Source organism: Schistocerca gregaria, chromosome 3, assembly GCF_023897955.1.
Source record: "Schistocerca gregaria isolate iqSchGreg1 chromosome 3, iqSchGreg1.2, whole genome shotgun sequence".
Lineage (NCBI taxonomy): Eukaryota > Metazoa > Arthropoda > Insecta > Orthoptera > Acrididae > Schistocerca > Schistocerca gregaria.
Genome location: NC_064922.1, coordinates 2,112,921 through 2,185,009, shown reverse-complemented (window position 1 = coordinate 2,185,009; position 72,089 = coordinate 2,112,921). Strand labels below are relative to the sequence as shown.

The window sequence follows — 72,089 nt, the reverse complement described above, 5'->3', positions numbered from 1 at the left end:
CGAACCTAAAGGCACGCAAGATGTTGCAAAGCCAGCGTTACAGACTGATATGATGTATACTGACGTAAGGAGAGCAAGATGTAAGTGTGTGGACCGGCTGTTATCGAGGTGTCATCGAGTGCAGATCTGTCTTAGGTATCACGGCTTAACCTCATTGAAGTCTAGAGGGTGGACAACACGTTCGTCTTACTCAGAGCGGTGTCCTAACTCTATTTTCAACGTTATACGTGCCACTTTCATTGTGGCCAACTACGATTCGATACAGAATGCACGAAATCTGAAAGACACCCTAACGGATACATAGAGAGTAGTGTTTGTCTGCTGAATAATGGGAGTGCAAGGGTCTGTATCGTCTATATTGCTGTATGTAGCACCAATAGTCTTCGGGGGGGCGGGCGTAGCTCAGATGGTAGAGCGCTCGCTTAGAATGCGAGAGGTACTGGGATCAATACCCAGTGCCTCCAGAACTTTCAACACACCTACATGCGCACCTTGCCATGCAAGTGGAATAATTCTCAGCCTGCAGATGTGTCTAGGAAGATACAAGCGAATGATTAGCATCCACAATTGGCAAGCGTGCTGTTATTAGTGCGCGGGAAGCACCCTCCTCCCACGCCTACACTTTATTTAGAAACAGTACAAGTGTTCCCGTAAGATTCTCAAGCCTATGTCGGAAAGATCTGCCTTGCACCGAGTTCACGTAAATCCCACTGCACATTCCTATTCTTTGCGTGCAGTCGGCTGCTACTGGTGTTGCTAGTTGTGACTGTTGATAACAGATGCCGTAGCAATCAATTCATGGAGTGAGTTGTATGTTTTGCGATAGTCTGTCTCTGACAAGCAAGCACAGGTGACATAGGTGCGAACACAGGAAGCTAGCAGACCGTCGCTGCCTGCAGACACCGAGCAGCCACACTAGGAGGGCGGCCTAAGCCGTAGGCGAAATGTGCTCATTCGCTTTGGCGTGACGTCGAACTATAAATAATGCTGCCACTAGCGTGAGCGTCGTGGAAAGTCGGAAAAGTCGGCTGCGTGGGTGAGTGCCAAGTTTGGGGAGCGTTTTGTAGTATGCGCAGTGCAATGGAGGCGCGGAAACTTGTTGTGGCCTAGTGTTTTGCAGTTGGACGACAAGATTGGTACACAGTGGTAAAGAGCGAGGCACTGAGTTGGCATGAATAATGGAGCGCACAATGGGGCTCGAGATGTGTTTGTTACCACAGGTGCTGTATGATTGTCGACAAGGAGTGAAAACGGAGCAATTTGTGACGGATCTTTCAATTTAAGACGTTAAAAACAGACGGAATTTGCATTTGTAATACCAGAGCATCGAAACTACTTGGAACTTTTGTGTATATGAACGGGTCCGCGCCTTTGTACTCTGCTCCCTTCACCGCTACAAACCAACCAACAGCCGTGTCCGTGCGCATCAGAGTCGCAAAGAATGGGGATTCTCGCAGTTTGGTCGTGCATGTGGCGTAGCTCAGTTGGTAGAGCGTTCGCTTCGCATGTGAAAGATGCAGGGTTCAAGCCGCGGCGCCTCCATTTTTTGTGGTCAGTGCATTGTAAGTGTTGGTCGCGGCGAACCTAAAGGCACTCAAAATGTTGCAAAGCCAGCGTCACAGACTGATATGATGTATACTGACGTAAGGAGAGCAAGATGTAAGTGTGGGGACCGGCTGTTATCGAGGTGTCATCGAGTGCAGATCTGTCTTAGGTATCACGGCTTAACCTCATTGAAGTCTAGAGGGTGGACAACACGTTCGTCTTACTAAGAGCGGTGTCCGAACTCTATTTTCAACGTTATACGTGCCACTTTCATTGTGGCCAACTACGATTCGATACAGAATGCACGAAACCTGAAAGACACCCTAACGGATACATAGAGAGTAGTGTTTGTCTGCTGAATAATGGGAGTGCAAGGGTCTGTATCGTCTATATTGCTGTATGTAGCACCATTAGTCTTCGGGGGGGCGGGAGTAGCTCAGATGGTAGAGCGCTCGCTTAGAATGCGAGAGGTACTGGGATCAATACCCAGTGCCTCCAGAACTTTTAACACACCTACATGCGCACCTTGCCATGCAAGTGGAATAATTCCCAGCCTGCAGATGTGTCTAGGAAGATGCAAGCGAATGATTAGCATTCACAATTGGCAAGCGTGCTGTTATTAGTGCGCGGGAAGCACCCTCCTCCCACGCCTACACTTTATTTAGAAACAGTACAAGTGTTCCCGTAAGATTCTCAAGCCTATGTCGGAAAGATCTGCCTTGCGCCGAGTTCACGTAAATCCCACTGCACATTCCTATTCTTTGCGTGCAGTCGGCTGCTACTGGTGTTGCTAGTTGTGACTGTTGATAACAGATGCCGTAGCAATCAATTCATGGAGTGAGTTGTATGTTTTGCGATAGTCTGTCTCTGACAAGCAAGCACAGGTGACATAGGTGCGAACACAGGAAGCTAGCAGACCCTCGCTGCCTGCAGACACCGAGCAGCCACACTAGGAGGGCGGCCTAAGCCGTAGGCGAAATGTGCTCATACGCTTTGGCGCGACGTCGAACTATAAATAATGCTGTCACTAGCGTGAGCGTTGAGTGAGCGTCGTGGAAAGTCGGAAAAGTCGGCTGCGTGGGTGAGTGCCAAGTTTGGGGAGCGTTTTGTAGTATGCGCAGTGCAATGGAGACGCGGAAACTTGTTGTGGCCTAGTGTTTTGCAGTTGGACGACAAGATTGGTACACAGTGGTAAAGAGCGAGGCACTGAGTTGGCATGAATAATGGAGTGCACAATGGGGCTCGAGATGTGTTTCTTACCTCAGGTGCTGTATGATTGTCGACAAGGAGTGAAAACGGATCAATTTGTGACGGCTCTTTCAATTTAAGACATTAAAAACAGACTGAATTTGCATTTGTAATACCAGAGCATCGAAACTACTTGGAACTTTTGTGTATATGAACGTGTCCGCGCCTTTGTACTCTGCTCCCTTCACCGCTGCAAACCAACCAACCATCGTGTCCGTGCGCATCAGAGTCGCAAAGAATGGGGATTCTCGCAGTTTGGTCGTGCATGTGGCGTAGCTCAGTTGGTAGAGCGTTCGCTTCGCATGTGAAAGGTGCAGGGTTCAAGCCGCGGCGCCTCCATTTTTTGTGGTCAGTGCATTGTAAGTGTTGGTCGCGGCGAACCTAAAGGCACGCAAGATGTTGCAAAGCCAGCGTTACAGACTGATATGATGTATACTGACGTAAGGAGAGCAAGATGTAAGTGTGTGGACCGGCTGTTATCGAGGTGTCATCGAGTGCAGATCTGTCTTAGGTATCACGGCTTAACCTCATTGAAGTCTAGAGGGTGGACAACACGTTCGTCTTACTCAGAGCGGTGTCCTAACTCTATTTTCAACGTTATACGTGCCACTTTCATTGTGGCCAACTACGATTCGATACAGAATGCACGAAATCTGAAAGACACCCTAACGGATACATAGAGAGTAGTGTTTGTCTGCTGAATAATGGGAGTGCAAGGGTCTGTATCGTCTATATTGCTGTATGTAGCACCAATAGTCTTCGGGGGGGCGGGCGTAGCTCAGATGGTAGAGCGCTCGCTTAGAATGCGAGAGGTACTGGGATCAATACCCAGTGCCTCCAGAACTTTCAACACACCTACATGCGCACCTTGCCATGCAAGTGGAATAATTCTCAGCCTGCAGATGTGTCTAGGAAGATACAAGCGAATGATTAGCATCCACAATTGGCAAGCGTGCTGTTATTAGTGCGCGGGAAGCACCCTCCTCCCACGCCTACACTTTATTTAGAAACAGTACAAGTGTTCCCGTAAGATTCTCAAGCCTATGTCGGAAAGATCTGCCTTGCACCGAGTTCACGTAAATCCCACTGCACATTCCTATTCTTTGCGTGCAGTCGGCTGCTACTGGTGTTGCTAGTTGTGACTGTTGATAACAGATGCCGTAGCAATCAATTCATGGAGTGAGTTGTATGTTTTGCGATAGTCTGTCTCTGACAAGCAAGCACAGGTGACATAGGTGCGAACACAGGAAGCTAGCAGACCGTCGCTGCCTGCAGACACCGAGCAGCCACACTAGGAGGGCGGCCTAAGCCGTAGGCGAAATGTGCTCATTCGCTTTGGCGTGACGTCGAACTATAAATAATGCTGCCACTAGCGTGAGCGTCGTGGAAAGTCGGAAAAGTCGGCTGCGTGGGTGAGTGGCAAGTTTGGGGAGCGTTTTGTAGTATGCGCAGTGCAATGGAGACGCGGAAACTTGTTGTGGCCCAGTGTTTTGCAGTTGGACGACAAGATTGGTACACAGTAGTAAAGAGCGAGGCACTTAGTTGGCATGAATAATGGAGTGCACAATGGGGCTCGAGATGTGTTTGTTACCTCAGGTGCTGTATGATTGTCGACAAGGAGTGAAAACGGAGCAATTTGTGACGGCTCTTTCAATTTAAGACGTTAAAAACAGACGGAATTTGCATTTGTAATACCAGAGCATCGAAACTACTTGGAACTTTTGTGTATATGAACGTGTCCGCGCCTTTGTACTCTGCTCCCTTCACCGCTACAAACCAACCAACCATCGTGTCCGTGCGCATCAGAGTCGCAAAGAATGGGGTTTATCGCAGTTTGGTCGTGCCTGTGGCGTAGCTCAGTTGGTAGAGCGTTCGCTTCGCATGTGAAAGGTGCAGGGTTCAAGCCGCGGCGCCTCCATTTTTTGTGGTCAGTGCGTTGTAAGTGTTGGTCGCGGCGAACCTAAAGGCACGCAAGATGTTGCAAAGCCAGCGTCACAGACTGATATGATGTATACTGACGTAAGGAGAGCAAGATGTAAGTGTGGGGACCGGCTGTTATCGAGGTGTCATCGAGTGCAGATCTGTCTTAGGTATCACGGCTTAACCTCATTGATGTCTAGAGGGTGGACAACACGTTCGTCTTACTAAGAGCGGTGTCCGAACTCTATTTTCAACGTTTTACGTGCCACTTTCATTGTGGCCAACTACGATTCGATACAGAATGCACGAAACCTGAAAGACACCCTAACGGATACATAGAGAGTAGTGTTTGTCTGCTGAATAATGGGAGTGCAAGGGTCTGTATAGTCTATATTGCTGTATGTAGCACCATTACTCTTCGGGGGGGCGGGCGTAGCTCAGATGGTAGAGCGCTCGCTTAGAATGCGAGAGGTACTGGGATCAATACCCAGTGCCTCCAGAACTTTTAACACACCTACATGCGCACCTTGCCATGCAAGTGGAATAATTCTCAGCCTGCAGATGTGTCTAGGAAGATACAAGCGAATGATTAGCATCCACAATTGGCAAGCGTGCTGTTATTAGTGCGCGGGAAGCACCCTCCTCCCACGCCTACACTTTATTTAGAAACAGTACAAGTGTTCCCGTAAGATTCTCAAGCCTATGTCGGAAAGATCTGCCTTGCGCCGTGTTCACGTAAATCCCACTGCACATTCCTATTCTTTGCGTGCAGTCGGCTGCTACTGGTGTTGCTAGTTGTGACTGTTGATAACAGATGCCGTAGCAATCAATTCATGGAGTGAGTTGTATGTTTTGCGATAGTCTGTCTCTGACAAGCAAGCACAGGTGACATAGGTGCGAACACAGGAAGCTAGCAGACCCTCGCTGCCTGCAGACACCGAGCAGCCACACTAGGAGGGCGGCCTAAGCCGTAGGCGAAATGTGCTCATTCGCTTTGGCGCGACGTCGAACTATAAATAATGCTGTCACTAGCGTGAGCGTCGTGGAAAGTCGGAAAAGTCGGCTGCGTGGGTGAGTGCCAAGTTTGGGGAGCGTTTTGTAGTATGCGCAGTGCAATGGAGGCGCAGAAAGTTGTTGTGGCCTAGTGTTTTTCAGTTGGACGACAAGATTGGTACACAGTGGTAAAGAGCGAGGCACTGAGTTGGCATGAATAATGGAGTGCACAATGGGGCTCGAGATGTGTTTGTTACCTCAGGTGCTGTATGATTGTCGACAAGGAGTGAAAACGGAGCAATTTGTGACGGCTCTTTCAATTTAAGACGTTAAAAACAGACGGAATTTGCATTTGTAATACCAGAGCATCGAAACTACTTGGAACTTTTGTGTATATGAACGTGTCCGCGCCTTTGTACTCTGCTCCCTTCACCGCTACAAACCAACCAACCATCGTGTCCGTGCGCATCAGAGTCGCAAAGAATGGGGATTCTCGCAGTTTGGTCGTGCATGTGGCGTAGCTCAGTTGGTAGAGCGTTCGCTTCGCATGTGAAAGGTGCAGGGTTCAAGCCGCGGCGCCTCCATTTTTTGTGGTCAGTGCGTTGTATGTGTTGGTCGCGGCGAACCTAAAGGCACGCAAGATGTTGCAAAGCCAGCGTCACAGACTGATATGATGTATACTGACGTAAGGAGAGCAAGATGTAAGTGTGGGGACCGGCTGTTATCGAGGTGTCATCGAGTGCAGATCTGTCTTAGGTATCACGGCTTAACCTCATTGATGTCTAGAGGGTGGACAACACGTTCGTCTTACTAAGAGCGGTGTCCGAACTCTATTTTCAACGTTATACGTGCCACTTTCATTGTGGCCAACTACGATTCGATACAGAATGCACGAAACCTGAAAGACACCCTAACGGATACATAGAGAGTAGTGTTTGTCTGCTGAATAATGGGAGTGCAAGGGTCTGTATCGTCTATATTGCTGTATGTAGCACCATTAGTCTTCGGGGGGGCGGGCGTAGCTCAGATGGTAGAGCGCTCGCTTAGAATGCGAGAGGTACTGGGATCAATACCCAGTGCCTCCAGAATTTATAACACACCTACATGCGCACCTTGCCATGCAAGTGGAATAATTCTCAGCCTGCAGATGTGTCTAGGAAGATACAAGCGAATGATTAGCATCCACAATTGGCAAGCGTGCTGTTATTAGTGCGCGGGAAGCACCCTCCTCCCACGCCTACACTTTATTTAGAAACAGTACAAGTGTTCCCGTAAGATTCTCAAGCCTATGTCGGAAAGATCTGCCTTGCGCCGAGTTCACGTAAATCCCACTGCACATTCCTATTCTTTGCGTGCAGTCGGCTGCTACTGGTGTTGCTAGTTGTGACTGTTGATAACAGATGCCGTAGCAATCAATTCATGGAGTGAGTTGTATGTTTTGCGATAGTCTGTCTCTGACAAGCAAGCACAGGTGACATAGGTGCGAACACAGGAAGCTAGCAGACCCTCGCTGCCTGCAGACACCGAGCAGCCACACTAGGAGGGCGGCCTAAGCGGTAGGCGAAATGTGCTCATACGCTTTGGCGCGACGTCGAACTATAAATAATGCTGTCACTAGCGTGAGCGTCGTGGAAAGTCGGAAAAGTCGGCTGCGTGGGTGAGTGCCAAGTTTGGGGAGCGTTTTGTAGTATGCGCAGTGCAATGGAGACGCGGAAACTTGTTGTGGCCCAGTGTTTTGCAGTTGGACGACAAGATTGGTACACAGTAGTAAAGAGCGAGGCACTTAGTTGGCATGAATAATGGAGTGCACAATGGGGCTCGAGATGTGTTTGTTACCTCAGGTGCTGTATGATTGTCGACAAGGAGTGAAAACGGAGCAATTTGTGACGGCTCTTTCAATTTAAGACGTTAAAAACAGACGGAATTTGCATTTGTAATACCAGAGCATCGAAACTACTTGGAACTTTTGTGTATATGAACGTGTCCGCGCCTTTGTACTCTGCTCCCTTCACCGCTACAAACCAACCAACCATCGTGTCCGTGCGCATCAGAGTCGCAAAGAATGGGGATTCTCGCAGTTTGGTCGTGCATGTGGCGTAGCTCAGTTGGTAGAGCGTTCGCTTCGCATGTGAAAGGTGCAGGCTTCAAGCCGCGGCGCCTCCAGTTTTTGTGGTCAGTGCGTTGTAAGTGTTGGTCGCGGCGAACCTAAAGGCACGCAAGATGTTGCAAAGCCAGCGTCACAGACTGATATGATGTATACTGACGTAAGGAGAGCAAGATGTAAGTGTGGGGACCGGCTGTTATCGAGGTGTCATCGAGTGCAGATCTGTCTTAGGTATCACGGCTTAACCTCATTGATGTCTAGAGGGTGGACAACACGTTCGTCTTACTAAGAGCCGTGTCCGAACTCTATTTTCAACGTTATACGTGCCACTTTCATTGTGGCCAACTACGATTCGATACAGAATGCACGAAACCTGAAAGACACCCTAACGGATACATAGAGAGTAGTGTTTGTCTGCTGAATAATGGGAGTGCAAGGGTCTGTATCGTCTATATTGCTGTATGTAGCACCATTAGTCTTCGGGGGGGCGGGCGTAGCTCAGATGGTAGAGCGCTGGCTTAGAATGCGAGAGGTACTGGGATCAATACCCAGTGCCTCCAGAACTTTTAACACACCTACATGCGCACCTTGCCATGCAAGTGGAATAATTCTCAGCCTGCAGATGTGTCTAGGAAGATACAAGCGAATGATTAGCATCCACAATTGGCAAGCGTGCTGTTATTAGTGCGCGGGAAGCACCCTCCTCCCACGCCTACACTTTATTTAGAAACAGTACAAGTGTTCCCGTAAGATTCTCAAGCCTATGTCGGAAAGATCTGCCTTGCGCCGTGTTCACGTAAATCCCACTGCACATTCCTATTCTTTGCGTGCAGTCGGCTGCTACTGGTGTTGCTAGTTGTGACTGTTGATAACAGATGCCGTAGCAATCAATTCATGGAGTGAGTTGTATGTTTTGCGATAGTCTGTCTCTGACAAGCAAGCACAGGTGACATAGGTGCGAACACAGGAAGCTAGCAGACCCTCTCTGCCTGCAGACACCGAGCAGCCACACTAGGAGGGCGGCCTAAGCCGTAGGCGAAATGTGCTCATACGCTTTGGCGCGACGTCGAACTATAAATAATGCTGTCACTAGCGTGAGCGTTGCGTGAGCGTCGTGGAAAGTCGGAAAAGTCGGCTGCGTGGGTGAGTGCCAAGTTTGGGGAGCGTTTTGTAGTATGCGCAGTGCAATGGAGGCGCAGAAAGTTGTTGTGGCCTAGTGTTTTTCAGTTGGACGACAAGATTGGTACACAGTGGTAAAGAGCGAGGCACTGAGTTGGCATGAATAATGGAGTGCACAATGGGGCTCGAGATGTGTTTGTTACCTCAGGTGCTGTATGATTGTCGACAAGGAGTGAAAACGGAGCAATTTGTGACGGCTCTTTCAATTTAAGACGTTAAAAACAGACGGAATTTGCATTTGTAATACCAGAGCATCGAAACTACTTGGAACTTTTGTGTATATGAACGTGTCCGCGCCTTTGTACTCTGCTCCCTTCACCGCTACAAACCAACCAACCATATGTGTCCGTGCGCATCAGAGTCGCAAAGAATGGGGATTCTCGCAGTTTGGTCGTGCATGTGGCGTAGCTCAGTTGGTAGAGCGTTCGCTTCGCATGTGAAAGGTGCAGGGTTCAAGCCGCGGTGCCTCCATTTTTTGTGGTCAGTGCGTTGTAAGTGTTGGTCGCGGCGAACCTAAAGGCACGCAAGATGTTGCAAAGCCAGCGTCACAGACTGATATGATGTATACTGACGTAAGGAGAGCAAGATGTAAGTGTGGGGACCGGCTGTTATCGAGGTGTCATCGAGTGCAGATCTGTCTTAGGTATCACGGCTTAACCTCATTGATGTCTAGAGGGTGGACAACACGTTCGTCTTACTCAGAGCGGTGTCCGAACTCTATTTTCAACGTTATACGTGCCACTTTCATTGTGGCCAACTACGATTCGATACAGAATGCACGAAACCTGAAAGACACCCTAACGGATACATAGAGAGTAGTGTTTGTCTGCTGAATAATGGGAGTGCAAGGGTCTGTATCGTCTATATTGCTGTATGTAGCACCATTAGTCTTCGGGGGGGCGGGCGTAGCTCAGATGGTAGAGCGCTCGCTTAGAATGCGAGAGGTACTGGGATCAATACCCAGTGCCTCCAGAATTTATAACACACCTACATGCGCACCTTGCCATGCAAGTGGAATAATTCTCAGCCTGCAGATGTGTCTAGGAAGATACAAGCGAATGATTAGCATCCACAATTGGCAAGCGTGCTGTTATTAGTGCGCGGGAAGCACCCTCCTCCCACGCCTACACTTTATTTAGAAACAGTACAAGTGTTCCCGTAAGATTCTCAAGCCTATGTCGGAAAGATCTGCCTTGCGCCGTGTTCACGTAAATCCCACTGCACATTCCTATTCTTTGCGTGCAGTCGGCTGCTACTGGTGTTGCTAGTTGTGACTGTTGATAACAGATGCCGTAGCAATCAATTCATGGAGTGAGTTGTATGTTTTGCGATAGTCTGTCTCTGACAAGCAAGCACAGGTGACATAGGTGCGAACACAGGAAGCTAGCAGACCCTCGCTGCCTGCAGACACCGAGCAGCCACACTAGGAGGGCGGCCTAAGCCGTAGGCGAAATGTGCTCATACGCTTTGGCGCGACGTCGAACTATAAATAATGCTGTCACTAGCGTGAGCGTCGTGGAAAGTCGGAAAAGTCGGCTGCGTGGGTGAGTGCCAAGTTTGGGGAGCGTTTTGTAGTATGCGCAGTGCAATGGAGACGCGGAAACTTGTTGTGGCCCAGTGTTTTGCAGTTGGACGACAAGATTGGTACACAGTAGTAAAGAGCGAGGCACTTAGTTGGCATGAATAATGGAGTGCACAATGGGGCTCGAGATGTGTTTGTTACCTCAGGTGCTGTATGATTGTCGACAAGGAGTGAAAACGGAGCAATTTGTGACGGCTCTTTCAATTTAAGACGTTAAAAACAGACGGAATTTGCATTTGTAATACCAGAGCATCGAAACTACTTGGAACTTTTGTGTATATGAACGTGTCCGCGCCTTTGTACTCTGCTGCCTTCACCGCTACAAACCAACCAACCATCGTGTCCGTGCGCATCAGAGTCGCAAAGAATGGGGATTCTCGCAGTTTGGTCGTGCATGTGGCGTAGCTCAGTTGGTAGAGCGTTCGCTTCGCATGTGAAAGGTGCAGGGTTCAAGCCGCGGCGCCTCCATTTTTTGTGGTCAGTGCGTTGTAAGTGTTGGTCGCGGCGAACCTAAAGGCACGCAAGATGTTGCAAAGCCAGCGTCACAGACTGATATGATGTATACTGACGTAAGGAGAGTAAGATGTAAGTGTGGGGACCGGCTGTGATCGAGGTGTCATCGAGTTCAGATCTGTCTTAGGTATCACGGCTTAACCTCATTGATGTCTAGAGGGTGGACAACACGTTCGTCTTACTCAGAGCGGTGTCCGAACTCTATTTTCAACGTTATACGTGCCACTTTCATTGTGGCCAACTACGATTCGATACAGAATGCACGAAACCTGAAAGACACCCTAACGGATACATAGAGAGTAGTGTTTGTCTGCTGAATAATGGGAGTGCAAGGGTCTGTATCGTCTATATTGCTGTATGTAGCACCATTAGTCTTTGGGGGGGCGGGCGTAGGCCAGATGGTAGAGCGCTCGCTTAGAATGCGAGAGGTACTGGGATCAATACCCAGTGCCTCCAGAACTTTTAACACACCTACATGCGCACCTTGCCATGCAAATGGAATAATTCTCAGCCTGCAGATGTGTCTAGGAAGATACAAGCGAATGATTAGCATCCACAATTGGCAAGCATGCTGTTATTAGTGCGCGGGAAGCACCCTCCTCCCACGCCTACACTTTATTTAGAAACAGTACAAGTGTTCCCGTAAGATTCTCAAGCCTATGTCGGAAAGATCTGCCTTGCGCCGAGTTCACGTAAATCCCACTGCACATTCCTATTCTTTGCGTGCAGTCGGCTGGTACTGGTGTTGCTAGTTGTGACTGTTGATAACAGATGCCGTAGCAATCAATTCATGGAGTGAGTTGTATGTTTTGCGATAGTCTGTCTCTGACAAGCAAGCACAGGTGACATAGGTGCGAACACAGGAAGCTAGCAGACCCTCGCTGCCTGCAGACACCGAGCAGCCACACTAGGAGGGCGGCCTAAGCCGTAGGCGAAATGTGCTCATACGCTTTGGCGCGACGTCGAACTATAAATAATGCTGTCACTAGCGTGAGCGTTGCGTGAGCGTCGTGGAAAGTCGGAAAAGTCGGCTGCGTGGGTGAGTGCCAAGTTTGGGGAGCGTTTTGTAGTATGCGCAGTGCAATGGAGGCGCGGAAACTTGTTGTGGCCTATTGTTTTGCAGTTGGACGACAAGATTGGTACACAGTGGTAAAGAGCGAGGCACTGAGTTGGCATGAATAATGGAGTGCACAATGGGGCTCGAGATGTGTTTGTTACCTCAGGTGCTGTATGATTGTCGACAAGGAGTGAAAACGGAGCAATTTGTGACGGCTCTTTCAATTTAAGACGTTAAAAACAGACGGAATTTGCATTTGTAATACCAGAGCATCGAAACTACTTGGAACTTTTGTGTATATGAACGTGTCCGCGCCTTTGTACTCTGCTCCCTTCACCGCTACAAACCAACCAACCATCGTGTCCGTGCGCATCAGAGTCGCAAAGAATGGGGATTCTCGCAGTTTGGTCGTGCATGTGGCGTAGCTCAGTTGGTAGAGCGTTCGCTTCGCATGTGAAAGATGCAGGGTTCAAGCCGCGGCGCCTCCATTTTTTGTGGTCAGTGCATTGTAAGTGTTGGTCGCGGCGAATCTAAAGGCACTCAAGATGTTGCAAAGCCAGCGTCACAGACTGATATGATGTATACTGACGTAAGGAGAGCAAGATGTAAGTGTGGGGACCGGCTGTTATCGAGGTGTCATCGAGTGCAGATCTGTCTTAGGTATCACGGCTTAACCTCATTGAAGTCTAGAGGGTGGACAACACGTTCGTCTTACTAAGAGCGGTGTCCGAACTCTACTTTCAACGTTATACGTGCCACTTTCATTGTGGCCAACTACGATTCGATACAGAATGCACGAAACCTGAAAGACACCCTAACGGATACATAGAGAGTAGTGTTTGTCTGCTGAATAATGGGAGTGCAAGGGTCTGTATCGTCTATATTGCTGTATGTAGCACCATTAGTCTTTCGGGGGGGCGGGCGTAGCTCAGATGGTAGAGCGCTCGCTTAGAATGCGAGAGGTACTGGGATCAATACCCAGTGCCTCCAGAACTTTTAACACACCTACATGCGCACCTTGCCATGCAAGTGGAATAATTCTCAGCCTGCAGATGTGTCTAGGAAGATACAAGCGAATGATTAGCATCCACAATTGGCAAGCGTGCTGTTATTAGTGCGCGGGAAGCACCCTCCTCCCACGCCTACACTTTATTTAGAAACAGTACAAGTGTTCCCGTAAGATTCTCAAGCCTATGTCGGAAAGATCTGCCTTGCGCCGAGTTCACATAAATCCCACTGCACATTCCTATTCTTTGCGTGCAGTCGAGTGCTACTGGTGTTGCTAGTTGTGACTGTTGATAACAGATGCCGTAGCAATCAATTCATGGAGTGAGTTGTATGTTTTGCGATAGTCTGTCTCTGACAAGCAAGCACAGGTGACATAGGTGCGAACACAGGAAGCTAGCAGACCCTCGCTGCCTGCAGACACCGAGCAGCCACACTAGGAGGGCGGCCTAAGCCGTAGGCGAAATGTGCTCATACGCTTTGGCACGACGTCGAACTATAAATAATGCTGTCACTAGCGTGAGCGTTGCGTGAGCGTCGTGGAAAGTCGGAAAAGTCGGCTGCGTGGGTGAGTGCCAAGTTTGGGGAGCGTTTTGTAGTATGCGCAGTGCAATGGAGACGCGGAAACTTGTTGTGGCCCAGTGTTTTGCAGTTGGACGACAAGATTGGTACACAGTAGTAAAGAGCGAGGCACTTAGTTGGCATGAATAATGGAGTGCACAATGGGGCTCGAGATGTGTTTGTTACCTCAGGTGCTGTATGATTGTCGACAAGGAGTGAAAACGGAGCAATTTGTGACGGCTCTTTCAATTTAACACGTTAGAAACAGACGGAATTTGCATTTGTAATACCAGAGCATCGAAACTACTTGGAACTTTTGTGTATATGAACGTGTCCGCGCCTTTGTACTCTGCTCCCTTCACCGCTACAAACCAACCAACCATCGTGTCCGTGCGCATCAGAGTCGCAAAGAATGGGGATTCTCGCAGTTTGGTCGTGCATGTGGCGTAGCTCAGTTGGTAGAGCGTTCGCTTCGCATGTGAAAGGTGCAGGCTTCAAGCCGCGGCGCCTCCATTTTTTGTGGTCAGTGCGTTGTAAGTGTTGGTCGCGGCGAACCTAAAGGCACGCAAGATGTTGCAAAGCCAGCGTCACAGACTGATATGATGTATACTGACGTAAGGAGAGCAAGATGTAAGTGTGGGGACCGGCTGTTATCGAGGTGTCATCGAGTGCAGATCTGTCTTAGGTATCACGGCTTAACCTCATTGATGTCTAGAGGGTGGACAACACGTTCGTCTTACTCAGAGCGGTGTCCGAACTCTATTTTCAACGTTATACGTGCCACTTTCATTGTGGCCAACTACGATTCGATACAGAATGCACGAAACCTGAAAGACACCCTAACGGATACATAGAGAGTAGTGTTTGTCTGCTGAATAATGGGAGTGCAAGGGTCTGTATCGTCTATATTGCTGTATGTAGCACCATTAGTCTTCGGGGGGGCGGGCGTAGCTCAGATGGTAGAGCGCTCGCTTAGAATGCGAGAGGTACTGGGATCAATACCCAGTGCCTCCAGAATTTATAACACACCTACATGCGCACCTTGCCATGCAAGTGGAATAATTCTCAGCCTGCAGATGTGTCTAGGAAGATACAAGCGAATGATTAGCATCCACAATTGGCAAGCGTGCTGTTATTAGTGCGCGGGAAGCACCCTCCTCCCACGCCTACACTTTATTTAGGAACAGTACAAGTGTTCCCGTAAGATTCTCAAGCCTATGTCGGAAAGATCTGCCTTGCGCCGAGTTCACGTAAATCCCACTGCACATTCCTATTCTTTGCGTGCAGTCGGCTGCTACTGGTGTTGCTAGTTGTGACTGTTGATAACAGATGCCGTAGCAATCAATTCATGGAGTGAGTTGTATGTTTTGCGATAGTCTGTCTCTGACAAGCAAGCACAGGTGACATAGGTGCGAACACAGGAAGCTAGCAGACCCTCGCTGCCTGCAGACACCGAGCAGCCACACTAGGAGGGCGGCCTAAGCCGTAGGCGAAATGTGCTCATACGCTTTGGCGCGACGTCGAACTATAAATAATGCTGTCACTAGCGTGAGCGTCGTGGAAAGTCGGAAAAGTCGGCTGCGTGGGTGAGTGCCAAGTTTGGGGAGCGTTTTGTAGTATGCGCAGTGCAATGGAGACGCGGAAACTTGTTGTGGCCCAGTGTTTTGCAGTTGGACGACAAGATTGGTACACAGTAGTAAAGAGCGAGGCACTGAGTTGGCATGAATAATGGAGTGCACAATGGGGCTCGAGATGTGTTTGTTACCTCAGGTGCTGTATGATTGTCGACAAGGAGTGAAAACGGAGCAATTTGTGACGGCTCTTTCAATTTAAGACGTTAAAAACAGACGGAATTTGCATTTGTAATACCAGAGCATCGAAACTACTTGGAACTTTTGTGTATATGAACGTGTCCGCGCCTTTGTACTCTGCTGCCTTCACCGCTACAAACCAACCAACCATCGTGTCCGTGCGCATCAGAGTCGCAAAGAATCGGGATTCTCGCAGTTTGGTCGTGCATGTGGCGTAGCTCAGTTGGTAGAGCGTTCGCTTCGCATGTGAAAGGTGCAGGGTTCAAGCCGCGGCGCCTCCATTTTTTGTGGTCAGTGCGTTGTAAGTGTTGGTCGCGGCAAACCTAAAGGCACGCAAGATGTTGCAAAGCCAGCGTCACAGACTGATATGATGTATACTGACGTAAGGAGAGTAAGATGTAAGTGTGGGGCCGGCTGTGATCGAGGTGTCATCGAGTGCAGATCTGTCTTAGGTATCACGGCTTAACCTCATTGATGTCTAGAGGGTGGACAACACGTTCGTCTTACTCAGAGCGGTGTCCGAACTCTATTTTCAACGTTATACGTGCCACTTTCATTGTGGCCAACTACGATTCGATACAGAATGCACGAAACCTGAAAGACACCCTAACGGATACATAGAGAGTAGTGTTTGTCTGCTGAATAATGGGAGTGCAAGGGTCTGTATCGTCTATATTGCTGTATGTAGCGACATTAGTCTTTGGGGGGGCGGGCGTAGCTCAGATGGTAGAGCGCTCGCTTAGAATGCGAGAGGTACTGGGATCAATACCCAGTGCCTCCAGAATTTATAACACACCTACATGCGCACCTTGCCATGCAAGTGGAATAATTCTCAGCCTGCAGATGTGTCTAGGAAGATACAAGCGAATGATTAGCATCCACAATTGGCAAGCGTGCTGTTATTAGTGCGCGGGAAGCACCCTCCTCCCACGCCTACACTTTATTTAGAAACAGTACAAGTGTTCCCGTAAGATTCTCAAGCCTATGTCGGAAAGATCTGCCTTGCGCCGAGTTCACGTAAATCCCACTGCACATTCCTATTCTTTGCGTGCAGTCGGCTGCTACTGGTGTTGCTAGTTGTGACTGTTGATAACAGATGCCGTAGCAATCAATTCATGGAGTGAGTTGTATGTTTTGCGATAGTCTGTCTCTGACAAGCAAGCACAGGTAACATAGGTGCGAACACAGGAAGCTAGCAGACCCTCGCTGCCTGCAGACACCGAGCAGCCACACTAGGAGGGCGGCCTAAGCCGTAGGCGAAATGTGCTCATACGCTTTGGCGCGACGTCGAACTATAAATAATGCTGTCACTAGCGTGAGCGTTGCGTGAGCGTCGTGGAAAGTCGGAAAAGTCGGCTGCGTGAGTGAGTGCCAAGTTTGGGGAGCGTTTTGTAGTATGCGCAGTGCAATGGAGGCGCGGAAACTTGTTGTGGCCTAGTGTTTTGCAGTTGGACGACAAGATTGGTACACAGTGGTAAAGAGCGAGGCACTGAGTTGGCATGAATAATGGAGTGCACAATGGGGCTCGAGATGTGTTTGTTACCTCAGGTGCTGTATGATTGTCGACAAGGAGTGAAAACGGAGCAATTTGTGACGGCTCTTTCAATTTAACACGTTAAAAACAGACGGAATTTGCATTTGTAATACCAGAGCATCGAAACTACTTGGAACTTTTGTGTATATGAACGTGTCCGCGCCTTTGTACTCTGCTCCCTTCACCACTACAAACCAACCAACCATCGTGTCCGTGCGCATCAGAGTCGCAAAGAATGGGGATTCTCGCAGTTTGGTCGTGCATGTGGCGTAGCTCAGTTGGTAGAGCGTTCGCTTCGCATGTGAAAGGTGCAGGGTTCAAGCCGCGGCGCTTCCATTTTTTGTGGTCAGTGCGTTGTAAGTGTTGGTCGCGGCGAACCTAAAGGCACGCAAGATGTTGCAAAGCCAGCGTCACAGACTGATATGATGTATACTGACGTAAGGAGAGCAAGATGTAAGTGTGGGGACCGGCTGTGATCGAGGTGTCATCGAGTGCAGATCTGTCTTAGGTATCACGGCTTAACCTCATTGAAGTCTAGAGGGTGGACAACACGTTCGTCTTACTAAGAGCGGTGTCCGAACTCTACTTTCAACGTTATACGTGCCACTTTCATTGTGGCCAACTACGATTCGATACAGAATGCACGAAACCTGAAAGACACCCTAACGGATACATAGAGAGTAGTGTTTGTCTGCTGAATAATGGGAGTGCAAGGGTCTGTATCGTCTATATTGCTGTATGTAGCACCATTAGTCTTCGGGGGGGCGGGCGTAGCTCAGATGGTAGAGCGCTCGCTTAGAATGCGAGAGGTACTGGGATCAATACCCAGTGCCTCCAGAACTTTTAACACACCTACATGCGCACCTTGCCATGCAAGTGGAATAATTCTCAGCCTGCAGATGTGTCTAGGAAGATACAAGCGAATGATTAGCATCCACAATTGGCAAGCGTGCTGTTATTAGTGCGCGGGAAGCACCCTCCTCCCACGCCTACACTTTATTTAGAAACAGTACAAGTGTTCCCGTAAGATTCTCAAGCCTATGTCGGAAAGATCTGCCTTGCGCCGAGTTCACATAAATCCCACTGCACATTCCTATTCTTTGCGTGCAGTCGAGTGCTACTGGTGTTGCTAGTTGTGACTGTTGATAACAGATGCCGTAGCAATCAATTCATGGAGTGAGTTGTATGTTTTGCGATAGTCTGTCTCTGACAAGCAAGCACAGGTGACATAGGTGCGAACACAGGAAGCTAGCAGACCCTCGCTGCCTGCAGACACCGAGCAGCCACACTAGGAGGGCGGCCTAAGCCGTAGGCGAAATGTGCTCATACGCTTTGGCACGACGTCGAACTATAAATAATGCTGTCACTAGCGTGAGCGTTGCGTGAGCGTCGTGGAAAGTCGGAAAAGTCGGCTGCGTGGGTGAGTGCCAAGTTTGGGGAGCGTTTTGTAGTATGCGCAGTGCAATGGAGACGCGGAAACTTGTTGTGGCCCAGTGTTTTGCAGTTGGACGACAAGATTGGTACACAGTAGTAAAGAGCGAGGCACTTAGTTGGCATGAATAATGGAGTGCACAATGGGGCTCGAGATGTGTTTGTTACCTCAGGTGCTGTATGATTGTCGACAAGGAGTGAAAACGGAGCAATTTGTGACGGCTCTTTCAATTTAACACGTTAAAAACAGACGGAATATGCATTTGTAATACCAGAGCATCGAAACTACTTGGAACTTTTGTGTATATGAACGTGTCCGCGCCTTTGTACTCTGCTCCCTTCACCGCTACAAACCAACCAACCATCGTGTCCGTGCGCATCAGAGTCGCAAAGAATGGGGATTCTCGCAGTTTGGTCGTGCATGTGGCGTAGCTCAGTTGGTAGAGCGTTCGCTTCGCATGTGAAAGGTGCAGGCTTCAAGCCGCGGCGCCTCCATTTTTTGTGGTCAGTGCGTTGTAAGTGTTGGTCGCGGCGAACCTAAAGGCACGCAAGATGTTGCAAAGCCAGCGTCACAGACTGATATGATGTATACTGACGTAAGGAGAGCAAGATGTAAGTGTGGGGACCGGCTGTTATCGAGGTGTCATCGAGTGCAGATCTGTCTTAGGTATCACGGCTTAACCTCATTGATGTCTAGAGGGTGGACAACACGTTCGTCTTACTCAGAGCGGTGTCCGAACTCTATTTTCAACGTTATACGTGCCACTTTCATTGTGGCCAACTACGATTCGATACAGAATGCACGAAACCTGAAAGACACCCTAACGGATACATAGAGAGTAGTGTTTGTCTGCTGAATAATGGGAGTGCAAGGGTCTGTATCGTCTATATTGCTGTATGTAGCACCATTAGTCTTCGGGGGGGCGGGCGTAGCTCAGATGGTAGAGCGCTCGCTTAGAATGCGAGAGGTACTGGGATCAATACCCAGTGCCTCCAGAATTTATAACACACCTACATGCGCACCTTGCCATGCAAGTGGAATAATTCTCAGCCTGCAGATGTGTCTAGGAAGATACAAGCGAATGATTAGCATCCACAATTGGCAAGCGTGCTGTTATTAGTGCGCGGGAAGCACCCTCCTCCCACGCCTACACTTTATTTAGGAACAGTACAAGTGTTCCCGTAAGATTCTCAAGCCTATGTCGGAAAGATCTGCCTTGCGCCGAGTTCACGTAAATCCCACTGCACATTCCTATTCTTTGCGTGCAGTCGGCTGCTACTGGTGTTGCTAGTTGTGACTGTTGATAACAGATGCCGTAGCAATCAATTCATGGAGTGAGTTGTATGTTTTGCGATTGTCTCTGACAAGCAAGCACAGGTGACATAGGTGCGAACACAGGAAGCTAGCAGACCCTCGCTGCCTGCAGACACCGAGCAGCCACACTAGGAGGGCGGCCTAAGCCGTAGGCGAAATGTGCTCATACGCTTTGGCGCGACGTCGAACTATAAATAATGCTGTCACTAGCGTGAGCGTCGTGGAAAGTCGGAAAAGTCGGCTGCGTGGGTGAGTGCCAAGTTTGGGGAGCGTTTTGTAGTATGCGCAGTGCAATGGAGACGCGGAAACTTGTTGTGGCCCAGTGTTTTGCAGTTGGACGACAAGATTGGTACACAGTAGTAAAGAGCGAGGCACTTAGTTGGCATGAATAATGGAGTGCACAATGGGGCTCGAGATGTGTTTGTTACCTCAGGTGCTGTATGATTGTCGACAAGGAGTGAAAACGGAGCAATTTGTGACGGCTCTTTCAATTTAACACGTTAAAAACAGACGGAATTTGCATTTGTAATACCAGAGCATCGAAACTACTTGGAACTTTTGTGTATATGAACGTGTCCGCGCCTTTGTACTCTGCTCCCTTCACCGCTACAAACCAACCAACCATCGTGTCCGTGCGCATCAGAGTCGCAAAGAATGGGGATTCTCGCAGTTTGGTCGTGCATGTGGCGTAGCTCAGTTGGTAGAGCGTTCGCTTCGCATGTGAAAGGTGCAGGCTTCAAGCCGCGGCGCCTCCATTTTTTGTGGTCAGTGCGTTGTAAGTGTTGGTCGCGGCGAACCTAAAGGCACGCAAGATGTTGCAAAGCCAGCGTCACAGACTGATATGATGTATACTGACGTAAGGAGAGCAAGATGTAAGTGTGGGGACCGGCTGTTATCGAGGTGTCATCGAGTGCAGATCTGTCTTAGGTATCACGGCTTAACCTCATTGATGTCTAGAGGGTGGACAACACGTTCGTCTTACTCAGAGCGGTGTCCGAACTCTATTTTCAACGTTATACGTGCCACTTTCATTGTGGCCAACTACGATTCGATACAGAATGCACGAAACCTGAAAGACACCCTAACGGATACATAGAGAGTAGTGTTTGTCTGCTGAATAATGGGAGTGCAAGGGTCTGTATCGTCTATATTGCTGTATGTAGCACCATTAGTCTTCGGGGGGGCGGGCGTAGCTCAGATGGTAGAGCGCTCGCTTAGAATGCGAGAGGTACTGGGATCAATACCCAGTGCCTCCAGAATTTATAACACACCTACATGCGCACCTTGCCATGCAAGTGGAATAATTCTCAGCCTGCAGATGTGTCTAGGAAGATACAAGCGAATGATTAGCATCCACAATTGGCAAGCGTGCTGTTATTAGTGCGCGGGAAGCACCCTCCTCCCACGCCTACACTTTATTTAGGAACAGTACAAGTGTTCCCGTAAGATTCTCAAGCCTATGTCGGAAAGATCTGCCTTGCGCCGAGTTCACGTAAATCCCACTGCACATTCCTATTCTTTGCGTGCAGTCGGCTGCTACTGGTGTTGCTAGTTGTGACTGTTGATAACAGATGCCGTAGCAATCAATTCATGGAGTGAGTTGTATGTTTTGCGATAGTCTGTCTCTGACAAGCAAGCACAGGTGACATAGGTGCGAACACAGGAAGCTAGCAGACCCTCGCTGCCTGCAGACACCGAGCAGCCACACTAGGAGGGCGGCCTAAGCCGTAGGCGAAATGTGCTCATACGCTTTGGCGCGACGTCGAACTATAAATAATGCTGTCACTAGCGTGAGCGTCGTGGAAAGTCGGAAAAGTCGGCTGCGTGGGTGAGTGCCAAGTTTGGGGAGCGTTTTGTAGTATGCGCAGTGCAATGGAGACGCGGAAACTTGTTGTGGCCCAGTGTTTTGCAGTTGGACGACAAGATTGGTACACAGTAGTAAAGAGCGAGGCACTGAGTTGGCATGAATAATGGAGTGCACAATGGGGCTCGAGATGTGTTTGTTACCTCCGGTGCTGTATGATTGTCGACAAGGAGTGAAAACGGAGCAATTTGTGACGGCTCTTTCAATTTAAGACGTTAAAAACAGACGGAATTTGCATTTGTAATACCAGAGCATCGAAACTACTTGGAACTTTTGTGTATATGAACGTGTCCGCGCCTTTGTACTCTGCTCCCTTCACCGCTACAAACCAACCAACCATCGTGTCCGTGCGCATCAGAGTCGCAAAGAATGGGGATTCTCGCAGATTGGTCGTGCATGTGGCGTAGCTCAGTTGGTAGAGCGTTCGCTTCGCATGTGAAAGGTGCAGGGTTCAAGCCGCGGCGCCTCCATTTTTTGTGGTCAGTGCGTTGTAAGTGTTGGTCGCGGCAAACCTAAAGGCACGCAAGATGTTGCAAAGCCAGCGTCACAGACTGATATGATGTATACTGACGTAAGGAGAGTAAGATGTAAGTGTGGGGACCGGCTGTGATCGAGGTGTCATCGAGTGCAGATCTGTCTTAGGTATCACGGCTTAACCTCATTGATGTCTAGAGGGTGGACAACACGTTCGTCTTACTCAGAGCGGTGTCCGAACTCTATTTTCAACGTTATACGTGCCACTTTCATTGTGGCCAACTACGATTCGATACAGAATGCACGAAACCTGAAAGACACCCTAACGGATACATAGAGAGTAGTGTTTGTCTGCTGAATAATGGGAGTGCAAGGGTCTGTATCGTCTATATTGCTGTATGTAGCACCATTAGTCTTTGGGGGGGCGGGCGTAGCTCAGATGGTAGAGCGCTCGCTTAGAATGCGAGAGGTACTGGGATCAATACCCAGTGCCTCCAGAATTTATAACACACCTACATGCGCACCTTGCCATGCAAGTGGAATAATTCTCAGCCTGCAGATGTGTCTAGGAAGATACAAGCGAATGATTAGCATCCACAATTGGCAAGCGTGCTGTTATTAGTGCGCGGGAAGCACCCTCCTCCCACGCCTACACTTTATTTAGAAACAGTACAAGTGTTCCCGTAAGATTCTCAAGCCTATGTCGGAAAGATCTGCCTTGCGCCGAGTTCACGTAAATCCCACTGCACATTCCTATTCTTTGCGTGCAGTCGGCTGCTACTGGTGTTGCTAGTTGTGACTGTTGATAACAGATGCCGTAGCAATCAATTCATGGAGTGAGTTGTATGTTTTGCGATAGTCTGTCTCTGACAAGCAAGCACAGGTGACATAGGTGCGAACACAGGAAGCTAGCAGACCCTCGCTGCCTGCAGACACCGAGCAGCCACACTAGGAGGGCGGCCTAAGCCGTAGGCGAAATGTGCTCATACGCTTTGGTGCGACGTCGAACTATAAATAATGCTGTCACTAGCGTGAGCGTCGTGGAAAGTCGGAAAAGTCGGCTGCGTGGGTGAGTGCCAAGTTTGGGGAGCGTTTTGTAGTATGCGCAGTGCAATGGAGGCGCAGAAAGTTGTTGTGGCCTAGTGTTTTTCAGTTGGACGACAAGATTGGTACACAGTGGTAAAGAGCGAGGCACTGAGTTGGCATGAATAATGGAGTGCACAATGGGGCTCGAGATGTGTTTGTTACCTCAGGTGCTGTATGATTGTCGACAAGGAGTGAAAACGGAGCAATTTGTGACGGCTCTTTCAATTTAAGACGTTAAAAACAGACGGAATTTGCATTTGTAATACCAGAGCATCTAAACTACTTGGAACTTTTGTGTATATGAACGTGTCCGCGCCTTTGTACTCTGCTCCCTTCACCGCTACAAACCAACCAACCATCGTGTCCGTGCGCATCAGAGTCGCAAAGAATGGGGATTCTCGCAGTTTGGTCGTGCATGTGGCGTAGCTCAGTTGGTAGAGCGTTCGCTTCGCATGTGAAAGGTGCAGGGTTCAAGCCGCGGCGCCTCCATTTTTTGTGGTCAGTGCGTTGTAAGTGTTGGTCGCGGCGAACCTAAAGGCACGCAAGATGTTGCAAAGCCAGCGTCACAGACTGATATGATGTATACTGACGTAAGGAGAGCAAGATGTAAGTGTGGGGACCGGCTGTTATCGAGGTGTCATCGAGTGCAGATCTGTCTTAGGTATCACGGCTTAACCTCATTGATGTCTAGAGGGTGGACAACACGTTCGTCTTACTCAGAGCGGTGTCCGAACTCTATTTTCAACGTTATACGTGCCACTTTCATTGTGGCCAACTACGATTAGATACAGAATGCACGAAACCTGAAAGACACCCTAACGGATACATAGAGAGTAGTGTTTGTCTGCTGAATAATGGGAGTGCAAGGGTCTGTATCGTCTATATTGCTGTATGTAGCACCATTAGTCTTCGGGGGGGCGGGCGTAGCTCAGATGGTAGAGCGCTCGCTTAGAATGCGAGAGGTACTGGGATCAATACCCAGTGCCTCCAGAATTTATAACACACCTACATGCGCACCTTGCCATGCAAGTGGAATAATTCTCAGCCTGCAGATGTGTCTAGGAAGATACAAGCGAATGATTAGCATCCACAATTGGCAAGCGTGCTGTTATTAGTGCGCAGGAAGCACCCTCCTCCCACGCCTACACTTTATTTAGGAACAGTACAAGTGTTCCCGTAAGATTCTCAAGCCTATGTCGGAAAGATCTGCCTTGCGCCGAGTTCACGTAAATCCCACTGCACATTCCTATTCTTTGCGTGCAGTCGGCTGCTACTGGTGTTGCTAGTTGTGACTGTTGATAACAGATGCCGTAGCAATCAATTCATGGAGTGAGTTGTATGTTTTGCGATAGTCTGTCTCTGACAAGCAAGCACAGGTAACATAGGTGCGAACACAGGAAGCTAGCAGACCCTCGCTGCCTGCAGACATCGAGCAGCCACACTAGGAGGGCGGCCTAAGCCGTAGGCGAAATGTGCTCATACGCTTTGGCGCGACGTCGAACTATAAATAATGCTGTCACTAGCGTGAGCGTCGTGGAAAGTCGGAAAAGTCGGCTGCGTGGGTGAGTGCCAAGTTTGGGGAGCGTTTTGTAGTATGCGCAGTGCAATGGAGACGCGGAAACTTGTTGTGGCCCAGTGTTTTGCAGTTGGACGACAAGATTGGTACACAGTAGTAAAGAGCGAGGCACTGAGTTGGCATGAATAATGGAGTGCACAATGGGGCTCGAGATGTGTTTGTTACCTCAGGTGCTGTATGATTGTCGACAAGGAGTGAAAACGGAGCAATTTGTGACGGCTCTTTCAATTTAAGACGTTAAAAACAGACGGAATTTGCATTTGTAATACCAGAGCATCGAAACTACTTGGAACTTTTGTGTATATGAACGTGTCCGCGCCTTTGTACTCTGCTGCCTTCACCGCTACAAACCAACCAACCATCGTGTCCGTGCGCATCAGAGTCGCAAAGAATCGGGATTCTCGCAGTTTGGTCGTGCATGTGGCGTAGCTCAGTTGGTAGAGCGTTCGCTTCGCATGTGAAAGGTGCAGGGTTCAAGCCGCGGCGCCTCCATTTTTTGTGGTCAGTGCGTTTTAAGTGTTGGTCGCGGCAAACCTAAAGGCACGCAAGATGTTGCAAAGCCAGCGTCACAGACTGATATGATGTATACTGACGTAAGGAGAGTAAGATGTAAGTGTGGGGACCGGCTGTGATCGAGGTGTCATCGAGTGCAGATCTGTCTTAGGTATCACGGCTTAACCTCATTGATGTCTAGAGGGTGGACAACACGTTCGTCTTACTCAGAGCGGTGTCCGAACTCTATTTTCAACGTTATACGTGCCACTTTCATTGTGGCCAACTACGATTCGATACAGAATGCACGAAACCTGAAAGACACCCTAACGGATACATAGAGAGTAGTGTTTGTCTGCTGAATAATGGGAGTGCAAGGGTCTGTATCGTCTATATTGCTGTATGTAGCGACATTAGTCTTTGGGGGGGCGGGCGTAGCTCAGATGGTAGAGCGCTCGCTTAGAATGCGAGAGGTACTGGGATCAATACCCAGTGCCTCCAGAATTTATAACACACCTACATGCGCACCTTGCCATGCAAGTGGAATAATTCTCAGCCTGCAGATGTGTCTAGGAAGATACAAGCGAATGATTAGCATCCACAATTGGCAAGCGTGCTGTTATTAGTGCGCGGGAAGCACCCTCCTCCCACGCCTACACTTTATTTAGAAACAGTACAAGTGTTCCCGTAAGATTCTCAAGCCTATGTCGGAAAGATCTGCCTTGCGCCGAGTTCACGTAAATCCCACTGCACATTCCTATTCTTTGCGTGCAGTCGGCTGCTACTGGTGTTGCTAGTTGTGACTGTTGATAACAGATGCCGTAGCAATCAATTCATGGAGTGAGTTGTATGTTTTGCGATAGTCTGTCTCTGACAAGCAAGCACAGGTAACATAGGTGCGAACACAGGAAGCTAGCAGACCCTCGCTGCCTGCAGACACCGAGCAGCCACACTAGGAGGGCGGCCTAAGCCGTAGGCGAAATGTGCTCATACGCTTTGGCGCGACGTCGAACTATAAATAATGCTGTCACTAGCGTGAGCGTCGTGGAAAGTCGGAAAAGTCGGCTGCGTGGGTGAGTGCCAAGTTTGGGGAGCGTTTTGTAGTATGCGCAGTGCAATGGAGACGCGGAAACTTGTTGTGGCCCAGTGTTTTGCAGTTGGACGACAAGATTGGTACACAGTAGTAAAGAGCGAGGCACTGAGTTGGCATGAATAATGGAGTGCACAATGGGGCTCGAGATGTGTTTGTTACCTCAGGTGCTGTATGATTGTCGACAAGGAGTGAAAACGGAGCAATTTGTGACGGCTCTTTCAATTTAAGACGTTAAAAACAGACGGAATTTGCATTTGTAATACCAGAGCATCGAAACTACTTGGAACTTTTGTGTATATGAACGTGTCCGCGCCTTTGTACTCTGCTGCCTTCACCGCTACAAACCAACCAACCATCGTGTCCGTGCGCATCAGAGTCGCAAAGAATGGGGATTCTCGCAGTTTGGTCGTGCATGTGGCGTAGCTCAGTTGGTAGAGCGTTCGCTTCGCATGTGAAAGGTGCAGGGTTCAAGCCGCGGCGCCTCCATTTTTTGTGGTCAGTGCGTTGTAAGTGTTGGTCGCGGCAAACCTAAAGGCACGCAAGATGTTGCAAAGCCAGCGTCACAGACTGATATGATGTATACTGACGTAAGGAGAGTAAGATGTAAGTGTGGGGACCGGCTGTGATCGAGGTGTCATCGAGTGCAGATCTGTCTTAGGTATCACGGCTTAACCTCATTGATGTCTAGAGGGTGGACAACACGTTCGTCTTACTCAGAGCGGTGTCCGAACTCTATTTTCAACGTTATACGTGCCACTTTCATTGTGGCCAACTACGATTCGATACAGAATGCACGAAACCTGAAAGACACCCTAACGGATACATAGAGAGTAGTGTTTGTCTGCTGAATAATGGGAGTGCAAGGGTCTGTATCGTCTATATTGCTGTATGTAGCGACATTAGTCTTTGGGGGGGCGGGCGTAGCTCAGATGGTAGAGCGCTCGCTTAGAATGCGAGAGGTACTGGGATCAATACCCAGTGCCTCCAGAATTTATAACACACCTACATGCGCACCTTGCCATGCAAGTGGAATAATTCTCAGCCTGCAGATGTGTCTAGGAAGATACAAGCGAATGATTAGCATCCACAATTGGCAAGCGTGCTGTTATTAGTGCGCGGGAAGCACCCTCCTCCCACGCCTACACTTTATTTAGAAACAGTACAAGTGTTCCCGTAAGATTCTCAAGCCTATGTCGGAAAGATCTGCCTTGCGCCGAGTTCACGTAAATCCCACTGCACATTCCTATTCTTTGCGTGCAGTCGGCTGCTACTGGTGTTGCTAGTTGTGACTGTTGATAACAGATGCCGTAGCAATCAATTCATGGAGTGAGTTGTATGTTTTGCGATAGTCTGTCTCTGACAAGCAAGCACAGGTAACATAGGTGCGAACACAGGAAGCTAGCAGACCCTCGCTGCCTGCAGACACCGAGCAGCCACACTAGGAGGGCGGCCTAAGCCGTAGGCGAAATGTGCTCATACGCTTTGGCGCGACGTCGAACTATAAATAATGCTGTCACTAGCGTGAGCGTCGTGGAAAGTCGGAAAAGTCGGCTGCGTGGGTGAGTGCCAAGTTTGGGGAGCGTTTTGTAGTATGCGCAGTGCAATGGAGGCGCGGAAACTTGTTGTGGCCTAGTGTTTTGCAGTTGGACGACAAGATTGGTACACAGTGGTAAAGAGCGAGGCACTGAGTTGGCATGAATAATGGAGTGCACAATGGGGCTCGAGATGTGTTTGATACCTCAGGAGCTGTATGATTGTCGACAAGGAGTGAAAACGGAGCAATTTGTGACGGCTCTTTCAATTTAAGACGTTAAAAACAGACGGAATTTGCATTTGTAATACCAGAGCATCGAAACTACTTGGAACTTTTGTGTATATGAACGTGTCCGCGCCTTTGTACTCTGCTCCCTTCACCACTACAAACCAACCAACCATCGTGTCCGTGCGCATCAGAGTCGCAAAGAATGGGGATTCTCGCAGTTTGGTCGTGCATGTGGCGTAGCTCAGTTGGTAGAGCGTTCGCTTCGCATGTGAAAGGTGCAGGGTTCAAGCCGCGGCGCTTCCATTTTTTGTGGTCAGTGCGTTGTAAGTGTTGGTCGCGGCGAACCTAAAGGCACGCAAGATGTTGCAAAGCCAGCGTCACAGACTGATATGATGTATACTGACGTAAGGAGAGCAAGATGTAAGTGTGGGGACCGGCTGTGATCGAGGTGTCATCGAGTGCAGATCTGTCTTAGGTATCACGGCTTAACCTCATTGATGTCTAGAGGGTGGACAACACGTTCGTCTTACTCAGAGCGGTGTCCGAACTCTATTTTCAACGTTATACGTGCCACTTTCATTGTGGCCAACTACGATTCGATACAGAATGCACGAAACCTGAAAGACACCCTAACGGATACATAGAGTGTAGTGTTTGTCTGCTGAATAATGGGAGTGCAAGGGTCTGTATCGTCTATATTGCTGTATGTAGCACCATTAGTCTTTGGGGGGGCGGGCGTAGCTCAGATGGTAGAGCGCTCGCTTAGAATGCGAGAGGTACTGGGATCAATACCCAGTGCCTCCAGAATTTATAACACACCTACATGCGCACCTTGCCATGCAAGTGGAATAATTCTCAGCCTGCAGATGTGTCTAGGAAGATACAAGCGAATGATTAGCATCCACAATTGGCAAGCGTGCTGTTATTAGTGCGCGGGAAGCACCCTCCTCCGACGCCTACACTTTATTTAGAAACAGTACAAGTGTTCCCGTAAGATTCTCAAGCCTATGTCGGAAAGATCTGCCTTGCGCCGAGTTCACGTAAATCCCACTGCACATTCCTATTCTTTGCGTGCAGTCGGCTGCTACTGGTGTTGCTAGTTGTGACTGTTGATAACAGATGCCGTAGCAATCAATTCATGGAGTGAGTTGTATGTTTTGCGATAGTCTGTCTCTGACAAGCAAGCACAGGTGACATAGGTGCGAACACAGGAAGCTAGCAGACCCTCGCTGCCTGCAGACACCGAGCAGCCACACTAGGAGGGCGGCCTAAGCCGTAGGCGAAATGTGCTCATACGCTTTGGCGCGACGTCGAACTATAAATAATGCTGTCACTAGCGTGAGCGTCGTGGAAAGTCGGAAAAGTCGGCTGCGTGGGTGAGTGCCAAGTTTGGGGAGCGTTTTGTAGTATGCGCAGTGCAATGGAGGCGCGGAAACTTGTTGTGGCCTAGTGTTTTGCAGTTGGACGACAAGATTGGTACACAGTGGTAAAGAGCGAGGCACTGAGTTGGCATGAATAATGGAGTGCACAATGGGGCTCGAGATGTGTTTGATACCTCAGGTGCTGTATGATTGTCGACAAGGAGTGAAAACGGAGCAATTTGTGACGGCTCTTTCAATTTAAGACGTTAAAAACAGACGGAATTTGCATTTGTAATACCAGAGCATCGAAACTACTTGGAAGTTTTGTGTATATGAACGTGTCCGCGCCTTTGTACTCTGCTCCCTTCACCGCTACAAACCAACCAACCATCGTGTCCGTGCGCATCAGAGTCGCAAAGAATGGGGTTTTTTCGCAGTTTGGTCGTGCATGTGGCGTAGCTCAGTTGGTAGAGCGTTCGCTTCGCATGTGAAAGGTGCAGGGTTCAAGCCGCGGCGCCTCCATTTTTTGTGGTCAGTGCATTGTAAGTGTTGGTCGCGGCGAACCTAAAGGCACGCAAGATGTTGCAAAGCCAGCGTCACAGACTGATATGATGTATACTGACGTAAGGAGAGCAAGATGTAAGTGTGGGGACCGGCTGTTATCGAGGTGTCATCGAGTGCAGATCTGTCTTAGGTATCACGGCTTAACCTCATTGAAGTCTAGAGGGTGGACAACACGTTCGTCTTACTCAGAGCGGTGTCCGAACTCTATTTTCAACGTTATACGTGCCACTTTCATTGTGGCCAACTACGATTCGATACAGAATGCACGAAACCTGAAAGACACCCTAACGGATACATAGAGAGTAGTGTTTGTCTGCTGAATAATGGGAGTGCAAGGGTCTGTGTCGTCTATATTGCTGTATGTAGCACCATTAGTCTTCGGGGGGGCGGGCGTAGCTCAGATGGTAGAGCGCTCGCTTAGAATGCGAGAGGTACTGGGATCAATACCCAGTGCCTCCAGAATTTTTAACACACCTACATGCGCACCTTGCCATGCAAGTGGAATAATTCTCAGCCTGCAGATGTGTCTAGGAAGATACAAGCGAATGATTAGCATCCACAATTGGCAAGCGTGCTGTTATTAGTGCGCGGGAAGCACCCTCCTCCGACGCCTACACTTTATTTAGAAACAGTACAAGTGTTCCCGTAAGATTCTCAAGCCTATGTCGGAAAGATCTGCCTTGCGCCGAGTTCACGTAAATCCCACTGCACATTCCTATTCTTTGCGTGCAGTCGGCTGCTACTGGTGTTGCTAGTTGTGACTGTTGATAACAGATGCCGTAGCAATCAATTCATGGAGTGAGTTGTATGTTTTGCGATAGTCTGTCTCTGACAAGCAAGCACAGGTGACATAGGTGCGAACACAGGAAGCTAGCAGACCCTCGCTGCCTGCAGACACCGAGCAGCCACACTAGGAGGGCGGCCTAAGCCGTAGGCGAAATGTGCTCATACGCTTTGGCGCGACGTCGAACTATAAATAATGCTGTCACTAGCGTGAGCGTCGTGGAAAGTCGGAAAAGTCGGCTGCGTGGGTGAGTGCCAAGTTTGGGGAGCGTTTTGTAGTATGCGCAGTGCAATGGAGGCGCGGAAACTTGTTGTGGCCTAGTGTTTTGCAGTTGGACGACAAGATTGGTACACAGTGGTAAAGAGCGAGGCACTGAGTTGGCATGAATAATGGAGTGCACAATGGGGCTCGAGATGTGTTTGATACCTCAGGTGCTGTATGATTGTCGACAAGGAGTGAAAACGGAGCAATTTGTGACGGCTCTTTCAATTTAAGACGTTAAAAACAGACGGAATTTGCATTTGTAATACCAGAGCATCGAAACTACTTGGAAGTTTTGTGTATATGAACGTGTCCGCGCCTTTGTACTCTGCTCCCTTCACCGCTACAAACCAACCAACCATCGTGTCCGTGCGCATCAGAGTCGCAAAGAATGGGGTTTTTTCGCAGTTTGGTCGTGCATGTGGCGTAGCTCAGTTGGTAGAGCGTTCGCTTCGCATGTGAAAGGTGCAGGGTTCAAGCCGCGGCGCCTCCATTTTTTGTGGTCAGTGCATTGTAAGTGTTGGTCGCGGCGAACCTAAAGGCACGCAAGATGTTGCAAAGCCAGCGTCACAGACTGATATGATGTATACTGACGTAAGGAGAGCAAGATGTAAGTGTGGGGACCGGCTGTTATCGAGGTGTCATCGAGTGCAGATCTGTCTTAGGTATCACGGCTTAACCTCATTGAAGTCTAGAGGGTGGACAACACGTTCGTCTTACTCAGAGCGGTGTCCGAACTCTATTTTCAACGTTATACGTGCCACTTTCATTGTGGCCAACTACGATTCGATACAGAATGCACGAAACCTGAAAGACACCCTAACGGATACATAGAGAGTAGTGTTTGTCTGCTGAATAATGGGAGTGCAAGGGTCTGTGTCGTCTATATTGCTGTATGTAGCACCATTAGTCTTCGGGGGGGCGGGCGTAGCTCAGATGGTAGAGCGCTCGCTTAGAATGCGAGAGGTACTGGGATCAATACCCAGTGCCTCCAGAATTTTTAACACACCTACATGCGCACCTTGCCATGCAAGTGGAATAATTCTCAGCCTGCAGATGTGTCTAGGAAGATACAAGCGAATGATTAGCATCCACAATTGGCAAGCGTGCTGTTATTAGTGCGTGGGAAGTACCCTCCTCCCACGCCTACACTTTATTTAGAAACAATACAAGTGTTCCCGTAAGATTCTCAAGCCTATGTCGGAAAGATCTGCCTTGCGCCGAGTTCACGTAAATCCCACTGCACATTCATATTCTTTGCGTGCAGTCGGCTGCTACTGGTGTTGCTAGTTGTGACTGTTGATAAAAGATGCCGTAGCAATCAATTCATGGAGTGATTTGTATGTTTTGCGATAGTCTGTCTCTGACAAGCAAGCACAGGTGACATAGGTGCGAACACAGGAAACTAGCAGACCCTCGCTGCCTGCAGACACCGAGCAGCCACACTAGGAGGGCGGCCTAAGCCGTAGGCGAAATGTGCTCATACGCTTTGGCGCGACGTCGAACTATAAATAATGCTGTCACTAGCGTGAGCGTTGCGTGAGCGTCGTGGAAAGTCGGCTGCGTGGGTGAGTGCCAAGTTTGGGGAGCGTTTTGTAGTATGCGCAGTGCAATGGAGGCGCGGGAACTTGATGTGGCCTAGTGTTTTTCAGTTGGACGACAAGATTGGTACACAGTGGTAAAGAGCGAGGCACTGAGTTGGCATGAATAATGGAGTGCACAATAGGGCTCGAGATGTGTTTGATACCTCAGGAGCTGTATGATTGTCGACAAGGAGTGAAAACGGAGCAATTTGTGACTGCTCTTTCAATTTAAGACGTTAAAAACAGACGGAATTTTCATTTGTAATACCAGAGCATCAAAACTACTTGGAACTTTTGTGTATATGAACGTGTCCGCGCCTTTGTACTCTGCTCCCTTCACCGCTACAAACCAACCAACCATCGTGTCCGTGCGCATCAGAGTCGCAAAGAATGGGGAATCTCGCAGTTTGGTCGTGCATGTGGCGTAGCTCAGTTGGTAGAGCGTTCGCTTCGCATGTGAAAGATGCAGGGTTCAAGCCGCGGCGCCTCCATTTTTTGTGGTCAGTGCATTGTAAGTGTTGGTCGCGGCGAACCTAAAGGCACGCAAGATGTTGCAAAGCCAGCGTCACAGACTGATATGATGTATACTGTCGTAAGGAGAGCAAGATGTAAGTGTGGGGACCGGCTGTTATCGAGGTGTCATCGAGTGCAGATCTGTCTTAGGTATCACGGCTTAACCTCATTGAAGTCTAGAGGGTGGACAACACGTTCGTCTTACTCAGAGCGGTGTCCGAACTCTATTTTCAACGTTATACGTGCCACTTTCATTGTGGCCAACTACGATTCGATACAGAATGCACGAAACCTGAAAGACACCCTAACGGATACATAGAGAGTAGTGTTTGTCTGCTGAATAATGGGAGTGCAAGGGTCTGTGTCGTCTATATTGCTGTATGTAGCACCATTAGTCTTCGGGGGGGGGGGGGGGGCGGGCGTAGCTCAGATGGTAGAGCGCTCGCTTAGAATGCGAGAGGTACTGGGATCAATACCCAGTGCCTCCAGAATTTTTAACACACCTACATGCGCACCTTGCCATGCAAGTGGAATAATTCTCAGCCTGCAGATGTGTCTAGGAAGATACAAGCGAATGATTAGCATCCACAATTGGCAAGCGTGCTGTTATTAGTGCGCGGGAAGTACCCTCCTCCCACGCCTACACTTTATTTAGAAACAATACAAGTGTTCCCGTAAGATTCTCAAGCCTATGTCGGAAAGATCTGCCTTGCGCCGAATTCACGTAAATCCCACTGCACATTCATATTCTTTGCGTGCAGTCGGCTGCAACTGGTGTTGCTAGTTGTGACTGTTGATAACAGATGCCGTAGCAATCAATTCATGGAGTGAGTTGTATGTTTTGCGATAGTCTGTCTCTGACAAGCAAGCACAGGTGACATAGGTGCGAACACAGGAAGCTAGCAGACCCTCGCTGCCTGCAGACACCGAGCAGCCACACTAGGAGGGCGGCCTAAGCCGTAGGCGAAATGTGCACATACGATTTGGCGCGACGTCGAACTATAAATAATGCTGTCACTAGCGTGAGCGTTGCGTGAGCGTCGTGGAAAGTCGGCTGCGTGGGTGAGTGCCAAGTTTGGGGAGCGTTTTGTAGTATGCGCAGTGCAATGGAGACGCGAAACTTGTTGTGGCCCAGTGTTTTGCAGTTGGACGACAAGATTGGTACACAGTAGTAAAGAGCGAGGCACTGAGTTGGCATGAATAATGGAGTGCACAATGGGGCTCGAGATGTGTTTGTTACCTCAGGTGCTGTATGATTGTCGACAAGGAGTGAAAACGGAGCAATTTGTGACGGCTCTTTCAATTTAAGACGTTAAAAACAGACGGAATTTGCATTTGTAATACCAGAGCATCGAAACTACTTGGAACTTTTGTGTATATGAACGTGTCCGCGCCTTTGTACTCTGCTCCCTTCACCGCTACAAACCAACCAACCATCGTGTCCGTGCGCATCAGAGTCGCAAAGAATGGGGATTCTCGCAGTTTGGTCGTGCATGTGGCGTAGCTCAGTTGGTAGAGCGTTCGCTTCGCATGTGAAAGATGCAGGGTTCAAGCCGCGGCGCCTCCATTTTTTGTGTTCAGTGCATTGTAAGTGTTGGTCGCGGCGAACCTAAAGGCACGCAAGATGTTGCAAAGCCAGCGTCACAGACTGATATGATGTATACTGACGTAAGGAGAGCAAGATGTAAGTGTGGGGACCGGCTGTTATCGAGGTGTCATCGAGTGCAGATCTGTCTTAGGTATCACGGCTTAACCTCATTGAAGTCTAGAGGGTGGACAACACGTTCGTCTTACTAAGAGCGGTGTCCGAACTCTATTTTCAACGTTATACGTGCCACTTTCATTGTGGCCAACTACGATTCGATACAGAATGCACGAAACCTGAAAGACACCCTAACGGATACATAGAGAGTAGTGTTTGTCTGCTGAATAATGGGAGTGCAAGGGTCTGTATCGTCTATATTGCTGTATGTAGCACCATTAGTCTTCGGGGGGGCGGGCGTAGCTCAGATGGTAGAGCGCTCGCTTAGAATGCGAGAGGTACTGGGATCAATACCCAGTGCCTCCAGAACTTTTAACACACCTACATGCGCACCTTGCCATGCAAGTGGAATAATTCTCAGCCTGCAGATGTGTCTAGGAAGATACAAGCGAATGATTAGCATCCACAATTGGCAAGCGTGCTGTTATTAGTGCCGGGGAAGCACCCTCCTCCCACGCCTACACTTTATTTAGAAACAGTACAAGTGTTCCCGTAAGATTCTCAAGCCTATGTCGGAAAGATCTGCCTTGCGCCGAGTTCACGTAAATCCCACTGCACATTCCTATTCTTTGCGTGCAGTCGGCTGCTACTGGTGTTGCTAGTTGTGACTGTTGATAACAGATGCCGTAGCAATCAATTCATGGAGTGAGTTGTATGTTTTGCGATAGTCTGTCTCTGACAAGCAAGCACAGGTGACGTAGGTGCGAACACAGGAAGCTAGCAGACCCTCGCTGCCTGCAGACACCGAGCAGCCACACTAGGAGGGCGGCCTAAGCCGTAGGCGAAATGTGCTCATACGCTTTGGCGCGACGTCGAACTATAAATAATGCTGTCACTAGCGTGAGCGTCGTGGAAAGTCGGAAAAGTCGGCTGCGTGGGTGAGTGCCAAGTTTGGGGAGCGTTTTGTAGTATGCGCAGTGCAATGGAGACGCGGAAACTTGTTGTGGCCCAGTGTTTTGCAGTTGGACGACAAGATTGGTACACAGTGGTAAAGAGCGAGGCACTGAGTTGGCATGAATAATGGAGTGCACAATGGGGCTCGAGATGTGTTTGTTACCTCAGGTCCTGTATGATTGTCGACAAGGAGTGAAAACGGAGCAATTTGTGACGGCTCTTTCAATTTAAGACGTTAAAAACAGACGGAATTTGCATTTGTAATACCAGAGCATCGAAACTACTTGGAACTTTTGTGTATATGAACGTGTCCGCGCCTTTGTACTCTGCTCCCTTCACCACTACAAACCAACCAACCATTGTGTCCGTGCGCATCAGAGTCGCAAAGAATGGGGATTCTCGCAGTTTGGTCGTGCATGTGGCGTAGCTCAGTTGGTAGAGCGTTCGCTTCGCATGTGAAAGATGCAGGGTTCAAGCCGCGGCGCCTCCATTTTTTGTGGTCAGTGCATTGTAAGTGTTGGTCGCGGCGAACCTAAAGGCACGCAAGATGTTGCAAAGCCAGCGTCACAGACTGATATGATGTATACTGACGTAAGGAGAGCAAGATGTAAATGTGGGGACCGGCTGTTATCGAGGTGTCATCGAGTGAAGATCTGTCTTAGGTATCACGGCTTAACCTCATTGAAGTCTAGAGGGTGGACAACACGTTCGTCTTACTCAGAGCGGTGTCCGAACTCTATTTTCAACGTTATACGTGCCACTTTCATTGTGGCCAACTACGATTCGATACAGAATGCACGAAACCTGAAAGACACCCTAACGGATACATAGAGAGTAGTGTTTGTCTGCTGAATAATGGGAGTGCAAGGGTCTGTATCGTCTATATTGCTGTATGTAGCACCATTAGTCTTCGGGGGGGCGGGCGTAGCTCAGATGGTAGAGCGCTCGCTTAGAATGCGAGAGGTACTGGGATCAATACCCAGTGCCTCCAGAATTTTTAACACACCTACATGCGCACCTTGCAATGCAAGTGGAATAATTCTCAGCCTGCAGATGTGTCTAGGAAGATACAAGCGAATGATTAGCATCCACAATTGGCAAGCGTGCTGTTATTAGTGCGCGGGAAGCACCCTCCTCCCACGCCTACACTTTATTTAGAAACAGTACAAGTGTTCCCGTAAGATTCTCAAGCCTATGTCGGAAAGATCTGCCTTGCGCCGAGTTCACGTAAATCCCACTGCACATTCCTATTCTTTGCGTGCAGTCGGCTGCTACTGGTGTTGCTAGTTGTGACTGTTGATAACAGATGCCGTAGCAATCAATTCATGGAGTGAGTTGTATGTTTTGCGATAGTCTGTCTCTGACAAGCAAGCACAGGTGACATAGGTGCGAACACAGGAAGCTAGCAGACCCTCGCTGCCTGCAGACACCGAGCAGCCACACTAGGAGGGCGGCCTAAGCCGTAGACGAAATGTGCTCATACGCTTTGGCGCGACGTCGAACTATAAATAATGCTGTCACTAGCGTGAGCGTTGCGTGAGCGTCGTGGAAAGTCGGCTGCGTGGGTGAGTGCCAAGTTTGGGGAGCGTTTAGTAGTATGCGCAGTGCAATGGAGACGCGAAACTTGTTGTGGCCCAGTGTTTTGCAGTTGGACGACAAGATTGGTACACAGTAGTAAAGAGCGAGGCACTGAGTTGGCATGAATAATGGAGTGCACAATGGGGCTCGAGATGTGTTTGTTACCTCAGGTGCTGTATGATTGTCGACAAGGAGTGAAAACGGAGCAATTTGTGACGGCTCTTTCAATTTAAGACGTTAAAAACAGACGGAATTTGCATTTGTAATACCAGAGCATCGTAACTACTTGGAACTTTTGTGTATATGAACGTGTCCGCGCCTTTGTACTCTGCTGCCTTCACCGCTTCAAACCAACCAACCATCGTGTCCGTGCGCATCAGAGTCGCAAAGAATGGGGTTTTTTCGCAGTTTGGTCGTGCATGTGGCGTAGCTCAGTTGGTAGAGCGTTCGCTTCGCATGTGAAAGATGCAGGGTTCAAGCCGCGGCGCCTCCATTTTTTGTGGTCAGTGCATTGTAAGTGTTGGTCGCGGCGAACCTAAAGGCACTCAAGATGTTGCAAAGCCAGCGTCACAGACTGATATGATGTATACTGACGTAAGGAGAGCAAGATGTAAATGTGGGGACCGGCTGTTATCGAGGTGTCATCGAGTGAAGATCTGTCTTAGGTATCACGGCTTAACCTCATTGAAGTCTAGAGGGTGGACAACACGTTCGTCTTACTCAGAGCGGTGTCCGAACTCTATTTTCAACGTTATACGTGCCACTTTCATTGTGGCCAACTACGATTCGATACAGAATGCACGAAACCTGAAAGACACACTAACGGATACATAGAGAGTAGTGTTTGTCTGCTGAATAATGGGAGTGCAAGGGTCTGTATCGTCTATATTGCTGTATGTAGCACCATTAGTCTTTGGGGGGGCGGGCGTAGCTCAGTTGGTAGAGCGCTCGCTTAGAATGCGAGAGGTACTGGGATCAATACCCAGTGCCTCCAGAACTTTTAACACACCTACATGCGCACCTTGCCATGCAAGTGGAATAATTCTCAGCCTGCAGATGTGTCTAGGAAGATACAAGCGAATGATTAGCATCCACAATTGGCAAGCGTGCTGTTATTAGTGCGCGGGAAGCACCCTCCTCCCACGCCTACACTTTATTTAGAAACAGTACAAGTGTTCCCGTAAGATTCTCAAGCCTATGTCGGAAAGATCTGCCTTGCGCCGAGTTCACGTAAATCCCACTGCACATTCCTATTCTTTGCGTGCAGTTGGCTGCTACTGGTGTTGCTAGTTGTGACTGTTGATAACAGATGCCGTAGCAATCAATTCATGGAGTGATTTGTATGTTTTGCGATAGTCTGTCTCTGACAAGCAAGCACAGGTGACATAGGTGCGAACACAGGAAGCTAGCAGACCCTCGCTGCCTGCAGACACCGAGCAGCCACACTAGGAGGGCGGCCTAAGCCGTAGGCGAAATGTGCTCATACGCTTTGGCGCGACGTCGAACTATAAATAATGCTGTCACTAGCGTGAGCGTTGCGTGAGCGTCGTGGAAAGTCGGCTGCGTGGGTGAGTGCCAAGTTTGGGGAGCGTTTTGTAGTATGCGCAGTGCAATGGAGGCGCGGAAACTTGATATGGCCTAGTGTTTTGCAGTTGGACGACAAGATTGGTACACAGTGGTAAAGAGCGAGGCACTGAGTTGGCATGAATAATGGAGTGCACAATGGGGCTCGAGATGTGTTTGTTACCTCAGGAGCTGTATGATTGTCGACAAGGAGTGAAAACGGAGCAATTTGTGACGGCTCTTTCAATTTAAGACGTTAAAAACAGACGGAATTTGCATTTGTAATACCAGAGCATCGAAACTACTTGGAACTTTTGTGTATATGAACGTGTCCGCGCCTTTGTACTCTGCTCCCTTCACCGCTACAAACCAACCAACCATCGTGTCCGTGCGCATCAGAGTCGCAAAGAATGGGGTTTTTTCGCAGTTTGGTCGTGCATGTGGCGTAGCTCAGTTGGTAGAGCGTTCGCTTCTCATGTGAAAGATGCAGGGTTCAAGCCGCGGCGCCTCCATTTTTTGTGGTCAGTGCATTGTAAGTGTTGGTCGCGGCGAACCTAAAGGCACGCAAGATGTTGCAAAGCCAGCGTCACAGACTGATATGATGTATACTGTCGTAAGGAGAGCAAGATGTAAGTGTGGGGACCGGCTGTTATCGAGGTGTCATCGAGTGCAGATCTGTCTTAGGTATCACGGCTTAACCTCATTGAAGTCTAGAGGGTGGACAACACGTTCGTCTTACTCAGAGCGGTGTCCGAACTCTATTTTCAACGTTATACGTGCCACTTTCATTGTGGCCAACTACGATTCGATACAGAATGCACGAAACCTGAAAGACACCCTAACGGATACATAGAGAGTAGTGTTTGTCTGCTGAATAATGGGAGTGCAAGGGTCTGTATCGTCTATATTGCTGTATGTAGCACCATTAGTCTTCGGGGGGGCGGGCGTAGCTCAGATGGTAGAGCGCTCGTTTAGAATGCGAGAGGTACTGGGATCAATACCCAGTGCCTCCAGAACTCTTAACACACCTACATGCGCACCTTGCCATGCAAGTGGAATAATTCTCAGCCTGCAGATGTGTCTAGGAAGATACAAGCGAATGATTAGCATCCACAATTGGCAAGCGTGCTGTTATTAGTGCGCGGGAAGCACCCTCCTCCCACGCCTACACTTTATTTAGAAACAGTACAAGTGTTCCCGTAAGATTCTCAAGCCTATGTCGGAAAGATCTGCCTTGCGCCGTGTTCACGTAAATCCCACTGCACATTCCTATTCTTTGCGTGCAGTCGGCTGCTACTGGTGTTGCTAGTTGTGACTGTTGATAACAGATGCCGTAGCAATCAATTCATGGAGTGAGTTGTATGTTTTGCGATAGTCTGTCTCTGACAAGCAAGCACAGGTGACATAGGTGCGAACACAGGAAGCTAGCAGACCCTCGCTGCCTGCAGACACCGAGCAGCCACACTAGGAGGGCGGCCTAAGCCGTAGGCGAAATGTGCTCATACGCTTTGGCGCGACGTCGAACTATAAATAATGCTGTCACTAGCGTGAGCGTCGTGGAAAGTCGGAAAAGTCGGCTGCGTGGGTGAGTGCCAAGTTTGGGGAGCGTTTTGTAGTATGCGCAGTGCAATGGAGGCGCGGAAACTTGTTGTGGCCTAGTGTTTTGCAGTTGGACGACAAGATTGGTACACAGTGGTAAAGAGCGAGGCACTGAGTTGGCATGAATAATGGAGTGCACAATGGGGCTCGAGATGTGTTTGATACCTCAGGTGCTGTATGATTGTCGACAAGGAGTGAAAACGGAGCAATTTGTGACGGCTCTTTCAATTTAAGACGTTAAAAACAGACGGAATTTGCATTTGTAATACCAGAGCATCGAAACTACTTGGAACTTTTGTGTATATGAACGTGTCCGCGCCTTTGTACTCTGCTCCCTTCACCGCTACAAACCAACCAACCATCGTGTCCGTGCGCATCAGAGTAGCAAAGAATGGGGTTTTTTCGCAGTTTGGTCGTGCATGTGGCGTAGCTCAGTTGGTAGAGCGTTCGCTTCGCATGTGAAAGATGCAGGGTTCAAGCCGCGGCGCCTCCATTTTTTGTGGTCAGTGCATTGTAAGTGTTGGTCGCGGCGAACCTAAAGGCACGCAAGATGTTGCAAAGCCAGCGTCACAGACTGATATGATGTATACTGACGTAAGGAGAGCAAGATGTAAGTGTGGGGACCGGCTGTTATCGAGGTGTCATCGAGTGCAGATCTGTCTTAGGTATCACGGCTTAACCTCATTGAAGTCTAGAGGGTGGACAACACGTTCGTCTTACTCAGAGCGGTGTCCGAACTCTATTTTCAACGTTATACGTGCCACTTTCATTGTGGCCAACTACGATTCGATACAGAATGCACGAAACCTGAAAGACACCCTAACGGATACATAGAGAGTAGTGTTTGTCTGCTGAATAATGGGAGTGCAAGGGTCTGTGTCGTCTATATTGCTGTATGTAGCTCCATTAGTCTTCGGGGGGGCGGGCGTAGCTCAGATGGTAGAGCGCTCGCTTAGAATGCGAGAGGTACTGGGATCAATACCCAGTGCCTCCAGAATTTTTAACACACCTACATGCGCACCTTGCCATGCAAGTGGAATAATTCTCAGCCTGCAGATGTGTCTAGGAAGATACAAGCGAATGATTAGCATCCACAATTGGCAAGCGTGCTGTTATTAGTGCGTGGGAAGTACCCTCCTCCCACGCCTACACTTTATTTAGAAACAATACAAGTGTTCCCGTAAGATTCTCAAGCCTATGTCGGAAAGATCTGCCTTGCGCCGAGTTCACGTAAATCCCACTGCACATTCATATTCTTTGCGTGCAGTCGGCTGCTACTGGTGTTGCTAGTTGTGACTGTTGATAACAGATGCCGTAGCAATCAATTCATGGAGTGATTTGTATGTTTTGCGATAGTCTGTCTCTGACAAGCAAGCACAGGTGACATAGGTGCGAACACAGGAAACTAGCAGACCCTCGCTGCCTGTAGACACCGAGCAGCCACACTAGGAGGGCGGCCTAAGCCGTAGGCGAAATGTGCTCATACGCTTTGGCGCGACGTCGAACTATAAATAATGCTGTCACTAGCGTGAGCGTTTCGTGAGCGTCGTGGAAAGTCGGCTGCGTGGGTGAGTGCCAAGTTTGGGGAGCGTTTTGTAGTATGCGCAGTGCAATGGAGGCGCGGAAACTTGATGTGGCCTAGTGTTTTGCAGTTGGACGACAAGATTGGTACACAGTGGTAAAGAGCGAGGCACTGAGTTGGCATGAATAATGGAGTGCACAATGGGGCTCGAGATGTGTTTGATACCTCAGGTGCTGTATGATTGTCGACAAGGAGTGAAAACGGAGCAATTTGTGACGGCTCTTTCAATTTAAGACGTTAAAAACAGACGGAATTTTCATTTGTAATACCAGAGCATCGAAACTACTTGGAACTTTTGTGTATATGAACGTGTCCGCGCCTTTGTACTCTGCTCCCTTCACCGCTACAAACCAACCAACCATCGTGTCCGTGCGCATCAGAGTTGCAAAGAATGGGGTTTTTTCGCAGTTTGGTCGTGCATGTGGCGTAGCTCAGTTGGTAGAGCGTTCGCTTCGCATGTGAAAGATGCAGGGTTCAAGCCGCGGCGCCTCCATTTTTTGTGGTCAGTGCATTGTAAGTGTTGGTCGCGGCGAACCTAAAGGCACGCAAAATGTTGCAGAGCCTGCGTCACAGACTGATATGATGTATACTGTCGTAAGGAGAGCAAGATGTAAGTGTGGGGACCGGCTGTTATCGAGGTGTCATCGAGTGCAGATCTGTCTTAGGTATCACGGCTTAACCTCATTGAAGTCTAGAGGGTGGACAACACGTTCGTCTTACTCAGAGCGGTGTCCGAACTCTATTTTCAACGTTATACGTGCCACTTTCATTGTGGCCAACTACGATTCGATACAGAATGCACGAAACCTGAAAGACACCCTAACGGATACATAGAGAGTAGTGTTTGTCTGCTGAATAATGGGAGTGCAAGGGTCTGTGTCGTCTATATTGCTGTATGTAGCACCATTAGTCTTCGGGGGGGCGGGCGTAGCTCAGATGGTAGAGCGCTCGCTTAGAATGCGAGAGGTACTGGGATCAATACCCAGTGCCTCCAGAATTTTTAACACACCTACATGCGCACCTTGCCATGCAAGTGGAATAATTCTCAGCCTGCAGATGTGTCTAGGAAGATACAAGCGAATGATTAGCATCCACAATTGGCAAGCGTGCTGTTATTAGTGCGCGGGAAGTACCCTCCTCCCACGTATACACTTTATTTAGAAACAATACAAGTGTTCCCGTAAGATTCTCAAGCCTATGTCGGAAAGATCTGCCTTGCGCCGAGTTCACGTAAATCCCACTGCACATTCATATTCTTTGCGTGCAGTCGGCTGCTACTGGTGTTGCTAGTTGTGACTGTTGATAACAGATGCCGTAGCAATCAATTCATGGAGTGAGTTGTATGTTTTGCGATAGTCTGTCTCTGACAAGCAAGCACAGGTGACATAGGTGCGAACACAGGAAGCTAGCAGACCGTCGCTGCCTGCAGACACCGAGCAGCCACACTAGGAGGGCGGCCTAAGCCGTAGGCGAAATGTGCTCATACGCTTTGGCGCGACGTCGAACTATAAATAATGCTGTCACTAGCGTGAGCGTCGTGGAAAGTCGGAAAAGTCGGCTGCGTGGGTGAGTGCCAAGTTTGGGGAGCGTTTTGTAGTATGCGCAGTGCAATGGAGGCGCGGAAACTTGTTGTGGCCTAGTGTTTTGCAGTTGGACGACAAGATTGGTACACAGTGGTAAAGAGCGAGGCACTGAGTTGGCATGAATAATGGAGTGCACAATGGGGCTCGAGATGTGTTTGATACCTCAGGTGCTGTATGATTGTCGACAAGGAGTGAAAACGGAGCAATTTGTGACGGCTCTATCAATTTAAGACGTTAAAAACCGACGGAATTTGCATTTGTAATACCAGAGCATCGAAACTACTTGGAACTTTTGTGTATATGAACGTGTCCGCGCCTTTGTACTCTGCTCCCTTCACCGCTACAAACCAACCAACCATCGTGTCCGTGCGCATCAGAGTCGCAAAGAATGGGGATTCTCGCAGTTTGGTCGAGCATGTGGCGTAGCTCAGTTGGTAGAGCGTTCGCTTCGCATGTGAAAGGTGCAGGGTTCAAGCCGCAGCGCCTCCATTTTTTGTGGTCAGTGCGTTGTAAGTGTTGGTCGCGGCGAACCTAAAGGCACGCAAGATGTTGCAAAGCCAGCGTCAAAGACTGATATGATGTATACTGACGTAAGGAGAGCAAGATGTAAGTGTGGGGACCGGCTGTTATAGAGGTGTCATCGAGTGCAGATCTGTCTTAGGTATCACGGCTTAACCTCATTGAAGTCTAGAGGGTGGACAACACGTTCGTCTTACTCAGAGCGGTGTCCGAACTCTATTTTCAACGTTATACGTGCCACTTTCATTGTGGCCAACTACGATTCGATACAGAATGCACGAAACCTGAAAGACACCCTAACGGATATATAGAGAGTAGTGTTTGTCTGCTGAATAATGGGAGTGCAAGGGTCTGTATCGTCTATATTGCTGTATGTAGCACCATTAGTCTTTGGGGGGCGGGCGTAGCTCAGATGGTAGAGCGCTCGCTTAGAATGCGAGAGGTACTGGGATCAATACCCAGAGCCTCCAGAATTTTTAACACACCTACATGCGCACCTTGCCATGCAAGTGGAATAATTCTCAGCCTGCAGATGTGTCTAGGAAGATACAAGCGAATGAGTAGCATCCACAATTGGCATGCGTGCTGTTATTAGTGCGCGGGAAGCACCCTCCTCCCACGCCTACACTTAATTTAGAAACAGTACAAGTGTTCCCGTAAGATTCTCAAGCCTATGTCGGAAAGATCTGCCTTGCGCCGAGTTCACGTAAATCCCACTGCACATTCCTATTCTTTGCGTGCAGTCGGCTGCTACTGGTGTTGCTAGTTGTGACTGTTGATAACAGATGCCGTAGCAATCAATTCATGGAGTGAGTTGTATGTTTTGCGATAGTCTGTCTCTGACAAGCAAGCACAGGTGACATAGGTGCGAACACAGGAAGCTAGCAGACCCTCGCTGCCTGCAGACACCGAGCAGCCACACTAGGAGGGCGGCCTAAGCCGTAGGCGAAATGTGCTCATACGCTTTGGCGCGACGTCGAACTATAAATAATGCTGTCACTAGCGTGAGCGTCGTGGAAAGTCGGAAAAGTCGGCTGCGTGGGTGAGTGCCAAGTTTGGGGAGCGTTTTGTAGTATGCGCAGTGCAATGGAGACGCGGAAACGTGTTGTGGCCCAGTGTTTTGCAGTTGGACGACAAGATTAGTACACAGTGGTAAAGAGCGAGGCACTGAGTTGGCATGAATAATGGAGTGCACAATGGGGCTCGAGATGTGTTTCTTACCTCAGGTGCTGTATGATTGTCGACAAGGAGTGAAAACGGAGCAATTTGTGACGGCTCTTTCAATTTAACACGTTAAAAACAGACGGAATTTGCATTTGTAATACGAGAGCATCGAAACTACTTGGAACTTTTGTGTATATGAACGTGTCCGCGCCTTTGTACTCTGCTCCCTTCACCGCTACAAACCAACCAACCATCGTGTCCGTGCGCATCAGAGTCGCAAAGAATGGGGATTCTCGCAGTTTGGTCGTGCATGTGGCGTAGCTCAGTTGGTAGAGTGTTCGCTTCGCATGTGAAAGGTGCAGGGTTCAAGCCGCGGCGCCTCCACTTTTTGTGGTCAGTGCATTGTAAGTGTTGGTCGCGGCGAACCTAAAGGCACGCAAGATGTTGCAAAGCCAGCGTCACAGACTGATATGATGTATACTGACGTAAGGAGAGCAAGATGTAAGTGTGGGGACCGGCTGTTATCGAGGTGTCATCGAGTGCAGATCTGTCTTAGGTATCACGGCTTAACCTCATTGAAGTCTAGAGGGTGGACAACACGTTCGTCTTACTCAGAGCGGTGTCCGAACTCTATTTTCAACGTTATACGTGCCACTTTCATTGTGGCCAACTACGATTCGATACAGAATGCACGAAACCTGAAAGACACCCTAACGGATACATAGAGAGTAGTGTTTGTCTGCTGAATAATGGGAGTGCAAGGGTCTGTGTCGTCTATATGGCTGTTTGTAGCACCATTAGTCTTCTGGGGGGCGAGCGTAGTATGCGAGAGGTACTGGGATCAATACCCAGTGCCTCCAGAATTTTTAACACACCTACATGCGCACCTTGCCATGCAAGTGGAATAATTCTCAGCCTGCAGATGTGTCTAGGAAGATACAAGCGAATGATTAGCATCCACAATTGGCAAGCGTGCTGTTATTAGTGCGCGGGAAGTACCCTCCTCCCACGCCTACACTTTATTTAGAAACAATACAAGTGTTCCCGTAAGATTCTCAAGCCTATGTCGGAAAGATCTGCCTTGCGCCGAGTTCACGTAAATCCTACTGCACATTCATATTCTTTGCGTGCAGTCGGCTGCTACTGGTGTTGCTAGTTGTGACTGTTGATAACAGATGCCGTAGCAATCAATTCATGGAGTGAGTTGTATGTTTTGCGATAGTCTGTCTCTGACAAGCAAGCACAGGTGACATAGGTGCGAACACAGGAAGCTAGCAGACCCTCGCTGCCTGCAGACACCGAGCAGCCACACTAGGAGGGCGGCCTAAGCCGTAGGCGAAATGTGCTCATACGCTTTGGCGCGACGTCGAACTATAAATAATGCTGTCACTAGCGTGAGCGTTGCGTGAGCGTCGTGGAAAGTCGGCTGCGTGGGTGAGTGCCAAGTTTGGGGAGCGTTTTGTAGTATGCGCAGTGCAATGGAGGCGCGGAAACTTGTTGTGGCCTAGTGTTTTGCAGTTGGACGACAAGATTGGTACACAGTGGTAAAGAGCGAGGCACTGAGTTGGCATGAATAATGGAGTGCACAATGGGGCTCGAGATGTGTTTGATACCTCAGGTGCTGTATGATTGTCGACAAGGAGTGAAAACGGAGCAATTTGTGACGGCTCTTTCAATTTAAGACGTTAAAAACAGACGGAATTTGCATTTGTAATACCAGAGCATCGAAACTACTTGGAACTTTTGTGTATATGAACGAGTCCGCGCCTTTGTACTCTGCTCCCTTCACCGCTACAAACCAACCAACCATCGTGTCCGTGCGCATCAGAGTCGCAGAGAATGGGGGTTCTCGCAGTTTGGTCGTGCATGTGGCGTAGCTCAGTTGGTAGAGCGTTCGCTTCGCATGTGAAAGGTGCAGGGTTCAAGCCGCGGCGCCTCCATTTTTTGTGGTCAGTGCGTTGTAAGTGTTGGTCGCGGCGAACCTAAAGGCACGCAAGATGTTGCAAAGCCAGCGTCAAAGACTGATATGATGTATACTGACGTAAGGAGAGCAAGATGTAAGTGTGGGGACCGGCTGTTATAGAGGTGTCATCGAGTGCAGATCTGTCTTAGGTATCACGGCTTAACCTCATTGAAGTCTAGAGGGTGGACAACACGTTCGTCTTACTCAGAGCGGTGTCCGAACTCTATTTTCAACGTTATACGTGCCACTTTCATTGTGGCCAACTACGATTCGATACAGAATGCACGAAACCTGAAAGACACCCTAACGGATATATAGAGAGTAGTGTTTGTCTGCTGAATAATGGGAGTGCAAGGGTCTGTATCGTCTATATTGCTGTATGTAGCACCACTAGTCTTTGGGGGGCGAGCGTAGCTCAGATGGTAGAGCGCTCGCTTAGAATGCGAGAGGTACTGGGATCAATACCCAGAGCCTCCAGAATTTTTAACACACCTACATGCGCACCTTGCCATGCAAGTGGAATAATTCTCAGCCTGCAGATGTGTCTAGGAAGATACAAGCGAATGAGTAGCATCCACAATTGGCAAGCGTGCTGTTATTAGTGCGCGGGAAGCACCCTCCTCCCACGCCTACACTTAATTTAGAAACAGTACAAGTGTTCCCCTAAGATTCTCAAGCCTATGTCGGAAAGATCTGCCTTGCGCCGAGTTCACGTAAATCCCACTGCACATTCCTATTCTTTGCGTGCAGTCGGCTGCTACTGGTGTTGCTAGTTGTGACTGTTGATAAAAGATGCCGTAGCAATCAATTCATGGAGTGAGTTGTATGTTTTGCGATAGTCTGTCTCTGACAAGCAAGCACAGGTGACATAGGTGCGAACACAGGAAGCTAGCAGACCCTCGCTGCCTGCAGACACCGAGCAGCCACACTAGGAGGGCGGCCTAAGCCGTAGGCGAAATGTGCTCATACGCTTTGGCGCGCCGTCGAACTATAAATAATGCTGTCACTAGCGTGAGCGTCGTGGAAAGTCGGAAAAGTCGGCTGCGTGGGTGAGTGCCAAGTTTGGGGAGCGTTTTGTAGTATGCGCAGTGCAATGGAGACGCGGAAACGTGTTGTGGCCCAGTGTTTTGCAGTTGGACGACAAGATTAGTACACAGTGGTAAAGAGCGAGGCACTGAGTTGGCATGAATAATGGAGTGCACAATGGGGCTCGAGATGTGTTTCTTACCTCAGGTGCTGTATGATTGTCGACAAGGAGAGAAAACGGAGCAATTTGTGACGGCTCTTTCAATTTAACACGTTAAAAACAGACGGAATTTGCATTTGTAATACGAGAGCATCGAAACTACTTGGAACTTTTGTGTATATGAACGTGTCCGCGCCTTTGTACTCTGCTCCCTTCACCGCTACAAACCAACCAACCATCGTGTCCGTGCGCATCAGAGTCGCAAAGAATGGGGATTCTCGCAGTTTGGTCGTGCATGTGGCGTAGCTCAGTTGGTAGAGCGTTCGCTTCGCATGTGAAAGGTGCAGGGTCCAAGCTGCGGCGCCTCAATTTTTTGTAGTCAGTGCATTGTAAGTGTTGGTCGCGGTGAACCTAAAGGCAAGCAAGATGTTGCAAAGCCAGCGTCACAGACTGATATGATGTATACTGACGTAAGGAGAGCAAGATGTAAGTGTGGGGACCGGCTGTTATCGAGGTGTCATCGAGTGCAGATCTGTCTTAGGTATCACGGCTTAACCTCATTGAAGTCTAGAGGGTGGACAACACGTTCGTCTTACTCAGAGCGGTGTCCGAACTCTATTTTCAACGTTATACGTGCCACTTTCATTGTGGCCAACTACGATTCGATACAGAATGCACGAAACCTGAAAGACACCCTAACGGATACATAGAGAGTAGTGTTTGTCTGCTGAATAATGGGAGTGCAAGGGTCTGTATCGTCTATATTGCTGTATGTAGCACCATTAGTCTTCGGGGGGCGGGCGTAGCTCAGATGGTAGAGCGCTCGCTTAGAATGCGAGAGGTACTGGGATCAATACCCAGTGCCTCCAGAATTTTTAACACACCTACATGCGCACCTTGCCATGCAAGTGGAATAATTCTCAGCCTGCAGATGTGTCTAGGAAGATACAAGCGAATGAGTAGCATCCACAATTGGCAAGCGTGCTGTTATTAGTGGGCGGGAAGCACCCTCCTCCCACGCCTACACTTTATTTAGATACAGTACAAGTGTTCCCGTAAGATTCTCAAGCCTATGTCGGAAAGATCTGCCTTGCGCCGAGTTCACGTAAATCCCACTGCACATTCCTATTCTTTGCGTGCAGTCGGCTGCTACTGGTGTTGCTAGTTGTGACTGTTGATAACAGATGCCGTAGCAATCAATTCATGGAGTGAGTTGTATGTTTTGCGATAGTCTGTCTCTGACAAGCAAGCACAGGTGACATAGATGCTAACACAGGAAGCTAGCAGACCCTCTCTGCCTGCAGACACCGAGCAGCCACACTAGGAGGGCGGCCTAAGCCGTAGGCGAAATGTGCTCATACGCAATGGCGCGACGTCGAACTATAAATAATGCTGTCACTAGCGTGAGCGTCGTGGAAAGTCGGAAAAGTCGGCTGCGTGGGTGAGTGCCAAGTTTGGGGAGCGTTTTGTAGTATGCGCAGTGCAATGGAGACGCGGAAACTTGATGTGGCCTAGTGTTTTGCAGTTGGACGACAAGATTGGTACACAGTGGTAAAGAGCGAGGCACTGAGTTGGCATGAATAATGGAGTGCACAATGGGGCTCGAGATGTGTTTGTTACCTCAGGTGCTGTATGATTGTCGACAAGGAGTGAAAACGGAGCAATTTGTGACGGCTCTTTCAATTTAACACGTTAAAATCTGACGGAATTTGCATTTGTAATACCAGAGCATCGAAACTACTTGGAACTTTTGTGTATATGAACGTGTCCGCGCCTTTGTACTCTGCTCCCTTCACCGCTACAAACCAACCAACCATCGTGTCCGTGCGCATCAGAGTCGCAAAGAATGGGGATTCTCGCAGTTTGGTCGTGCATGTGGCGTAGCTCAGTTGGTAGAGCGTTCGCTTCGCCTGTGAAAGGTGCAGGGTTCAAGCCGCGGCGCCTCCATTTTTTGTGGTCAGTGCATTGTAAGTGTTGGTCGCGGCGAACCTAAAGACACGCAAGATGTTGCAAAGCCAGCGTCACAGACTGATATGATGTATACTGACGTAAGGAGAGCAAGATGTAAGTGTGGGGACCGGCTGTTATCGAGGTGTCATCGAGTGCAGATCTGTCTTAGGTATCACGGCTTAACCTCATTGAAGTCTAGAGGGTGGACAACACGTTCGTCTTACTCAGAGCGGTGTCCTAACTCTATTTTCAACGTTATACGTGCCACTTTCATTGTGGCCAACTACGATTCGATACAGAATGCACGAAACCTGAAAGACACCCTAACGGATACATAGAGAGTAGTGTTTGTCTGCTGAATAATGGGAGTCCAAGGGTCTGTGTCGTCTATATTGCTGTATGTAGCACCATTAGTCTTCGGGGGGCCGTGCGTAGCTCAGATGGTAGAGCGCTCGCTTAGAATGCGAGAGGTACTGGGATCAATACCCAGTGCCTCCAGAATTTTTAACACACCTACACGCGCATCTTGCCATGCAAGTGGAATAATTCTCAGCCTGCAGATGTGTCTCGGAAGATACAAGCGAATGATTAGCATCCACAATTGGCAAGCGTGCTGTTATTAGTGCGCGGGAAGCACCCTCCTCCCACGCCTACACTTTATTTAGAAACAGTACAAGTGTTCCCGTAAGATTCTCAAGCCTATGTCGGAAAGATCTGCCTTGCGCCGAGTTCACGTAAATCCCACTGCACATTCCTATTCTTTGCGTGCAGTCGGCTGCTACTGGTGTTGCTAGTTGTGACTGCTGATAACAGAGGCCGTAGCAATCAATTCATGGAGTGAGTTGTATGTTTTGCGATAGTATTTCTCTGACAAGCAAGCACAGGTGACATAGGTGCGAACACAGGAAGCTAGCAGAACGTCGCTGCCTGCAGACACCGAGCAGCCACACTAGGAGGGCGGCCTAAGCCGTAGGCGAAATGTGCTCATTCGCTTTGGCGCGACGTCGAACTATAAATAATGCTGTCACTAGCATGAGCGTCGTGGAAAGTCGGAAAAGTCGGCTGCGTGGGTGAGTGCCAAGTTTGGGGAGCGTTTTGTAGTATGCGCAGTGCAATGGAGACGCGGAAACTTGATGTGGCCTAGTGTTTTGCAGTTGGACGACAAGATTTGTACACAGTGGTAAAGACCGAGGCACTGAGTTGGCATGAATAATGGAGTGCACAATGGGGCTCGAGATGTGTTTGTTACCTCAGGTGCTGTATGATTGTCGACAAGGAGTGAAAAGGGAGCAATTTGTGACGGCTCTTTCAATTTAAGACGTTAAAAACAGACGGAATTTGCATTTGTAATACCAGAGCATCGAAACTACTTGGAACTTTTGTGTATATGAACGTGTCCGCGCCTTTGTACTCTGCTCCCTTCACCGCTACAAACCAACCAACCATCGTGTCCGTGCGCATCAGAGTCGCAAAGAATGGGGAATCTCGCAGTTTGATCGTGCATGTGGCGTAGCTCAGTTGGTAGAGCGTTCGCTTCGCATGTGAAAGGTGCAGGGTTCAAGCCGCGGCACCTCAATTTTTTGTGGTCAGTGCATTGTAAGTGTTGGTCGCGGCGAACCTAAGGGCACGCAAGATGTTGCAAAGCCAGCGTCACAGACTGATATGATGTATACTGACGTAAGGAGAGCAAGATGTAAGTGTGGGGACCGGCTGTTATCGAGGTGTCATCGAGTGCAGATCGGTCTTAGGTATCACGGCTTAACCTCATTGAAGTCTAGAGGGTGGACAACACGTTCGTCTTACTCAGAGCGGTGTCCGAACTCTATTTTCGACGTTATACGTGCCACTTTCATTGTGGCCAACTACGATTCGATACAGAATGCACGAAACCTGAAAGACACCCTAACGGATACATAGAGAGTAGTGTTTGTCTGCTGAATAATGGGAGTGCAAGGGTCTGTATCGTCTATATTGCTGTATGTAGCACCATTAGTCTTCGGGGGGCGGGCGTAGCTCAGATGGTAGAGCGCTCGCCATGCAAGAGGTACTGGGATCAATACCCAGTGCCTCCAGAATTTTTAACACACCTACATGCGCACCTTGCCATGCAAGTGGAATAATTCTCAGCCTGCAGATGTGTCTAGGAAGATACAAGCGAATGAGTAGCATCCACAATTGGCAAGCGTGCTGTTATTAGTGGGCGGGAAGCACCCTCCTCCCACGCCTACACTTTATTTAGATACAGTACAAGTGTTCCCGTAAGATTCTCAAGCCTATGTCGGAAAGATCTGCCTTGCGCCGAGTTCACGTAAATCCCACTGCACATTCCTATTCTTTGCGTGCAGTCGGCTGCTACTGGTGTTGCTAGTTGTGACTGTTGATAACAGATGCCGTAGCAATCAATTCATGGAGTGAGTTGTATGTTTTGCGATAGTCTGTCTCTGACAAGCAAGCACAGGTGACATAGATGCGAACACAGGAAGCTAGCAGACCCTCTCTGCCTGCAGACACCGAGCAGCCACACTAGGAGGGCGGCCTAAGCCGTAGGCGAAATGTGCTCATACGCAATGGCGCGACGTCGAACTATAAATAATGCTGTCACTAGCGTGAGCGTCGTGGAAAGTCGGAAAAGTCGGCTGCGTGGGTGAGTGCCAAGTTTGGGGAGCGTTTTGTAGTATGCGCAGTGCAATGGAGGCGCGGAAACTTGTTGTAGCCTAGTGTTTTGCAGTTGGACGACAAGATTGGTACACAGTGGTAAAGAGCGAGGCACTGAGTTGGCATGAATAATGGAGTGCACAATGGGGCTCGAGATGTGTTTGTTACCTCAGGTGCTGTATGATTGTCGACAAGGAGTGAAGACGGAGCAATTTGTGACGGCTCTTTCAATTTAAGACGTTAAAAACAGACGGAATTTGCATTTGTAATACCAGAGCATCGAAACTACTTGGAACTTTTGTGTATATGAACGTGTCCGCGCGTTTGTACTCTGCTCCCTTCACCGCTACAAACCAACCAACCATCGTGTCCGTGCGCATCAGAGTCGCAAAGAATGGGGAATCTCGCAGTTTGGTCGTGCATGTGGCGTAGCTCAGTTGGTAGAGCGTTCGCTTCGCCTGTGAAAGGTGCAGGGTTCTAGCCGCGGCGCCTCCATTTTTTGTGGTCAGTGCATTGTAAGTGTTGGTCGCGGCGAACCTAAAGACACGCAAGATGTTGCAAAGCCAGCGTCACAGACTGATATGATGTATACTGACGTAAGGAGAGCAAGATGTAAGTGTGGGGACCGGCTGTTATCGAGGTGTCATCGAGTGCAGATCTGTCTTAGGTATCACGGCTTAACCTCATTGAAGTCTAGAGGGTGGACAACACGTTCGTCTTACTCAGAGCGGTGTCCGAACTCTATTTTCAACGTTATACGTGCCACTTTCATTGTGGCCAACTACGATTCGATACAGAATGCACGAAACCTGAAAGACACCCTAACGGATACATAGAGAGTAGTGTTTGTCTGCTGAATAATGGGAGTCCAAGGGTCTGTATCGTCTATATTGCTGTATGTAGCACCATTAGTCTTCGGGGGGCCGTGCGTAGCTCAGATGGTAGAGCGCTCGCTTAGAATGCGAGAGGTACTGGGATCAATACCCAGTGCCTCCAGAATTTTTAACACACCTACACGCGCATCTTGCCATGCAAGTGGAATAATTCTCAGCCTGCAGATGTGTCTCGGAAGATACAAGCGAATGATTAGCATCCACAATTGGCAAGCGTGCTGTTATTAGTGCGCGGGAAGCACCCTCCTCCCACGCCTACACTTTATTTAGAAACAGTACAAGTGTTCCCGTAAGATTCTCAAGCCTATGTCGGAAAGATCTGCCTTGCGCCGAGTTCACGTAAATCCCACTGCACATTCCTATTCTTTGCGTGCAGTCGGCTGCTACTGGTGTTGCTAGTTGTGACTGCTGATAACAGATGCCGTAGCAATCAATTCATGGAGTGAGTTGTATGTTTTGCGATAGTATTTCTCTGACAAGCAAGCACAGGTGACATAGGTGCGAACACAGGAAGCTAGCAGAACGTCGCTGCCTGCAGACACCGAGCAGCCACACTAGGAGGGCGGCCTAAGCCGTAGGCGAAATGTGCTCATTCGCTTTGGCGCGACGTCGAACTATAAATAATGCTGTCACTAGCATGAGCGTCGTGGAAAGTCGGAAAAGTCGGCTGCGTGGGTGAGTGCCAAGTTTGGGGAGCGTTTTGTAGTATGCGCAGTGCAATGGAGACGCGGAAACTTGATGTGGCCTAGTGTTTTGCAGTTGGACGACAAGATTTGTACACAGTGGTAAAGACCGAGGCACTGAGTTGGCATGAATAATGGAGTGCACAATGGGGCTCGAGATGTGTTTGTTACCTCAGGTGCTGTATGATTGTCGACAAGGAGTGAAAAGGGAGCAATTTGTGACGGCTCTTTCAATTTAAGACGTTAAAAACAGACGGAATTTGCATTTGTAATACCAGAGCATCGAAACTACTTGGAACTTTTGTGTATATGAACGTGTCCGCGCCTTTGTACTCTGCTCCCTTCACCGCTACAAACCAACCAACCATCGTGTCCGTGCGCATCAGAGTCGCAAAGAATGGGGAATCTCGCAGTTTGATCGTGCATGTGGCGTAGCTCAGTTGGTAGAGCGTTCGCTTCGCATGTGAAAGGTGCAGGGTTCAAGCCGCGGCACCTCAATTTTTTGTGGTCAGTGCATTGTAAGTGTTGGTCGCGGCGAACCTAAGGGCACGCAAGATGTTGCAAAGCCAGCGTCACAGACTGATATGATGTATACTGACGTAAGGAGAGCAAGATGTAAGTGTGGGGACCGGCTGTTATCGAGGTGTCATCGAGTGCAGATCGGTCTTAGGTATCACGGCTTAACCTCATTGAAGTCTAGAGGGTGGACAACACGTTCGTCTTACTCAGAGCGGTGTCCGAACTCTATTTTCGACGTTATACGTGCCACTTTCATTGTGGCCAACTACGATTCGATACAGAATGCACGAAACCTGAAAGACACCCTAACGGATACATAGAGAGTAGTGTTTGTCTGCTGAATAATGGGAGTGCAAGGGTCTGTATCGTCTATATTGCTGTATGTAGCACCATTAGTCTTCGGGGGGCGGGCGTAGCTCAGATGGTAGAGCGCTCGCCATGCGAGAGGTACTGGGATCAATACCCAGTGCCTCCAGAATTTTTAACACACCTACATGCGCACCTTGCCATGCAAGTGGAATAATTCTCAGCCTGCAGATGTGTCTAGGAAGATACAAGCGAATGAGTAGCATCCACAATTGGCAAGCGTGCTGTTATTAGTGGGCGGGAAGCACCCTCCTCCCACGCCTACACTTTATTTAGATACAGTACAAGTGTTCCCGTAAGATTCTCAAGCCTATGTCGGAAAGATCTGCCTTGCGCCAAGTTCACGTAAATCCCACTGCACATTCCTATTCTTTGCGTGCAGTCGGCTGCTACTGGTGTTGCTAGTTGTGACTGTTGATAACAGATGCCGTAGCAATCAATTCATGGAGTGAGTTGTATGTTTTGCGATAGTCTGTCTCTGACAAGCAAGCACAGGTGACATAGATGCGAACACAGGAAGCTAGCAGACCCTCTCTGCCTGCAGACACCGAGCAGCCACACTAGGAGGGCGGCCTAAGCCGTAGGCGAAATGTGCTCATACGCAATGGCGCGACGTCGAACTATAAATAATGCTGTCACTAGCGTGAGCGTCGTGGAAAGTCGGAAAAGTCGGCTGCGTGGGTGAGTGCCAAGTTTGGGGAGCGTTTTGTAGTATGCGCAGTGCAATGGAGGCGCGGAAACTTGTTGTAGCCTAGTGTTTTGCAGTTGGACGACAAGATTGGTACACAGTGGTAAAGAGCGAGGCACTGAGTTGGCATGAATAATGGAGTGCACAATGGGGCTCGAGATGTGTTTGTTACCTCAGGTGCTGTATGATTGTCGACAAGGAGTGAAGACGGAGCAATTTGTGACGGCTCTTTCAATTTAAGACGTTAAAAACAGACGGAATTTGCATTTGTAATACCAGAGCATCGAAACTACTTGGAACTTTTGTGTATATGAACGTGTCCGCGCCTTTGTACTCTGCTCCCTTCACCGCTACAAACCAACCAACCATCGTGTCCGTGCGCATCAGAGTCGCAAAGAATGGGGATTCTCGCAGTTTGGTCGTGCATGTGGCGTAGCTCAGTTGGTAGAGCGTTCGCTTCGCCTGTGAAAGGTGCAGGGTTCAAGCCGCGGCGCTTCCATTTTTTGTGGTCAGTGCATTGTAAGTGTTGGTCGCGGCGAACCTAAAGACACGCAAGATGTTGCAAAGCCAGCGTCACAGACTGATATGATGTATACTGACGTAAGGAGAGCAAGATGTAAGTGTGGGGACCGGCTGTTATCGAGGTGTCATCGAGTGCAGATCTGTCTTAGGTATCACGGCTTAACCTCATTGAAGTCTAGAGGGTGGACAACACGTTCGTCTTACTCAGAGCGGTGTCCGAACTCTATTTTCAACGTTATACGTGCCACTTTCATTGTGGCCAACTACGATTCGATACAGAATGCACGAAACCTGAAAGACACCCTAACGGATACATAGAGAGTAGTGTTTGTCTGCTGAATAATGGGAGTCCAAGGGTCTGTGTCGTCTATATTGCTGTATGTAGCACCATTAGTCTTCGGGGGGCCGTGCGTAGCTCAGATGGTAGAGCGCTCGCTTAGAATGCGAGAGGTACTGGGATCAATACCCAGTGCCTCCAGAATTTTTAACACACCTACACGCGCATCTTGCCATGCAAGTGGAATAATTCTCAGCCTGCAGATGTGTCTCGGAAGATACAAGCGAATGATTAGCATCCACAATTGGCAAGCGTGCTGTTATTAGTGCGCGGGAAGCACCCTCCTCCCACGCCTACACTTTATTTAGAAACAGTACAAGTGTTCCCGTAAGATTCTCAAGCCTATGTCGGAAAGATCTGCCTTGCGCCGAGTTCACGTAAATCCCACTGCACATTCCTATTCTTTGCGTGCAGTCGGCTGCTACTGGTGTTGCTAGTTGTGACTGCTGATAACAGAGGCCGTAGCAATCAATTCATGGAGTGAGTTGTATGTTTTGCGATAGTATTTCTCTGACAAGCAAGCACAGGTGACATAGGTGCGAACACAGGAAGCTAGCAGAACGTCGCTGCCTGCAGACACCGAGCAGCCACACTAGGAGGGCGGCCTAAGCCGTAGGCGAAATGTGCTCATTCGCTTTGGCGCGACGTCGAACTATAAATAATGCTGTCACTAGCATGAGCGTCGTGGAAAGTCGGAAAAGTCGGCTGCGTGGGTGAGTGCCAAGTTTGGGGAGCGTTTTGTAGTATGCGCAGTGCAATGGAGACGCGGAAACTTGATGTGGCCTAGTGTTTTGCAGTTGGACGACAAGATTTGTACACAGTGGTAAAGACCGAGGCACTGAGTTGGCATGAATAATGGAGTGCACAATGGGGCTCGAGATGTGTTTGTTACCTCAGGTGCTGTATGATTGTCGACAAGGAGTGAAAAGGGAGCAATTTGTGACGGCTCTTTCAATTTAAGACGTTAAAAACAGACGGAATTTGCATTTGTAATACCAGAGCATCGAAACTACTTGGAACTTTTGTGTATATGAACGTGTCCGCGCCTTTGTACTCTGCTCCCTTCACCGCTACAAACCAACCAACCATCGTGTCCGTGCGCATCAGAGTCGCAAAGAATGGGGAATCTCGCAGTTTGATCGTGCATGTGGCGTAGCTCAGTTGGTAGAGCGTTCGCTTCGCATGTGAAAGGTGCAGGGTTCAAGCCGCGGCACCTCAATTTTTTGTGGTCAGTGCATTGTAAGTGTTGGTCGCGGCGAACCTAAGGGCACGCAAGATGTTGCAAAGCCAGCGTCACAGACTGATATGATGTATACTGACGTAAGGAGAGCAAGATGTAAGTGTGGGGACCGGCTGTTATCGAGGTGTCATCGAGTGCAGATCGGTCTTAGGTATCACGGCTTAACCTCATTGAAGTCTAGAGGGTGGACAACACGTTCGTCTTACTCAGAGCGGTGTCCGAACTCTATTTTCGACGTTATACGTGCCACTTTCATTGTGGCCAACTACGATTCGATACAGAATGCACGAAACCTGAAAGACACCCTAACGGATACATAGAGAGTAGTGTTTGTCTGCTGAATAATGGGAGTGCAAGGGTCTGTATCGTCTATATTGCTGTATGTAGCACCATTAGTCTTCGGGGGGCGGGCGTAGCTCAGATGGTAGAGCGCTCGCTTAGAATGCGAGAGGTACTGGGATCAATACCCAGTGCCTCCAGAATTTTTAACACACCTACATGCGCACCTTGCCATGCAAGTGGAATAATTCTCAGCCTGCAGATGTGTCTAGGAAGATACAAGCGAATGAGTAGCATCCACAATTGGCAAGCGTGCTGTTATTAGTGGGCGGGAAGCACCCTCCTCCCACGCCTACACTTTATTTAGATACAGTACAAGTGTTCCCGTAAGATTCTCAAGCCTATGTCGGAAAGATCTGCCTTGCGCCGAGTTCACGTAAATCCCACTGCACATTCCTATTCTTTGCGTGCAGTCGGCTGCTACTGGTGTTGCTAGTTGTGACTGTTGATAACAGATGCCGTAGCAATCAATTCATGGAGTGAGTTGTATGTTTTGCGATAGTCTGTCTCTGACAAGCAAGCACAGGTGACATAGATGCGAACACAGGAAGCTAGCAGACCCTCTCTGCCTGCAGACACCGAGCAGCCACACTAGGAGGGCGGCCTAAGCCGTAGGCGAAATGTGCTCATACGCAATGGCGCGACGTCGAACTATAAATAATGCTGTCACTAGCGTGAGCGTCGTGGAAAGTCGGAAAAGTCGGCTGCGTGGGTGAGTGCCAAGTTTGGGGAGCGTTTTGTAGTATGCGCAGTGCAATGGAGGCGCGGAAACTTGTTGTAGCCTAGTGTTTTGCAGTTGGACGACAAGATTGGTACACAGTGGTAAAGAGCGAGGCACTGAGTTGGCATGAATAATGGAGTGCACAATGGGGCTCGAGATGTGTTTGTTACCTCAGGTGCTGTATGATTGTCGACAAGGAGTGAAGACGGAGCAATTTGTGACGGCTCTTTCAATTTAAGACGTTAAAAACAGACGGAATTTGCATTTGTAATACCAGAGCATCGAAACTACTTGGAACTTTTGTGTATATGAACGTGTCCGCGCCTTTGTACTCTGCTCCCTTCACCGCTACAAACCAACCAACCATCGTGTCCGTGCGCATCAGAGTCGCAAAGAATGGGGAATCTCGCAGTTTGGTCGTGCATGTGGCGTAGCTCAGTTGGTAGAGCGTTCGCTTCGCCTGTGAAAGGTGCAGGGTTCTAGCCGCGGCGCCTCCATTTTTTGTGGTCAGTGCATTGTAAGTGTTGGTCGCGGCGAACCTAAAGACACGCAAGATGTTGCAAAGCCAGCGTCACAGACTGATATGATGTATACTGACGTAAGGAGAGCAAGATGTAAGTGTGGGGACCGGCTGTTATCGAGGTGTCATCGAGTGCAGATCTGTCTTAGGTATCACGGCTTAACCTCATTGAAGTCTAGAGGGTGGACAACACGTTCGTCTTACTCAGAGCGGTGTCCGAACTCTATTTTCAACGTTATACGTGCCACTTTCATTGTGGCCAACTACGATTCGATACAGAATGCACGAAACCTGAAAGACACCCTAACGGATACATAGAGAGTAGTGTTTGTCTGCTGAATAATGGGAGTCCAAGGGTCTGTATCGTCTATATTGCTGTATGTAGCACCATTAGTCTTCGGGGGGCCGTGCGTAGCTCAGATGGTAGAGCGCTCGCTTAGAATGCGAGAGGTACTGGGATCAATACCCAGTGCCTCCAGAATTTTTAACACACCTACACGCGCATCTTGCCATGCAAGTGGAATAATTCTCAGCCTGCAGATGTGTCTCGGAAGATACAAGCGAATGATTAGCATCCACAATTGGCAAGCGTGCTGTTATTAGTGCGCGGGAAGCACCCTCCTCCCACGCCTACACTTTATTTAGAAACAGTACAAGTGTTCCCGTAAGATTCTCAAGCCTATGTCGGAAAGATCTGCCTTGCGCCGAGTTCACGTAAATCCCACTGCACATTCCTATTCTTTGCGTGCAGTCGGCTGCTACTGGTGTTGCTAGTTGTGACTGCTGATAACAGAGGCCGTAGCAATCAATTCATGGAGTGAGTTGTATGTTTTGCGATAGTATTTCTCTGACAAGCAAGCACAGGTGACATAGGTGCGAACACAGGAAGCTAGCAGAACGTCGCTGCCTGCAGACACCGAGCAGCCACACTAGGAGGGCGGCCTAAGCCGTAGGCGAAATGTGCTCATTCGCTTTGGCGCGACGTCGAACTATAAATAATGCTGTCACTAGCATGAGCGTCGTGGAAAGTCGGAAAAGTCGGCTGCGTGGGTGAGTGCCAAGTTTGGGGAGCGTTTTGTAGTATGCGCAGTGCAATGGAGACGCGGAAACTTGATGTGGCCTAGTGTTTTGCAGTTGGACGACAAGATTTGTACACAGTGGTAAAGACCGAGGCACTGAGTTGGCATGAATAATGGAGTGCACAATGGGGCTCGAGATGTGTTTGTTACCTCAGGTGCTGTATGATTGTCGACAAGGAGTGAAAAGGGAGCAATTTGTGACGGCTCTTTCAATTTAAGACGTTAAAAACAGACGGAATTTGCATTTGTAATACCAGAGCATCGAAACTACTTGGAACTTTTGTGTATATGAACGTGTCCGCGCCTTTGTACTCTGCTCCCTTCACCGCTACAAACCAACCAACCATCGTGTCCGTGCGCATCAGAGTCGCAAAGAATGGGGAATCTCGCAGTTTGATCGTGCATGTGGCGTAGCTCAGTTGGTAGAGCGTTCGCTTCGCATGTGAAAGGTGCAGGGTTCAAGCCGCGGCGCCTCAATTTTTTGTGGTCAGTGCATTGTAAGTGTTGGTCGCGGCGAACCTAAGGGCACGCAAGATGTTGCAAAGCCAGCGTCACAGACTGATATGATGTATACTGACGTAAGGAGAGCAAGATGTAAGTGTGGGGACCGGCTGTTATCGAGGTGTCATCGAGTGCAGATCGGTCTTAGGTATCACGGCTTAACCTCATTGAAGTCTAGAGGGTGGACAACACGTTCGTCTTACTCAGAGCGGTGTCCGAACTCTATTTTCGACGTTATACGTGCCACTTTCATTGTGGCCAACTACGATTCGATACAGAATGCACGAAACCTGAAAGACACCCTAACGGATACATATAGAGTAGTGTTTGTCTGCTGAATAAGGGGAGTGCAAGGGTCTGTGTCGTCTATATGGCTTTTTGTAGCACCATTAATCTTCGGAGAGGCGGGCGTAGCTCAGATGGTAGAGCGCTCGGTTAGTATGCGAGAGTTACTGGGATCAATACCCAGTGCCTCCAGAATTTTTAACACACCTACATGCGCACCTTGCCATGCAAGTGGAATAATTCTCAGCCTGCAGATGTGTCTAGGAAGATACAAGCGAATGATTAGCATCCACAATTGTCAAGCATGCTGTTATTAGTGCGCGGGAAGCACCCTCCTCCCACGCCTACACTTTATTTAGAAAAAGTACAAGTGTTCCCGTAAGATTCTCAAGCCTATGTCGGAAAGATCTGCCTTGCGCCGAGTTCACGTAAATCCCACTGCACATTCCTATTCTTTGCGTGCAGTCGGCTGCTACTGGTGTTGCTAGTTGTGACTGCTGATAACAGATGCCGTAGCAATCAATTCAGGGAGTGAGTTGTATGTTTTGCGATAGTCTGTCTCTGACAAGCAAGCACAGGTGACATAGGTGCGAACACAGGAAGCTAGCAGACCCTCGCTGCCTGCAGACACCGAGCAGCCACACTAGGAGGGCGGCCTAAGCCGTAGGCGAAATGTGCTCATTCGCTTTGGCGCGACGGCGAACTATAAATAATGCTGTCACTAGCGTGAGCGTCGTGGAAAGTCGGAAAAGTCGGCTGCGTGGGTGAGTGCCAAGTCTGGGGACCGTTTTGTAGTATGCGCAGTGCAATGGAGACGCGGAAACTTGTTTTGGCCCAGTGTTTTGCAGTTGGACGACAAGATTGGTACACAGTAGTAAAGAGTGAGGCACTGAGTTGGCATGAATAATGTAGTGCACAATGGGGCTCGAGATGTGTTTGTTACCTCAGGTGCTGTATGATTGTCGACAAGGAGTGAAAACGGAGCAATTTGTGACGGCTCTTTCAATTTAAGACGTTAAAAACAGACGGAATTTGCATTTGTAATACCAGAGCATCGAAACTACTTGGAACTTTTGTGTATAAGAACGTGTCCGCGCCTTTGTACTCTGCTCCCTTCACCGCTACAAACCAACCAACCATCGTGTCCGTGCGCATCAGAGTCGCAAACAATGGGGAATAGCGCAGTTCGGTCGTGCATGTGGCGTAGCTCAGTTGGTGGAGCGTTCGCTTCGCATGAGAAAGGTGCAGGGTTCAAGCCGCGGCGCCTCCATTTTTTGTGGTCAGTGCATGGTAAGTGTTGGTCGCGGCGAACCTAAAGGCACGCAAGATGTTGCAAAGCCAGCGTCACAGACTGATATGATGTATACTGACGTAAGGAGAGCAAGATTTAATTGTGGGGACCGGCTGTTATCGAGGTGTCATCGAGTGCAGATCTGTCTTAGGTATCACGGCTTAACCTCATTGAAGTCTAGAGGGTGGAGAACACGTTCGTCTTACTCAGAGCGGTGTCCGAACTCTATTTTCAACGTTATACGTGCCACTTTCATTGTGGCCAACTACGATTCGATACAGAATGCACGAAAACCTGAAAGACACTCTAACGGATACATAGAGACTAGTGTTTGTCTGCTGAATAATGGGAGTGCAAGTGTCTGTGTCGTCTAGATGGCTGTATGTAGCACCATTAGTTTTCGTGGGTGTTGGGCGTAGCTCAGATGGTAGAGCGCTCGCTTAGTATGCGAGAGGTACTGGGATCAATACCCAGTGCCGCCAGAATTTTTAACACACCTACATGCGCACCTTGCCATGCAAGTGGAATAATTCTCAGCCTGCAGATGTGTCTAGGAAGATACAAGCGAATGATTAGCATCCACAATTGTCAAGCGTGCTGTTATTAGTGCGCGGGAAGCACCCTCCTCCCACGCCTGCACTTTATTTAGAAACACTACAAGTGTTCCCGTAAGATTCTCAAGCCTATGTCGGAAAGATCTGCCTTGCGCCGAGTTCACGTAAATCCCACTGCACATTCCTATTCTTTGCGTGCAGTCGGCTGCTACTGGTGTTGCTAGTTGTGACTGCTGATAACGGATGCCGTAGCAATCAATTCAAGGAGTGAGTTGTATGTTTTGCGATAGTGTGTCTCTGACAAGCTAGCACAGGTGGCATAGGTGCGAACACAGGAAGCTAGCAGACCGTCGCTGCCTGCAGACACCGAGCAGCCACACTAGGAGGGCGGCCTAAGCTGTGGGCGAAATGTGCTCATTCGCTTTGGCGCGACGTCGAACTATAAATAATGCTGCCACTAGCGTGAGCGTTGCGTGAGCGTCGTGGAAAGTCGGAATAGTCGGCTGCGTGGGTGAGTGCCAAGTTTGGGGAGCATTTTGTAGTATGCGCAGTGCAATGGAGACGAGGAAACTTGTTGTGGCCCAGTGTTTTGCAGTTGGACGACAAGATTGGTACACAGTAGTAAAGAGCGAGGCACTGAGTTGGCATGAATAATGGAGTGCACAATGGGGCTCGAGATGTGTTTGTTACCTCAGGTGCTGTATGATTGTCGACAAGGAGTGAAAACGGAGCAATTTGTGACGGCTCTTTCAATTTAAGACGTTAAAAACAGACGGAATTTTCATTTGTAATACCAGAGCATCGAAACTACTTGGAACTTTTGTGTATAAGAACGTGTCCGCGCCTTTGTACTCTGCTCCCTTCACCGCTACAAACCAACCAACCATCGTGTCCGTGCGCATCAGAGTCGCAAAGAATGGGGAATTGCGCAGTTTGGTCGTGCATGTGGCGTAGCTCAGTTGGTTGAGCGTTCCCTTTGCATGTGAAAGGTGCAGGTTTCAAGCCGCTGCGTCTCCATTTTTTGTGGTCAGTGCATGGTAAGTGTTGGTCGCGGCGAACCTAAAGCCACGCAAGATGTTGCAAAGCCAGCGTAACAGACTGATATGATGTATACTGACGTAAGGAGAGCAAGATGTAAGTGTGGGGACCGGCTGTTATCGAGGTGTCATCGAGTGCAGATCTGTCTTAGGTATCACGGCTTAACCTCATTGAAGTCTAGAGGGTGGACAACACGTTCGTCTTACTCAGAGCGGTGTCCGAACTCTATTTTCAACGTTATACGTGCCACTTTCATTGTGGCCCACTACGATTCGATACAGAATGCACGAAACCTGAAAGACACTCTAATGGATACATAGAGAGTAGTGTTTGTCTGCTGAATAATGGGAGTGCAAGGGTCTGTGTCGTCTATATGGCTGTATGTAGCACCATTAGTCTGCCGGGGGGAGGGAGCGGCGGGCGTAGCTAAGATAGTAGAGCGCTTGCTTAGTATGCGAGAGGTACTGGGATCAATACCCAGTGCCTCCAGAATTTTTAACACACCTACATGCGCACCTTGCCATGCAAGTGGAATAATTCTCAGCGTGCAGATGTGTCTAGGAAGATACAAGCGAATGATTAGCATCCACAATTGGCAAGCGTGCTGTAATTAGTGCGCGGGAAGCACCCTCCTCCCACGCCTGCACTTTATTTAGAAACACTACAAGTGTTCCCGTAAGATTCTCAAGCCTATGTCGGAAAGATCTGCCTTGCGACGATTTCACGTAAATCCCACTGCACATTCCTATTCTTTGCGTGCAGTCGGCTGCTACTGGTGTTGCTAGTTGTGACTGCTGATAACGGATGCCGTAGCAATCAATTCATGGAGTGAGTTGTATGTTTTGCGATAGTCTGTCTCTGACAAGCTAGCACAGGTGACATAGGTGCGAACACAGGAAGCTAGCAGACCCTCGCTGCCTGCAGACACCGAGCAGCCACACTAGGAGGGCGGCCTAAGCCGTAGGCGAAATGTGCTCATTCGCTTTGGCGCGACGTCGAACTATAAATAATGCTGTCACTAGCGTGAGCGTCGTGGAAAGTCGGAAAAGTCGGCTGCGTGGGTGAGTGCCAAGTCTGGGGAGCGTTTTGTAGTATGCGCAGTGCAATGGAGACGAGGAAACTTGTTGTGGCCCAGTGTTTTGCAGTTGGACGACAAGATTGGTACACAGTAGTAAAGAGCGAGGCACTGAGTTGGCATGAAAAATGGAGTGCACAATGGGGCTCTAGATGTGTTTGTTACCTCAGGTGCTGTATGATTGTCGACAAGGAGTGAAAACGGAGCAATTTGTGACGGCTCTTTCAATTTAAGACGTTAAAAACAGACGGAATGTGCATTTGTAATACCAGAGCATCGAAACTACTTGGAACTTTTGTGTATAAGAACGTGTCCGCGCCTTTGTACTCTGCTCCCTTCACCGCTCCAAACCAACCAACCATCGTGTCCGTGCGCATCAGAGTCGCAAAGAATGGGGAATTGCGCAGTTTGGTCGTGCATGTGGCGTAGCTCAGTTGGTAGAGCGTTCGCTTCGCATGTGAAAGGTGCAGGGTTCAAGCCGCGGCGTCTCCATTTTTTGTGGTCAGTGCATTGTAAGTGTTGGTCGCGGCGAACCTAAAGGCACGCAAGATGTTGCAAAGCCAGCGTCACAGACTGATATGATGTATACTGACGTAAGGAGAGCAAGATGTAAGTGTGGGGACCGGCTGTTATCGAGGTCTCATCGAGTGCAGATCTGTCTTAGGTATCACGGCTTAACCTCATTGAAGTCTAGAGGGTGGACAACACGTTCGTCTTACTCAGAGCGGTGTCCGAACTCTATTTTCAACGTTATACGTGCCACTTTCATTGTGGCCAACTACGATTCGATACAGAATGCACGAAACCTGAAAGACACCCTAACGGATACATAGAGAGTAGTGTTTGTCTGCTGAATAATGGGAGTGCAAGGGTCTGTGTCGTCTATATTGCTGTATGTAGCACCATTAGTCTTCGGGGGGGCGGGCGTAGCTCAGATGGTAGAGCGCTCGCTTAGAATGCGAGAGGTACTGGGATCAATACCCAGTGCCTCCAGAATTTTTATCACACCTACATGCGCACCTTGCCATGCAAGTGGAATAATTCTCAGCCTGCAGATGTGTCTAGGAAGGCACAAGCGAATGATTAGCATCCACAATTGGCAAGCGTGCTGTTATTAGTGCGCGGGAAGCACCCTCCTCCCACGCCTACACTTTATTTAGAAACAGTACAAGTGTTCCCGTAAGATTCTCAAGCCTATGTCGGAAAGATCTGCCTTGCGCCGAGTTCACGTAAATCCCACTGCACATTCCTATTCTTTGCGTGCAGTCGGCTGCTACTGGTGTTGCTAGTTGTGACTGCTGATAACAGATGCCGTAGCAATCAATTCATGGAGTGAGTTGTATGTTTTGCGATAGTCTGTGTCTGACAAGCAAGCACAGGTGACATAGGTGCGAACACAGGAAGCTTGCAGACCCTCGCTGCCTGCAGACACCGAGCAGCCACACTAGGAGGGCGGCCTAAGCCGTAGGCGAAATGTGATCATTCGCTTTGGCGCGACGTCGAACTATAAATAATGCTGTCACTAGCGTGAGCGTGTTGGAAAGTCGAAAAAGTCGGCTGTGTGGGTGAGTGCCAAGTTTGGGGAGCGTTTTGTAGTATGCGCAGTGCAATGGAGACGCGGAAACTTGTTGTGGCCCAGTGTTTTGCAGTTGGACGACAAGATTGGTACACAGTAGTAAAGAGCGAGGCACTGAGTTGGCATGAATAATGGAGTGCACAATGGGGCTCGAGATGTGTTTGTTACCTCAGGTGCTGTATGATTGTCGACAAGGAGTGAAAACGGAGCAATTTGTGACGGCTCTTTCAATTTAAGACGTTAAAAACAGACGGAATTTGCATTTGTAATACCAGAGCATCGAAACTACTTGGAACTTTTGTGTATATGAACGTGTCCGCGCCTTTGTACTCTGCTCCCTTCACCGCTACAAACCAACCAACCATCGTGTCCGTGCGCATCAGAGTCGCAAAGAATGGGGAATAGCGCAGTTTGGTCGTGCATGTGGCGTAGCTCAGTTGGTAGAGCGTTCGCTTCGCATTTGAAAGGTGCTTGGTTCAAGCCGCGGCGCCTCTAATTTTTGTGGTCAGTGCATTGTAAGTGTTGGTCGCGGCAAACCTAAAGGCACGCAAGATGTTGCAAAGCCAGCGTCACAGACTGCTATGATGTATACTGACGTAAGGAGAGCAAGATGTAAGTGTGGGGACCGGCTGTTATCGAGGTGTCATCGAGTGCAGATCTGTCTTAGGTATCACGGCTTAACCGCATTGAAGTCTAGAGGGTGGACAACACGTTCGTCTTACTCAGAGCGATGTCCGAACTCTATTTTCAACGTTATACGTGCCACTTTCATTGTGGCCAACTACGATTCGATACAGAATGCACGAAACCTGAAAGACACCCTAACGGATACATAGAGAGTAGTGTTTGTCTGCTGAATAATGGGAGTGCAAGGGTCTGTGTCGTCTATATGGCTGTATGTAGCACCATTAGTCTTCGAGAGGGCGGGCGTAGCTCACATAGTAGAGCGCTCGCTTAGTATGCGAGAGGTACTGGGATCAATACCCAGTGCTTCCAGAATTTTTAACACACCTACATGCGCACCTTGCCATGCAAGTGGAATAATTCTCAGCCTGCAGATGTGTCTAGGAAGATACAAGCGAATGATTAGCATCCACAATTGGCAAGCGTGCTGTTATCAGTGCGCGGGAAGCACCCTCCTCCCACGCTTACACTTAATTTAGAAACAGTACAAGTGTTCCCGTAAGATTCTCAAGCCTATGTCGGAAAGATATACCTTGCGCCGAGTTCACGTAAATCCCACTGCACATTCCTATTCTTTGCGTGCAGTCGGCTGCTACTGGTGTTGCTAGTTGTGACTGCTGATAAGAGATGCCGTAGCAATCAATTCATGGAGTGAGTCGTATGTTTTGCGATAGTGTGTCTCTGACAAGCAAGCACAGGTGACATAGGTGCGAACACAGGAAGCTAGCAGACCCTCGCTGCCTGCAGACACCGAGCAGCCACACTAGGAGGGCGGCCTAAGCGGTAGGCGAAATGTGCTCATTCGCTTTGGCGCGACGTCGAACTATAAATAATGCTGTCACTAGCGTGAGCGTTGCGTGAGCGTCGTGGAAAGTCGGAAAAGTCGGCTGCGTGGGTGAGTGCCAAGTTTGGGGAGCGTTTTGTAGTATGCGCAGTGCAATGGAGACGCGGAAACTTGTGGTAGCCCAGTGTTTTGCAGGTGGACGACAAGATTGGTACACAGGAGTAAAGAGCGAGGCACTGAGTTGGCATGAATAATGGAGTGCACAATGGGGCTCGAGATCTGTTTGTTACCTCAGGTGCCGTATGATTGTCGACAAGGAGTGAAAACGGAGCAATTTGTGACGGCTCTTTCAATTTAAGACGTTAAAAACAGACGGAATTTGCGTTTGTAATACCAGAGCATCGAAACTACTTCGAACTTTTGTGTATATGAACGTGTCCGCACCTTTGTACTCTGCTCCCTTCACCGCTACAAACCAACCAACCATCGTGTCCATGCGCATCAGAGTTGCAAAGAATGGGGAATAGCGCAGTTTGGTCGTGCATGTGGCGTAGCTCAGTTGGTAGAGCGTTCGCTTCACATGTGAAAGGTGCAGTATTCAAGCCGCGGCGCCTCCATTTTTTGTGGTCATTGCATGGTAAGTGTTGGTCGCGGCGAACCTAAAGGCACGCAAGATGTTGCAAAGCCAGCGTCACAGACTGATATGATGTATACTGACGTAAGGAGAGCAAGATCTAAGTGTGGGGACCGGCTGTTATCGAGGTGTCATCGAGTGCAGATCTGTCTTAGGTATCACGGCTTAACCTCATTGAAGTCTAGAGGGTGGACAACACGTTCGTCTTACTCAGAGCGGTGTCCGAACTCTATTTTCAACGTTATACGTGCCACTTTCATTGTGGCCAACTACGATTCGATACAGAATGCACGAAACCTGAAAGACACCCTAACAGATACTTAGAGAGTAGTGTTTGTCTGCTGAATAATGGGAGTGCAAGGGTCTGTGTCGTCTATATGGCTGTATGTAGCACCATTAGTCTTCGTGGGGGGCGGGCGTAGCTCAGATGGCAGTCTGCGTGCGGCAGCGGTGGTGAGCGGACCTCCAGGGCCAGCGCGCTGCGGCAGGAAGTGTTTACTTCAGGCGGTGAGTCGCCTGCTTACAGCGTCTGCTTCTTAGTATTCGTTCCGTTCTGTAGGATCTGATATGGAATTATGAATCCGACTACCAGGAAGGATACCTTGAAGTTTACCTTTGATAGGAACTTTTCGAAACCAAATTCGTTTGAAGTTGAAGCATGGTTAGAGGAAACAGCTAAGATTACTTTTGATGACATTGTAGGGATAAATTTCTCTATCGTGACTAGTGTTGTTTATGTGAAATTAACGTCCTCTGAAATGTGTGATAGAATTGTGGAGTCCAGTGGAGGTGTACTGAAGTTTAAACATAGAGATGGTACCGTCAGTGACGTTAGCATTACGCATGCTGGACTGGGCATCCGAACGGCACGTATTTTCGAACTCCCGTTTGAAATATCAGCCGCGCAAATAAATTCTGCATTAACACCTTACGGGAGGGTCATTAACAATTTTGCGGAGCGTTGGTCCAAAGCCCACAAATTTCCGGTGCTTAACGGCGTCAGGCAGGTTAAGATCGATCTACAGAAGCACATACCTTCATATATTTACGTAGGTGGACATCGCGGAATTGTCATATATGATGGGCAGCCAAAAACATGTGCCGGCTGTGGTGCGCCCGGCCACGTCCCTCTGAATGTATACAAAGACGCGTGACGCAGATACCTGTCGGTGAAGCCGCTAGCCCACCTGTGACGACGGCACTGCCACTGACATACGCTGTCGCGGCTTCTGGTCTTCCACCCGCGATCCCGCCTGTAGATGCCCCTCGTTTGAATGATGTTTTGGCCGATAACGTCAAAGAACCGAGTGCTGACGCGGCACCGCCGCTACCACACTCAGAGATGGAGGTAACGACGGATGACTCCCCAGTGGTTGATGCCACTGGTACTGAGGATGAAGCATACGCTGTGTTCCCGGCGGATCAACCCCAGAGTCAACAGTCCACTTCGGATGTTGATGATACTGCGAACCCTAACAGGAAGCCTTCCAAAAAGAAGCGGAGACTTGCACATCAAGGAGCCAATCAGCTCGCCCCACAGCTCCGCGAAAAAGCGAAACGAATAAGCAGCCAAATGAGTCAGAACACTTCTGAACTCTCGGAAGTTGGTCTCCCTGCGTCTGGTCGAATGGACATTGATCCTGTAGTGTCTCCCCCTGTGAATCCACGACGGGTGGAAGATAGTGATACCTCGAGTAGAGTCGTTTTGCCGGATACCCACGCTCAAGGAAACGCAGGATCGCTTTGGTCAGAGGCCACTCTCACTGGGAATTGGGCACAGGAAATGGAAGTATTGGATGCGAGCAATGATGCGGCTGTCATGCGGACCATTGAGACGGAATCTTCGGCACCCCCCACAGAGCAGCATACACCAACCGTACCGGGAACTACAGGAACTCCGACTGACGCGCTTAGCCTCAATTTCGTTAGCCATCGATCTAAGACTGTTTAATTAATAGTATGTGCCTTCTCCCATGAACGAGCCCCAAGCCTATAAAACTGCCACGTTAAACATCAATAAGATACAGTCGTACTGGCGGCTCCGTAATTTACAAGATTTTGTATACGCAGCGGATATCGATATTCTGTTACTTCAAGAAGTCGCTGCGATTGAACTTGACCGAATAATTGGTTATACTACTCTCTCCAATTCCGGGAGCGGTGCGAATTTAGGGACAGCGATTCTGTTAAAAGAAGGGATTGTAGCGACCGACGCAGAAAAACTGCCTGATCATAGAGGGATCGCTGTCACTTTCCATCGGACACGAATAATCAATGTTTACGCCCCGTCCGGCAGTAGCAATAGGCGTGCTAGGGCTGAGTTCTTCACAAGCGCCATAGTCCCACTTTTTAGGGGAACCTACGATCGTATAATTTTTGCGGGTGACTTCAATTGTGTCTTAAGTCCAAAAGACCAGACGCCTAATTTTAACAAATCTGGAGAACTAGAACGTATCGTCCAAGAAATGAACCTCATTGACACATGGGAGCACACGCACAGAGCGGCACCTGGGTTCACTCATGTCACGAACCACTCTGCAAGCCGGCTAGA

At 49.0% G+C, this 72,089-nt stretch overlaps 1 non-coding gene across 1 annotated transcript; it reads left to right on the top strand.

Annotated features, from left to right (window-relative positions):
- Positions 1-38,365: 38,365 nt before the first annotated feature.
- On the top strand, positions 38,366-38,439 carry Trnas-aga (transfer RNA serine (anticodon AGA)). Its single transcript has one exon. It is a non-coding gene; the product is annotated as a tRNA-Ser (tRNA).
- Positions 38,440-72,089: the final 33,650 nt, after the last annotated feature.